Genomic DNA, 72,089 nt, shown 5'->3' with positions numbered 1-72,089 from the left:
TGGTGTAGATATTTCCATGTTTATACAGATACCGGTGTGGATATTTCCATGTTTATACAGACCTCAGTGTAGATAATTCCATGTTTATAGAGATAGCAGTGTAGATATTTTCATGTTTGTACAGATGGCGGTGTTGATGTTTCCATCTATACACAGATTGCCGTGAAGGTATTTCCATGTGTATACAGATGGCATTGTAGATATTTCCATGTTTATATAGATGGTGGTGTAGATATTTCCATGTTTACACAGATGACTGTATAGGTATTTCCATGTTTATACAGATGGCAGTGTAGATATTTCCATGTTTATAGAGATAGCGGTGTAGACATTTCCTTATTTATACAGATAACGGTGTAGAAATTTCCATGTTTATACAGATCTCGGTGTAGATATTTCCATGTTTATAGAGATAGCAGTGTAGATATTTCCATGTTTATACAGATATCGGTGTAGATATTTCCATGTTTACACAGATTGCGGTGTAGGTATTTCCATCTTTCTACAGATGGCATTGTAGATATCTCCATGTTTATACAGATGGCGGTGTAGATATTTCCATGTTTATATAGATGGTGGTGTAGATATTACCATGTTTATACAAATAGCGGTGTAGATATTTCCATGTTTATACAGATCGTGGTGAAGATGTTTCCATGTTTATACAGATCGCGGTGTAGATATTTCCATGATTATACACATCGCGGTGTAGATATTGCCATGTTTATACAGATGATAGCGGTGTAGATATTTCCATGTTTATACAGATAGCGGTGAAGATATTTCCATGTTTATAGAGATAGTGGTGTAGGTATTTCCATGTTTATAGACATAGCGTTGCAGGTATTTCCATGTTTATATAGATGGCGTTGTATATATTTCCATGTTTATACCGATAGCGGTGTTGGTATTTCCACGTTTATACAGATAGCGATGTAGATATTTCCATGTTTATACAGCTCGCGGTGCAGATATTTATATCTTTATACAGATGGCATTGTAGATATTTCCATGTTATACAGATGACTGTATAGGTATTTCCATGTTTTTACAGATGGCAGTGCAGATATTTCTATTTTTATAGAGATAGCGATGTAGATATTTCCATGTTTGTACAGATGGCGTTGTTGATATTTCCATCTATACACAGATGGCCGTGTAGTTATTTCCATGTTTATACAGATGGCGGCATAGATATTTCCATGGACATGCAGATGAAGGTGTAGATATTTCCATGTTTATACAGATGGCGGTGTAGATAATTCCATGTTTATACAGATGGCCGTGTAGATATTTCCATGTTTATACAGATGGCCGTGTAGATATTTCCATATTTATACAGATGTCTGTGTAGATATTTCCATGTGTATACAGATGGTATTGTAGGTATTTCCATGTATATACAGATGGTGGTGTAGATATTTCCATGTTTATTCAGATGACTGTGTAGATATTTCCATGTTTTTACAGATGGCAGTGTAGATATTTCAATGTTTATAGAGATGGCGCTGTAGATATTTCCATCTTTAAACAGATAACGGTGGAGTTATGTCCATGTTTACACAGACAGCAGTGGAGATATTTCCATGATTATACACATAGCGGTGTACATATTTCCATGTTTATAGAGACAGCGGTGTAGGTATTTCCATGTTTATACAGATAGCGGTGCAGATATTTCCATGTTTACACAGATGCCTCTGCAGATATTTCCATATTTATACAGAGGGCTGTGTAGATATTTTTATGTTTATACATATGGCAGTGTAGATATTTCCATGTTCCTACACATGACTGTGTAGGTATTTCCATCTTTATACAGATGGCTTTGTAGATATTTCCATGTTTATAGAGATAGCGGTGCAGATATTTCCATGTTTATACAGATAGCGCTGTATATATTTCAATGTTTATACAGATCGTGGTGTAGATATTTCGATGTTTATACAGATACCGGTGTGGATATTTCCATGTTTATACAGACCGCAGTGTAGATAATTCCATGTTTATAGAGATAGCAGTGCAGATATTTTCATGTTTGTACAGATGGCGGTGTTGATGTTTCCATCTATACACAGATTACCGTGTAGGTATTTCCATGTGTATACAGATGGCATTGTAGATATTTCCATGTTTATATAGATGGTGGTGTAGATATTTCCATGTTTACACAGATGACTGTATAGGTATTTCCATGTTTATACAGATGGCAGTGCAGATATTTCCATGTTTATTGAGATAGCGGTGTAGACATTTCCATATTTATACAGATAACGGTGTAGAAATTTCCATGTTTATACAGATTGCGGTTTAAATATTTCCATGTTTATACAGATCACGGTGTAGATATTTCCATGTTTTTACAGATATCGGTGTAGATATTTCCATGTTTACACAGATTGCGGTGTAGGTATTTCCATCTTTCTACAGATGGCATTGTAGATATCTCCATGTTTATACAGAAGGCGGTGTAGATATTTCCATGTTTATATAGATGGTGGTGTAGATATTACCATGTTTATACAGATAGCGGTGTAGATATGTCCATGTTTATACAGATCGTGGTGAAGATGTTTCCATGTTTATACAGATCGCGGTGTAGATATTTCCATGATTATACACATCGCGGTGTAGATATTGCCATGTTTATACAGATGATAGCGGTGTAGATATTTCCATGTTTATACAGATAGCGGTGTAGATATTTCCATGTTTATAGAGATAGTGGTGTAGGTATTTCCATGTTTATAGACATAGCGTTGCAGATATTTCCATGTTTATATAGATGGCGTTGTAGATATTTCCATGTTTATACCGATAGCGGTGTTGGTATTTCCACGTTTATACAGATAGCGATGTAGATATTTCCATGTTTATACAGCTCGCGGTGCAGATATTTATATCTTTATACAGATGGCATTGTAGATATTTCCTTATTCACACAGATGGCGGTGTAGATGTTTCCATGTTTATACAGATGGCGAAGTAGTTAGTTCCATGTTTATGGAGATGGCAGTGTAGATATTTTCATGTTTATAGAGATGGCGGTGTAGATATTTCCATGTTTATAGAGATAGCAGTGTAGATATTGACATGTTTATACAGATGGCTGTGTAGATATTTCCATGTGTATACAGATGGCATTGTAGATATTTCCATGTTTATACAGATGACTGTATAGGTATTTCCATGTTTTTACAGATTGCAGTGCAGATATTTCCATTTTTATAGAGATAGCGATGTAGATATTTCCATGTTTGTACAGATGGCGGTGTTGATATTTCCATCTATACACAGATGGCCGTGTAGATATTTCCATGTTTATACAGATGGCGGCATAGATATTTCCATGGACATGCAGATGACGGTGTAGATATTTCCATGTTTATACAGATGGCGGTGTAGATAATTCCATGTTTATACAGATGGCCGTGTAGATATTTCCATGTTTATACAGATGGCCGTGTAGATATTTCCATATTTATACAGATGTCTGTGTAGATATTTACATGTGTATACAGATGGTATTGTAGGTATTTCCATGTATATACAGATGGTGGTGTAGATATTTCCATGTTTATTCAGATGACTGTGTAGATATTTCCATGTTTTTACAGATGGCAGTGTAGATATTTCAATGTTTATAGAGATGGCGCTGTAGATATTTCCATGTTTAAACAGATAACGGTGGAGTTATGTCCATGTTTACACAGACAGCAGTGGAGATACTTCCATGATTATAGACATAGCGGTGTACATATTTCCATGTTTATAGAGACAGCGGTGTAGGTATTTCCATGTTTATACAGATAGCGGTGCAGATATTTCCATGTTTACACAGATGCCTATGCAGATATTTCCATATTTATACAGAGGGCTGTGTAGATATTTTTATGTTTATACAGATGGCAGTGTAGATATATCCATGTTCCTACACATGACTGTGTAGGTATTTCCATATTTATACAGATGGCTTTGTAGATATTTCCATGTTTATAGAGATAGCGGTGCAGATATTTCCATGTTTATACAGATAGCGCTGTATATATTTCAATGTTTATACAGATCGTGGTGTAGATATTTCCATGGTTATACAGATACCGGTGTGGATATTTCCATGTTTATACAGACAGCAGTGTAGATAATTCCATGTTTATAGAGATAGCCGTGCAGATATTTTCATGTTTGTACAGATGGCGGTGTTGATGTTTCCATCTATACACAGATTGCCGTGTAGGTATTTCCATGTGTATACAGATGGCATTGTAGATATTTCCATGTTTATACAGATGACTGTATAGGTATTTCCATGTTTTTACAGATGGCAGTGCAGATATTTCCATTTTTATAGAGATAGCGATGTAGATATTTCCATGTTTGTACAGATGGCCGTGTAGATATTTCCATGTTTATACAGATGGCGGCATAGATATTTCCATGGACATGCAGATGACGGTGTAGGTATTTCCATGTTTATACAGATGGCGGTGTAGATAATTCCATGTTTATGCAGGTGGCCGTGTAGATATTTCCATGTTTATACAGATGGCAGTGTAGATATTTCCATATTTATACAGATGTCTGTGTAGATATTTCCATGTGTATACAGATGGTATTGTAGGTATTTCCATGTATATACAGATGGTGGTGTAGATATTTCCATGTTTATTCAGATGACTGTGTAGATATTTCCATGTTTTTACAGATGGCAGTGTAGATATTTCAATGTTTATAGAGATGGCGCTCTAGATATTTCCATCTTTAAACAGATAACGGTGGAGTTATGTCCATGTTTACACAGACAGCAGTGGAGATATTTCCATGATTATACACATAGCAGTGTACATATTTATATGATTATAGAGACAGCAGCTTAGGTATTTCCATATTTATACAGATAGCGGTGCAGATATTTCCATGTTTACACAGATGCCTATGCAGATATTTCCATATTTATACAGAGGGCTGTGTAGATATTTTCATGTTTATACAGATGGCAGTGTAGATATTTCCATGTTCCTACACATGACTGTGTAGGTATTTCCATCTTTATACAGATGGCTTTGTAGATATTTCCATGTTTATAGAGATAGCGGTGCAGATATTTCCATGTTTATACAGATAGCGCTGTATATATTTCAATGTTTATACAGATCGTGGTGTAGATATTTCCATGTATATACAGATATCGGTGTGGATATTTCCATGTTTATACAGACCGCAGTGTAGATAATTCCATGTTTATAGAGATAGCAGTGCAGATATTTTCATGTTTATACAGATGGCGGTGGTGATGTTTCCATCTATACACAGATTGCCGTGTAGGTATTTCCATGTGTATACAGATGGCATTGTAGATATTTCCATGTTTATATAGATGGTGGTGTAGATATTTCCATGTTTACACAGATGACTGTATAGGTATTTCCATGTTTATACAGATGGCAGTGTAGATATTTCCATGTTTATAGAGATAGCGGTGTAGACATTTCCATATTTATACAGATAACGGTGTAGAAATTTCCATGTTTATACAGATTGCGGTTTAAATATTTCCATGTTTATACAGATCATGGTGTAGATATTTCCATGTTTTTACAGATATCGGTGTAGATATTTCCATGTTTACACAGATTGCGGTGTAGGTATTTCCATCTTTCTACAGATGGCATTGTAGATATCTCCATGTTTATACAGATGGCGGTGTAGATATTTCCATGTTTATATAGATGGTGGTGTAGATATTACCATGTTTATACAGATAGCGGTGTAGATATTTCCATGTTTATACAGATCGTGGTGAAGATGTTTCCATGTTTATACAGATCGCGGTGTTGATATTTCCATGATTATACACATCGCGGTGTAGATATTGCCATGTTTATACAGATGATAGCGGTGTAGATATTTCCATGTTTATACAGATAGCGGTGTAGATATTTCCATGTTTATAGAGATAGTGGTGTAGGTATTTCCATGTTTATAGACATAGCGTTGCAGATATTTCCATGTTTATATAGATGGCGTTGTAGATATTTCCATGTTTATACCGATAGCGGTGTTGGTATTTCCACGTTTATACAGATAGCGATGTAGATATTTCCATGTTTATACAGCTCGCGGTGCAGATATTTATATCTTTATACAGATGGCATTGTAGATATTTCCTTATTCACACAGGTGGCGATATAGATGTTTCCATGTTTATACAGATGGCGAAGAAGTTAGTTCCATGTTTATGGAGATGGCAGTGTAGATATTTTCATGTTTATAGAGATGGCGGTGTAGATATTTCCATGTTTATACAGATAGCAGTGTAGATATTGACATGTTTATACAGATGGCTGTGTAGATATTTCCATGTGTATACAGATGGCATTGTAGATATTTCCATGTTTATACAGATGACTGTATAGGTATTTCCATGTTTTTACAGATGGCAGTGCAGATATTTCCATTTTTATAGAGATAGCGATGTAGATATTTCCATGTTTGTACAGATGGCGGTCTTGATATTTCCATCTATACACAGATGGCCGTGTAGATATTTCCATGTTTATACAGATGGCGGCACAGATATTTCCATGGACATGCAGATGACGGTGTAGATATTTCCATGTTTATACAGATGGCGGTGTAGATAATTCCATGTTTATACAGATGGCCGTGTAGATATTTCCATGTTTATACAGATGGCCGTGTAGATATTTCCATATTTATACAGATGTCTGTGTAGATATTTCCATGTGTATACAGATGGTATTGTAGGTATTTCCATGTATATACAGATGGTGGTGTAGATATTTCCATGTTTATTCAGATGACTGTGTAGATATTTCCATGTTTTTACAGATGGCAGTGTAGATATTTCAATGTTTATAGAGATGGCGGTGTAGATATTTCCATGTTTAAACAGATAACGGTGGAGTTAGGTCCATGTTTACACGGACAGCAGTGGAGATATTTCCATGATTATACACGTAGCAGTGTACATATTTATATGTTTATAGAGACAGCGGTGTAGGTATTTCCATGTTTATACAGATAGCGGTGCAGATATTTCCATGTTTGCACAGATGCCTATGCAGATATTTCCATATTTATACAGAGGGCTGTGTAGATATTTTTATGTTTATACAGATGGCAGTGTAGATATTTCCATGTTCCTACACATGACTGTGTAGGTATTTCCATCTTTATACAGATGGCTTTGTAGATATTTCCATGTTTATAGAGATAGCGGTGCAGATATTTCCATGTTTATACAGATAGCGCTGTATGTATTTCAATGTTTATACAGATCGTGGTGTAGATATTTCCATGTTTATACAGATACCGGTGTGGATATTTCCATGTTTATACAGACCGCAGTGTAGATAATTCCATGTTTATAGAGATAGCAGTGCAGATATTTTCATGTTTGTACAGATGGCGGTGTTGATGTTTCCATCTATACACAGATTGCCATGTAGGTATTTCCATGTGTATACAGATGGCATTGTAGATATTTCCATGTTTATATAGATGGTGGTGTAGATATTTCCATGTTTACACAGATGACGGTATAGGTATTTCCATGTTTATACAGATGGCAGTGTAGATATTTCCATGTTTATAGAGATAGCGGTGTAGACATTTCCATATTTATACAGATAACGGTGTAGAAATTTCCAAGTTTATACAGATTGCGGTTTAAATATTTCCATGTTTATACAGATCACGGTGTAGATATTTCCATGTTTTTACAGATATCGGTGTAGATATTTCCATGTTTACACAGATTGCGGTGTAGGTATTTCCATCTTTCTACAGATGGCATTGTAGATATCTCCATGTTTATACAGATGGCGGTGTAGATATTTCCATGTTTATATAGATGGTGGTGTAGATATTACCATGTTTATACAGATAGCGGTGTAGATATTTCCATGTTTATACAGCTCGTGGTGAAGGTGCTTCCACGTTTATACAGATCGCGGTGTAGATATTTCCATGATTATACACATCGCGGTGTAGATATTGCCATGTTTATACAGATGATAGCGGTGTAGATATTTCCATGTTTATACAGATAGCGGTGTAGATATTTCCATGTTTATAGAGATAGTGGTGTAGGTATTTCCATGTTTATAGACATAGCGTTGCAGATATTTCCATGTTTATATAGATGGCGTTGTAGATATTTCCATGTTTATACCGATAGCGGTGTTGGTATTTCCACGTTTATACAGATAGCGATGTAGATATTTCCATGTTTATACAGCTCGCGGTGCAGATATTTATATCTTTATACAGATGGCATTGTAGATATTTCCTTATTCACACAGATGGCGGTGTAGATGTTTCCATGTTTATACAGATGGCGGAGTAGTTAGTTCCATGTTTATGGAGATGGCAGTGTAGATATTTTGATGTTTATAGAGATGGCGGTGTAGATATTTCCATGTTTATAGAGATAGCAGTGTAGATATTGACATGTTTATACAGATGGCTGTGTAGATATTTCCATGTGTATACAGATGGCATTGTAGATATTTCCATGTTTATACAGATGACTGTATAGGTATTTCCATGTTTTTACAGATGGCAGTGCAGATATTTCCATTTTTATAGAGATAGCGATGTAGATATTTCCATGTTTGTACAGATGGCGGTGTTGATATTTCCATCTATACACAGATGGCCGTGTAGATATTTCCATGTTTATACAGATGGCGGCATAGATATTTCCATGGACATGCAGATGACGGTGTAGATATTTCCATGTTTATACAGATGGCGGTGTAGATAATTCCATGTTTATACAGATGGCCGTGTAGATATTTCCATGTTTATACAGATGGCCGTGTAGATATTTCCATATTTATACAGATGTCTGTGTAGATATTTCCATGTGTATACAGATGGTATTGTAGGTATTTCCATGTATATACAGATGGTGGTGTAGATATTTCCATGTTTATTCAGATGACTGTGTAGATATTTCCATGTTTTTACAGATGGCAGTGTAGATATTTCAATGTTTATAGAGATGGCGCTCTAGATATTTCCATGTTTAAACAGATAACGGTGGAGTTATGTCCATGTTTACACAGACAGCAGTGGAGATATTTCCATGATTATAGACATAGCGGTGTACATATTTCCATGTTTATAGAGACAGCGGTGTAGGTATTTCCATGTTTATACAGATAGCGGTGCAGATATTTCCATGTTTACACAGATGCCTATGCAGATATTTCCATATTTATACAGAGGGCTGTGTAGATATTTTTATGTTTATACAGATGGCAGTGTAGATATTTCCATGTTCCTACACATAACTGTGTAGGTATTTCCATCTTTATACAGATGGCTTTGTAGGTATTTCCATGTTTATAGAGATAGCGGTGCAGATATTTCCATGTTTATACAGATAGCGCTGTATATATTTCAATGTTTATACAGATCGTGGTGTAGATATTTCCATGTTTATACAGATACCGGTGTGGATATTTCCATGTTTATACAGACCGCAGTGTAGATAATTCCATGTTTATAGAGATAGCAGTGCAGATATTTTCATGTTTGTACAGATGGCGGTGTTGATGTTTCCATCTATACACAGATTGCCGTGTAGGTATTTCCATGTGTATACAGATGGCATTGTAGATATTTCCATGTTTATATAGATGGTGGTGTAGATATTTCCATGTTTACACAGATGACTGTATAGGTATTTCCATGTTTATACAGATGGCAGTGTAGATATTTCCATGTTTATAGAGATAGCGGTGTAGACATTTCCATATTTATACAGATAACGGTGTAGAAATTTCCAAGTTTATACAGATTGCGGTTTAAATATTTCCATGTTTATACAGATCACGGTGTAGATATTTCCATGTTTTTACAGATATCGGTGTAGATATTTCCATGTTTACACAGATTGCGGTGTAGGTATTTCCATCTTTCTACAGATGGCATTGTAGATATCTCCATGTTTATACAGATGGCGGTGTAGATATTTCCATGTTTATATAGATGGTGGTGTAGATATTACCATGTTTATACAGATAGCGGTGTAGATATTTCCATGTTTATACAGCTCGTGGTGAAGGTGCTTCCACGTTTATACAGATGGCGGTGTAGATATTTCCATGATTATACACATCGCGGTGTAGATATTGCCATGTTTATACAGATGATAGCGGTGTAGATATTTCCATGTTTATACAGATAGCGGTGTAGATATTTCCATGTTTATAGAGATAGTGGTGTAGGTATTTCCATGTTTATAGACATAGCGTTGCAGATATTTCCATGGTTATATAGATGGCGTTGTAGATATTTCCATGTTTATACCGATAGCGGTGTTGGTATTTCCACGTTTATACAGATAGCGATGTAGATATTTCCATGTTTATACAGCTCGCGGTGCAGATATTTATATCTTTATACAGATGGCATTGTAGATATTTCCTTATTCACACAGATGGCGGTGTAGATGTTTCCATGTTTATACAGATGGCGGAGTAGTTAGTTCCATGTTTATGGAGATGGCAGTGTAGATATTTTCATGTTTATAGAGATGGCGGTGTAGATATTTCCATGTTTATAGAGATAGCAGTGTAGATATTGACATGTTTATACAGATGGCTGTGTAGATATTTCCATGTGTATACAGATGGCATTGTAGATATTTCCATGTTTATACAGATGACTGTATAGGTATTTCCATGTTTTTACAGATGGCAGTGCAGATATTTCCATTTTTATAGAGATAGCGATGTAGATATTTCCATGTTTGTACAGATGGCGGTGTTGATATTTCCATCTATACACAGATGGCCGTGTAGATATTTCCATGTTTATACAGATGGCGGCATAGATATTTCCATGGACATGCAGATGACGGTGTAGATATTTCCATGTTTATACAGATGGCGGTGTAGATAATTCCATGTTTATACAGATGGCCGTGTAGATATTTCCATGTTTATACAGATGGCCGTGTAGATATTTCCATATTTATACAGATGTCTGTGTAGATATTTCCATGTGTATACAGATGGTATTGTAGGTATTTCCATGTATATACAGATGGTGGTGTAGATATTTCCATGTTTATTCAGATGACTGTGTAGATATTTCCATGTTTTTACAGATGGCAGTGTAGATATTTCAATGTTTATAGAGATGGCGCTCTAGATATTTCCATGTTTAAACAGATAACGGTGGAGTTATGTCCATGTTTACACAGACAGCAGTGGAGATATTTTCATGATTATAGACATAGCGGTGTACATATTTCCATGTTTATAGAGACAGCGGTGTAGGTATTTCCATGTTTATACAGATAGCGGTGCAGATATTTCCATGTTTACACAGATGCCTATGCAGATATTTCCATATTTATACAGAGGGCTGTGAAGATATTTTTATGTTTATACAGATGGCAGTGTAGATATTTCCATGTTCCTACACATAACTGTGTAGGTATTTCCATCTTTATACAGATGGCTTTGTAGATATTTCCATGTTTATAGAGATAGCGGTGCAGATATTTCCATGTTTATACAGATAGCGCTGTATATATTTCAATGTTTATACAGATCGTGGTGTAGATATTTCCATGTTTATACAGATACCGGTGTGGATATTTCCATGTTTATACAGACCGCAGTGTAGATAATTCCATGTTTATAGAGATAGCCGTGCAGATATTTTCACGTTTGTACAGATGGCGGTGTTGATGTTTCCATCTATACACAGATTGCCGTGTAGGTATTTCCATGTGTATACAGATGGCATTGTAGATATTTCCATGTTTATATAGATGGTGGTGTAGATATTTCCATGTTTACACAGAAGACTGTATAGGTATTTCCATGTTTATACAGATGGCAGTGTAGATATTTCCATGTTTATAGAGATAGCGGTGTAGACATTTCCATATTTATACAGATAACGGTGTAGAAATTTCCATGTTTATACAGATTGCGGTTTAAATATTTCCATGTTTATACAGATCATGGTGTAGATATTTCCATGTTTTTACAGATATCGGTGTAGATATTTCCATGTTTACACAGATTGCGGTGTAGGTATTTCCATCTTTCTACAGATGGCATTGTAGATATCTCCATGTTTATACAGATGGCGGTGTAGATATTTCCATGTTTATATAGATGGTGGTGTAGATATTACCATGTTTATACAGATAGCGGTGTAGATATTTCCATGTTTATACAGATCGTGGTGAAGATGTTTCCATGTTTATACAGATCGCGGTGTAGATATTTCCATGATTATACACATTGCGGTGTAGATATTGCCATGTTTATACAGATGATAGCGGTGTAGATATTTCCATGTTTATACAGATAGCGGTGTAGATATTTCCATGTTTATAGAGATAGTGGTGTAGGTATTTCCATGTTTATAGACATAGCGTTGCAGATATTTCCATGTTTATATAGATGGCGTTGTAGATATTTCCATGTTTATACCGATAGCGGTGTTGGTATTTCCACGTTTATACAGATAGCGATGTAGATATTTCCATGTTTATACAGCTCGCGGTGCAGATATTTATATCTTTATACAGATGGCATTGTAGATATTTCGTTATTCACACAGATGGCGGTGTAGATGTTTCCATGTTTATACAGATGGCGAAGTAGTTAGTTCCATGTTTATGGAGATGGCAGTGTAGATATTTTCATGTTTATAGAGATGGCGGTGTAGATATTTCCATGTTTATAGAGATAGCAGTGTAGATATTGACATGTTTATACAGATGGCTGTGTAGATATTTCCATGTGTATACGGATGGCATTGTAGATATTTCCATGTTTATACAGATGACTGTATAGGTATTTCCATGTTTTTACAGATGGCAGTGCAGATATTTCCATTTTTATAGAGATAGCGATGTAGATATTTCCATGTTGGTACAGATGGCGGTGTTGATATTTCCATCTATACACAGATGGCCGTGTAGTTATTTCCATGTTTATACAGATGGCGGCATAGATATTTCCATGGACATGCAGATGACGGTGCAGATATTTCCATGTTTATACAGATGGCGGTGTAGATAATTCCATGTTTATACAGATGGCCGTGTAGATATTTCCATGTTTATACAGATGGCCGTGTAGATATTTCCATATTTATACAGATGTCTGTGTAGATATTTCCATGTGTATACAGATGGTATTGTAGGTATTTCCATGTATATACAGATGGTGGTGTAGATATTTCCATGTTTATTCAGATGACTGTGTAGATATTTCCATGTTTTTACAGATGGCAGTGTAGATATTTCAATGTTTATAGAGATGGCGCTCTAGATATTTCCATGTTTAAACAGATAACGGTGGAGTTATGTCCATGTTTACACAGACAGCAGTGGAGATATTTCCATGATTATAGACATAGCGGTGTACATATTTCCATGTTTATAGAGACAGCGGTGTAGGTATTTCCATGTTTATACAGATAGCGGTGCAGATATTTCCATGTTTACACAGATGCCTATGCAGATATTTCCATATTTATACAGAGGGCTGTGTAGATATTTTTATGTTTATACAGATGGCAGTGTAGATATTTCCATGTTCCTACACATAACTGTGTAGGTATTTCCATCTTTATACAGATGGCTTTGTAGGTATTTCCATGTTTATAGAGATAGCGGTGCAGATATTTCCATGTTTATACAGATAGCGCTGTATATATTTCAATGTTTATACAGATCGTGGTGTAGATATTTCCATGTTTATACAGATACCGGTGTGGATATTTCCATGTTTATACAGACCGCAGTGTAGATAATTCCATGTTTATAGAGATAGCAGTGCAGATATTTTCATGTTTGTACAGATGGCGGTGTTGATGTTTCCATCTATACACAGATTGCCGTGTAGGTATTTCCATGTGTATACAGATGGCATTGTAGATATTTCCATGTTTATATAGATGGCGTTGTAGATATTTCCATGTTTATACCGATAGCGGTGTTGGTATTTCCACGTTTATACAGATAGCGATGTAGATATTTCCATGTTTATACAGCTCGCGGTGCAGATATTTATATCTTTATACAGATGGCATTGTAGATATTTCCTTATTCACACAGATGGCGGTGTAGATGTTTCCATGTTTATACAGATGGCGAAGTAGCTGGTTCCATGTTTATGGAGATGGCAGTGTAGATATTTTGATGTTTATAGAGATGGCGGTGTAGATATTTCCATGTTTATAGAGATAGCAGTGTAGATATTGACATGTTTATACAGATGGCTGTGTAGATATTTCCATGTGTATACAGATGGCATTGTAGATATTTCCATGTTATACAGATGACTGTATAAGTATTTCCATGTTTTTACAGATGGCAGTGCAGATATTTCCATTTTTATAGAGATAGCGATGTAGATATTTCCATGTTTGTACAGATGGCGGTGTTGATATTTCCATCTATACACAGATGGCCGTGTAGATATTTCCATGTTTATACAGATGGCGGCATAGATATTTCCATGGACATGCAGATGACGGTGTAGATATTTCCATGTTTATACAGATGGCGGTGTAGATAATTCCATGTTTATACAGATGGCCGTGTAGATATTTCCATGTTTATACAGATGGCCGTGTAGATATTTCCATATTTATACAGATGTCTGTGTAGATATTTCCATGTGTATACAGATGGTATTGTAGGTATTTCCATGTATATACAGATGGTGGTGTAGATATTTCCATGTTTATTCAGATGACTGTGTAGATATTTCCATGTTTTTACAGATGGCAGTGTAGATATTTCAATGTTTATAGAGATGGCGCTCTAGATATTTCCATGTTTAAACAGATAACGGTGGAGTTATGTCCATGGTTACACAGACAGCAGTGGAGATATTTCCATGATTATAGACATAGCGGTGTACATATTTCCATGTTTATAGAGACAGCGGTGTAGGTATTTCCATGTTTATACAGATAGCGGTGCAGATATTTCCATGTTTACACAGATGCCTATGCAGATATTTCCATATTTATACAGAGGGCTGTGTAGATATTTTTATGTTTATACAGATGGCAGTGTAGATATTTCCATGTTCCTACACATAACTGTGTAGGTATTTCCATCTTTATACAGATGGCTTTGTAGATATTTCCATGTTTATAGAGATAGCGGTGCAGATATTTCCATGTTTATACAGATAGCGCTGTATATATTTCAATGTTTATACAGATCGTGGTGTAGATATTTCCATGTTTATACAGATACCGGTGTGGATATTTCCATGTTTATACAGACCGCAGTGTAGATAATTCCATGTTTATAGAGATAGCAGTGCAGATATTTTCATGTTTGTACAGATGGCGGTGTTGATGTTTCCATCTATACACAGATTGCCGTGTAGGTATTTCCATGTGTATACAGATGGCATTGTAGATATTTCCATGTTTATATAGATGGTGGTGTAGATATTTCCATGTTTACACAGAAGGCTGTATAGGTATTTCCATGTTTATACAGATGGCAGTGTAGATATTTCCATGTTTATAGAGATAGCGGTGTAGACATTTCCATATTTATACAGATAACGGTGTAGAAATTTCCATGTTTATACAGATTGCGGTTTAAATATTTCCATGTTTACACAGATCACGGTGTAGATATTTCCATGTTTTTACAGATATCGGTGTAGATATTTCCATGTTTACACAGATTGCGGTGTAGGTATTTCCATCTTTCTACAGATGGCATTGTAGATATCTCCATGTTTATACAGATGGCGGTGTAGATATTTCCATGTTTATATAGATGGTGGTGTAGATATTACCATGTTTATACAGATAGCGGTGTAGATATTTCCATGTTTATACAGATCGTGGTGAAGATGTTTCCATGTTTATACAGATCGCGGTGTAGGTATTTCCATGATTATACACATTGCGGTGTAGATATTGCCATGTTTATACAGATGATAGCGGTGTAGATATTTCCATGTTTATACAGATAGCGGTGTAGATATTTCCATGTTTATAGAGATAGTGGTGTAGGTATTTCCATGTTTATAGACATAGCGTTGCAGATATTTCCATGTTTATATAGATGGCGTTGTAGATATTTCCATGTTTATACCGATATCGGTGTTGGTATTTCCACGTTTATACAGATAGCGATGTAGATATTTCCATGTTTATACAGCTCGCGGTGCAGATATTTATATCTTTATACAGATGGCATTGTAGATATTTCCTTATTCACACAGATGGCGGTGTAGATGTTTCCATGTTTATACAGATGGCGAAGTAGTTAGTTCCATGTTTATGGAGATGGCAGTGTAGATATTTTGATGTTTATAGAGATGGCGGTGTAGATATTTCCATGTTTATAGAGATAGCAGTGTAGATATTGACATGTTTATACAGATGGCTGTGTAGATATTTCCATGTGTATACGGATGGCATTGTAGATATTTCCATGTTTATACAGATGACTGTATAGGTATTTCCATGTTTTTACAGATGGCAGTGCAGATATTTCCATTTTTATAGAGATAGCGATGTAGATATTTCCATGTTGGTACAGATGGCGGTGTTGATATTTCCATCTATACACAGATGGCCGTGTAGTTATTTCCATGTTTATACAGATGGCGGCATAGATATTTCCATGGACATGCAGATGACGGTGTAGATATTTCCATGTTTATACAGATGGCGGTGTAGATAATTCCATGTTTATACAGATGGCCGTGTAGATATTTCCATGTTTATACAGATGGCCGTGTAGATATTTCCATATTTATACAGATGTCTGTGTAGATATTTCCATGTGTATACAGATGGTATTGTAGGTATTTCCATGTATATACAGATGGTGGTGTAGATATTTCCATGTTTATTCAGATGACTGTGTAGATATTTCCATGTTTTTACAGATGGCAGTGTAGATATTTCAATGTTTATAGAGATGGCGCTCTAGATATTTCCATGTTTAAACAGATAACGGTGGAGTTATGTCCATGTTTACACAGACAGCAGTGGAGATATTTCCATGATTATAGACATAGCGGTGTACATATTTCCATGTTTATAGAGACAGCGGTGTAGGTATTTCCATGTTTATACAGATAGCGGTGCAGATATTTCCATGTTTACACAGATGCCTATGCAGATATTTCCATATTTATACAGAGGGCTGTGTAGATATTTTTATGTTTATACAGATGGCAGTGTAGATATTTCCATGTTCCTACACATAACTGTGTAGGTATTTCCATCTTTATACAGATGGCTTTGTAGATATTTCCATGTTTATAGAGATAGCGGTGCAGATATTTCCATGTTTATACAGATAGCGCTGTATATATTTCAATGTTTATACAGATCGTGGTGTAGATATTTCCATGTTTATACAGATACCGGTGTGGATATTTCCATGTTTATACAGACCGCAGTGTAGATAATTCCATGTTTATAGAGATAGCAGTGCAGATATTTTCATGTTTGTACAGATTGCGGTGTTGATGTTTCCATCTATACACAGATTGCCGTGTAGGTATTTCCATGTGTATACAGATGGCATTGTAGATATTTCCATGTTTATATAGATGGTGGTGTAGATATTTCCATGTTTACACAGATGACTGTATAGGTATTTCCATGTTTATACAGATGGCAGTGTAGATATTTCCATGTTTATAGAGATAGCGGTGTAGACATTTCCATATTTATACAGATAACGGTGTAGAAATTTCCAAGTTTATACAGATTGCGGTTTAAATATTTCCATGTTTATACAGATCACGGTGTAGATATTTCCATGTTTTTACAGATATCGGTGTAGATATTTCCATGTTTACACAGATTGCGGTGTAGGTATTTCCATCTTTCTACAGATGGCATTGTAGATATCTCCATGTTTATACAGATGGCGGTGTAGATATTTCCATGTTTATATAGATGGTGGTGTAGATATTACCATGTTTATACAGATAGCGGTGTAGATATTTCCATGTTTATACAGCTCGTGGTGAAGGTGCTTCCACGTTTATACAGATCGCGGTGTAGATATTTCCATGATTATACACATCGCGGTGTAGATATTGCCATGTTTATACAGATGATAGCGGTGTGGATATTTCCATGTTTATACAGATAGCGGTGTAGATATTTCCATGATTATAGAGATAGTGGTGTAGGTATTTCCATGTTTATAGACATAGCGTTGCAGATATTTCCATGTTTATATAGATGGCGTTGTAGATATTTCCATGTTTATACCGATAGCGGTGTTGGTATTTCCACGTTTATACAGATAGCGATGTAGATATTTCCATGTTTATACAGCTCGCGGTGCAGATATTTATATCTTTATACAGATGGCATTGTAGATATTTCCTTATTCACACAGATGGCGGTGTAGATGTTTCCATGTTTATACAGATGGCGAAGTAGCTGGTTCCATGTTTATGGAGATGGCAGTGTAGATATTTTGATGTTTATAGAGATGGCGGTGTAGATATTTCCATGTTTATAGAGATAGCAGTGTAGATATTGACATGTTTATACAGATGGCTGTGTAGATATTTCCATGTGTATACAGATGGCATTGTAGATATTTCCATGTTATACAGATGACTGTATAGGTATTTCCATGTTTTTACAGATGGCAGTGCAGATATTTCTATTTTTATAGAGATGGCGATGTAGATATTTCCATGTTTGTACAGATGGCGGTGTTGATATTTCCATCTATACACAGATGGCCGTGTAGTTATTTCCATGTTTATACAGATGGCGGCATAGATATTTCCATGGACATGCAGATGAAGGTGTAGATATTTCCATGTTTATACAGATGGCGGTGTAGATAATTCCATGTTTATACAGATGGCCGTGTAGATATTTCCATGTTTATACAGATGGCCGTGTAGATATTTCCATATTTATACAGATGTCTGTGTAGATATTTCCATGTGTATACAGATGGTATTGTAGGTATTTCCATGTATATACAGATGGTGGTGTAGATATTTCCATGTTTATTCAGATGACTGTGTAGATATTTCCATGTTTTTACAGATGGCAGTGTAGATATTTCAATGTTTATAGAGATGGCACTGTAGATATTTCCATGTTTAAACAGATAACGGTGGAGTTATGTCCATGTTTACACAGACAGCAGTGGAGATATTTCCATGATTATAGACATAGCGGTGTACATATTTCCATGTTTATAGAGACAGCGGTGTAGGTATTTCCATGTTTATACAGATAGCGGTGCAGATATTTCCATGTTTACACAGATGCCTCTGCAGATATTTCCATATTTATACAGAGGGCTGTGTAGATATTTTTATGTTTATACAGATGGCAGTGTAGATATTTCCATGTTCCTACACATGACTGTGTAGGTATTTCCATCTTTATACAGATGGCTTTGTAGATATTTCCATGTTTATAGAGATAGCGGTGCAGATATTTCCATGTTTATACAGATAGCGCTGTATATATTTCAATGTTTATACAGATCGTGGTGTAGATTTTTCCATGTTTATACAGATACCGGTGTGGATATTTCCATGTTTATACAGACCGCAGTGTAGATAATTCCATGTTTATTGAGATAGCACTGCAGATATTTTCATGTTTGCACAGATGGCGGTGTTGATGTTTCCATCTATACACAGATTGCCGTGTAGGTATTTCCATGTGTATACAGATGGCATTGTAGATATTTCCATGTTTATACAGATGGTGGTGTAGATATTTCCATGTTTACACAGATGACTGTATAGGTATTTCCATGTTTATACATATGGCAGTGTAGATATTTCCATGTTTATAGAGATAGCGGTGTAGACATTTCCATATTTATACAGATAACGGTGTAGAAATTTCCATGTTTATACAGATTGCGGTTTAAATATTTCCATGTTTATACAGATCACGGTGTAGATATTTCCATGTTTTTACAGATATCGGTGTAGATATTTCCATGTTTACACAGATTGCGGTGTAGGTATTTCCATCTTTCTACAGATGGCATTGTAGATATCTCCATGTTTATACAGATGGCGGTGTAGATATTTCCATGTTTATATAGATGGTGGTGTAGATATTACCATGTTTATACAGATAGCGGTGTAGATATTTCCATGTTTATACAGATCGTGGTGAAGATGTTTCCATGTTTATACAGATCGCGGTGTAGATATTTCCATGATTATACACATTGCGGTGTAGATATTGCCATGTTTATACAGATGATAGCGGTGTAGATATTTCCATGTTTATACAGATAGCGGTGTAGATATTTCCATGTTTATAGAAATAGTGGAGTAGGTATTTCCATGTTTATAGACATAGCGTTGCAGATATTTCCATGTTTATATAGATGGCGTTGTAGATATTTCCATGTTTATACCGATAGCGGTGTTGGTATGTCCACGTTTATACAGATAGCGATGTAGATATTTCCATGTTTATACAGCTCGCGGTGCAGATATTTATATCTTTATACAGATGGCATTGTAGATATTTCCTTATTCACACAGATGGCGGTGTTGATGTTTCCATGTTTATACAGATGGCGAAGTAGTTCCATGTTTTTGGAGATGGCAGTGTAGATATTTTCATGTTTATAGAGATGGCGGTGTAGATATTTCCATGTTTATAGAGATAGCAGTGTAGATATTGACATGTTTATACAGATGGCTGTGTAGATATTTCCATGTGTATACAGATGGCATTGTAGATATTTCCATGTTTATACAGATGACTGTATAGGTATTTCCATGTTTTTACAGATGGCAGTGCAGATATTTCCATTTTTATAGAGATAGCGATGTAGATATTTCCATGTTTGTACAGATGGCGGTGTTGATATTTCCATCTATACACAGATGGCCGTGTAGATATTTCCATGTTTATACAGATGGCGGCATAGATATTTCCATGGACATGCAGATGACGGTGTAGATAATTCCATGTTTATACAGATGGCCGTGTAGATATTTCCATGTTTATACAGATGGCCGTGTAGATATTTCCATATTTATACAGATGTCTGTGTAGATATTTCCATGTGTATACAGATGGTATTGTAGGTATTTCCATGTATATACAGATGGTGATTTAGATATTTCCATGTTTATTCAGATGACTGTGTAGATATTTCCATGTTTTTACAGATGGCAGTGTAGATATTTCAATGTTTATAGAGATGGCGCTGTAGATATTTCCATCTTTAAACTGATAACGGTGGAGTTATGTCCATGTTTACACAGACAGCAGTGGAGATATTTCCATGATTATACACATAGCGGTGTACATATTTACATGTTTATAGAGACAGCGGTGTAGGTATTTCCATGTTTATACAGATAGCGGTGCAGATATTTCCATGTTTACACAGATGCCTATGCAGAAATTTCCATATGTATACAGAGGGCTGTGTAGATATCTGTATGTTTATACAGGTGGCAGTGTAGATATTTCCATGTTCGTACACATGACTCTGTAGGTATTTCCATGTTTATAAAGATGGCTTTGTAGGTATTTCCATGTTTATAGAGATAGCGGTGCAGATATTTCCTTGTTTATACAGATAGCGGTGTAGAATTTTTCCATGTTTACACAGACCACAGTGTAGATAATTCCATGTTTATAGAGACAGCAGTGTAGATATTTCCATGTTTGTACAGATGGCAGTGTTGTTGTTTCCATCTATACACAGTTTTGCGTGTACATATTTCCAAATGTATACAGATGGCATTGTTGATATTTCCATGTTTATACAGATGGTGGTGTAGATATTTCCATGTTTACACAGATGACTGTATAGGTATTTCCATGTTTATACAGATGACGGTGTAGGTATTTCCAAGTTTACAGAGATAGCGGTGTATATATTTCCATATTTATGCAGATAACGGTTTAGAAGTTTCCATATTTATACAGATAGCGGTGTAAATATTTCCATGTTTATACAGATCACGGTGTAGATATTTCCATGTTTATAGAGATAGCGGTGTAGATATTTCCATGTTTATACAGATAGCGGTGTAGATATTTCCATGTTTATGCAGACCGTGGTGTAGATATTTCCATGTTTATAGAGATAGCGGTGCAGATATTTCCATGTTTATACAGATAGCGCTGTATATATTTCCATGTTTATACAGATCTTGGTGTAGATATTTCCATGTTTATACAGATACCGGTGTGGATATTTCCATGTTTATACAGACCTCAGTGTAGATAATTCCATGTTTATAGAGATAGCAGTGTAGATATTTTCATGTTTGTACAGATGGCGGTGTTGATGTTTCCATCTATACACAGATTGCCGTGAAGGTATTTCCATGTGTATACAGATGGCATTGTAGATATTTCCATGTTTATATAGATGGTGGTGTAGATATTTCCATGTTTACACAGATGACTGTATAGGTATTTCCATGTTTATACAGATGGCAGTGTAGATATTTCCATGTTTATAGAGATAGCGGTGTAGACATTTCCTTATTTATACAGATAACGGTGTAGAAATTTCCATGTTTATACAGATCACGGTGTAGATATTTCCATGTTTATAGAGATAGCAGTGTAGATATTTCCATGTTTATACAGATATCGGTGTAGATATTTCCATGTTTACACAGATTGCGGTGTAGGTATTTCCATCTTTCTACAGATGGCATTGTAGATATCTCCATGTTTATACAGATGGCGGTGTAGATATTTCCATGTTTATATAGATGGTGGTGTAGATATTACCATGTTTATACAAATAGCGGTGTAGATATTTCCATGTTTATACAGATCGTGGTGAAGATGTTTCCATGTGTATACAGATCGCGGTGTAGATATTTCCATGATTATACACATCGCGGTGTAGATATTGCCATGTTTATACAGATGATAGCGGTGTAGATATTTCCATGTTTATACAGATAGCGGTGAAGATATTTCCATGTTTATAGAGATAGTGGTGTAGGTATTTCCATGTTTATAGACATAGCGTTGCAGGTATTTCCATGTTTATATAGATGGCGTTGTATATATTTCCATGTTTATACCGATAGCGGTGTTGGTATTTCCACGTTTATACAGATAGCGATGTAGATATTTCCATGTTTATACAGCTCGCGGTGCAGATATTTATATCTTTATACAGATGGCATTGTAGATATTTCCATGTTATACAGATGACTGTATAGGTATTTCCATGTTTTTACAGATGGCAGTGCAGATATTTCTATTTTTATAGAGATAGCGATGTAGATATTTCCATGTTTGTACAGATGGCGTTGTTGATATTTCCATCTATACACAGATGGCCGTGTAGTTATTTCCATGTTTATACAGATGGCGGCATATATATTTCCATGGACATGCAGATGAAGGTGTAGATATTTCCATGTTTATACAGATGGCGGTGTAGATAATTCCATGTTTATACAGATGGCCGTGTAGATATTTCCATGTTTATACAGATGGCCGTGTAGATATTTCCATATTTATACAGATGTCTGTGTAGATATTTCCATGTGTATACAGATGGTATTGTAGGTATTTCCATGTATATACAGATGGTGGTGTAGATATTTCCATGTTTATTCAGATGACTGTGTAGATATTTCCATGTTTTTACAGATGGCAGTGTAGATATTTCAATGTTTATAGAGATGGCGCTGTAGATATTTCCATCTTTAAACAGATAACGGTGGAGTTATGTCCATGTTTACACAGACAGCAGTGGAGATATTTCCATGATTATACACATAGCGGTGTACATATTTCCATGTTTATAGAGACAGCGGTGTAGGTATTTCCATGTTTATACAGATAGCGGTGCAGATATTTCCATGTTTATACAGATGCCTCTGCAGATATTTCCATATTTATACAGAGGGCTGTGTAGATATTTTTATGTTTATACATATGGCAGTGTAGATATTTCCATGTTCCTACACATGACTGTGTAGGTATTTCCATCTTTATACAGATGGCTTTGTAGATATTTCCATGTTTATAGAGATAGCGGTGCAGATATTTCCATGTTTATACAGATAGCGCTGTATATATTTCAATGTTTATACAGATCGTGGTGTAGATATTTCCATGTTTATACAGATACCGGTGTGGATATTTCCATGTTTATACAGACCGCAGTGTAGATAATTCCATGTTTATAGAGATAGCAGTGCAGATATTTTCATGTTTGTACAGATGGCGGTGTTGATGTTTCCATCTATACACAGATTACCGTGTAGGTATTTCCATGTGTATACAGATGGCATTGTAGATATTTCCATGTTTATATAGATGGTGGTGTAGATATTTCCATGTTTACACAGATGACTGTATAGGTATTTCCATGTTTATACAGATGGCAGTGTAGATATTTCCATGTTTATTGAGATAGCGGTGTAGACATTTCCATATTTATACAGATAACGGTGTAGAAATTTCCATGTTTATACAGATTGCGGTTTAAATATTTCCATGTTTATACAGATCACGGTGTAGATATTTCCATGTTTTTACAGATATCGGTGTAGAAATTTCCATGTTTATACAGATTGCGGTTTAAATATTTCCATGTTTATACAGATCACGGTGTAGATATTTCCATGTTTTTACAGATATCGGTGTAGATATTTCCATGTTTACACAGATTGCGGTGTAGGTATTTCCATCTTTCTACAGATGGCATTGTAGATATTTCCATGTTTATACAGATAGCGGTGTAGATATTTCCATGTTTATATAAATGGTGGTGTAGATATTACCATGTTTATACAGATAGCGGTGTAGATATTTCCATGTTTATACAGATCGTGGTGAAGATGTTTCCATGTTTATACAGATCGCGGTGTAGATATTTCCATGATTATACACATCGCGGTGTAGATATTGCCATGTTTATACAGATGATAGCGGTGTAGATATTTCCATGTTTATACAGATAGCGGTGTAGATATTTCCATGTTTATAGAGATAGTGGTGTAGGTATTTCCATGTTTATAGACAGAGCGTTGCAGATATTTCCACGTTTATATAGATGGCGTTGTAGATATTTCCATGTTTATACCGATAGCGGTGTTGGTATGTCCACGTTTATACAGATAGCGATGTAGATATTTCCATGTTTATACAGCTCGCGGTGCAGATATTTATATCTTTATACAGATGGCATTGTAGATATTTCCTTATTCACACAGATGACGATGTAGATGTTTCCATGTTTATACAGATGGCGAAGTAGTTAGTTCCATGTTTTTGGAGATGGCAGTGTAGATATTTTCATGTTTATAGAGATGGCGGTGTAGATATTTCCATGTTTATAGAGAGAGCAGTGTAGATATTGACATGTTTATACAGATGGCTGTGTAGATATTTCCATGTGTATACAGATGGCATTGTAGATATTTCCATGTTTATACAGATGACTGTATAGGTATTTCCATGTTTTTACAGATGGCAGTGCAGATATTTCCATTTTTATAGAGATAGCGATGTAGATATTTCCATGTTTGTACAGATGGCGGTGTTGATATTTCCATCTATACACAGATGGCCGTGTAGATATTTCCATGTTTATACAGATGGCGGCATAGATATTTCCATGGACATGCAGATGACGGTGTAGATAATTCCATGTTTATACAGATGGCCGTGTAGATATTTCCATGTTTATACAGATGGCCGTGTAGATATTTCCATATTTATACAGATGGCCGTGTAGATATTTCCATATTTATACAGATGTCTGTGTAGATATTTCCATGTGTATACAGATGGTATTGTAGGTATTTCCATGTATATACAGATGGTGGTGTAGATATTTCCATGTTTATTCAGATGACTGTGTAGATATTTCCATGTTTTTACAGATGGCAGTGTAGATATTTCAATGTTTATAGAGATGGCACTGTAGATATTTCCATGTTTAAACAGATAACGGTGGAGTTATGTCCATGTTTACACAGACAGCAGTGGAGATATTTCCATGATTATAGACATAGCGGTGTACATATTTCCATGTTTATAGAGACAGCGGTGTAGGTATTTCCATGTTTATACAGATAGCGGTGCAGATATTTCCATGTTTACACAGATGCCTCTGCAGATATTTCCATATTTATACAGAGGGCTGTGTAGATATTTTTATGTTTATACATATGGCAGTGTAGATATTTCCATGTTCCTACACATGACTGTGTAGGTATTTCCATCTTTATACAGATGGCTTTGTAGATATTTCCATGTTTATAGAGATAGCGGTGCAGATATTTCCATGTTTATACAGATAGCGCTGTATATATTTCAATGTTTATACAGATCGTGGTGTAGATTTTTCCATGTTTATACAGATACCGGTGTGGATATTTCCATGTTTATACAGACCGCAGTGTAGATAATTCCATGTTTATAGAGATAGCACTGCAGATATTTTCATGTTTGCACAGATGGCGGTGTTGATGTTTCCATCTATACACAGATTGCCGTGTAGGTATTTCCATGTGTATACAGATGGCATTGTAGATATTTCCATGTTTATACAGATGGTGGTGTAGATATTTCCATGTTTACACAGATGACTGTGTAGGTATTTCCATGTTTATACATATGGCAGTGTAGATATTTCCATGTTTATAGAGATAGCGGTGTAGACATTTCCATATTTATACAGATAACGGTGTAGAAATTTCCATGTTTATACAGATTGCGGTTTAAATATTTCCATGTTTATACAGATCACGGTGTAGATATTTCCATGTTTTTACAGATATCGGTGTAGATATTTCCATGTTTACACAGATTGCGGTGTAGGTATTTCCATCTTTCTACAGATGGCATTGTAGATATCTCCATGTTTATACAGATGGCGGTGTAGATATTTCCATTTTTATATAGATGGTGGTGTAGATATTACCATGTTTATACAGATAGCGGTGTAGATATTTCCATGTTTATACAGATCGTGGTGAAGATGTTTCCATGTTTATACAGATCGCGGTGTAGATATTTCCATGATTATACACATTGCGGTGTAGATATTGCCATGTTTATACAGATGATAGCGGTGTAGATATTTCCATGTTTATACAGATAGCGGTGTAGATATTTCCATGTTTATAGAGATAGTGGAGTAGGTATTTCCATGTTTATAGACATAGCGTTGCAGATATTTCCATGTTTATATAGATGGCGTTGCAGATATTTCCATGTTTATACCGATAGCGGTGTTGGTATGTCCACGTTTATACAGATAGCGATGTAGATATTTCCATGTTTATACAGCTCGCGGTGCAGATATTTATATCTTTATACAGATGGCATTGTAGATATTTCCTTATTCACACAGATGGCGGTGTTGATGTTTCCATGTTTATACAGATGGCGAAGTAGTTCCATGTTTTTGGAGATGGCAGTGTAGATATTTTCATGTTTATAGAGATGGCGGTGTAGATATTTCCATGTTTATAGAGATAGCAGTGTAGATATTGACATGTTTATACAGATGGCTGTGTAGATATTTCCATGTGTATACAGATGGCATTGTAGATATTTCCATGTTTATACAGATGACTGTATAGGTATTTCCATGTTTTTACAGATGGCAGTGCAGATATTTCCATTTTTATAGAGATAGCGATGTAGATATTTCCATGTTTGTACAGATGGCGGTGTTGATATTTCCATCTATACACAGATGGCCGTGTAGATATTTCCATGTTTATACAGATGGCGGCATAGATATTTCCATGGACATGCAGATGACGGTGTAGATAATTCCATGTTTATACAGATGGCCGTGTAGATATTTCCATGTTTATACAGATGGCCGTGTAGATATTTCCATATTTATACAGATGTCTGTGTAGATATTTCCATGTGTATACAGATGGTATTGTAGGTATTTCCATGTATATACAGATGGTGATTTAGATATTTCCATGTTTATTCAGATGACTGTGTAGATATTTCCATGTTTTTACCGATGGCAGTGTAGATATTTCAATGTTTATAGAGATGGCGCTGTAGATATTTCCATCTTTAAACTGATAACGGTGGAGTTATGTCCATGTTTACACAGACAGCAGTGGAGATATTTCCATGATTATACACATAGCGGTGTACATATTTACATGTTTATAGAGACAGCGGTGTAGGTATTTCCATGTTTATACAGATAGCGGTGCAGATATTTCCATGTTTACACAGATGCCTATGCAGAAATTTCCATATGTATACAGAGGGCTGTGTAGATATCTGTATGTTTATACAGGTGGCAGTGTAGATATTTCCATGTTCGTACACATGACTCTGTAGGTATTTCCATGTTTATAAAGATGGCTTTGTAGGTATTTCCATGTTTATAGAGATAGCGGTGCAGATATTTCCTTGTTTATACAGATAGCGGTGTAGAATTTTTCCATGTTTACACAGACCACAGTGTAGATAATTCCATGTTTATAGAGACAGCAGTGTAGATATTTCCATGTTTGTACAGATGGCAGTGTTGTTGTTTCCATCTATACACAGTTTTGCGTGTACATATTTCCAAATGTATACAGATGGCATTGTTGATATTTCCATGTTTATACAGATGGTGGTGTAGATATTTCCATGTTTACACAGATGACTGTATAGGTATTTCCATGTTTATACAGATGACGGTGTAGGTATTTCCAAGTTTACAGAGATAGCGGTGTATATATTTCCATATTTATGCAGATAACGGTGTAGAAGTTTCCATATTTATACAGATAGCGGTGTAAATATTTCCATGTTTATACAGATCACGGTGTAGATATTTCCATGTTTATAGAGATAGCGGTGTAGATATTTCCATGTTTATACAGATAGCGGTGTAGATATTTCCATGTTTATGCAGACCGTGGTGTAGATATTTCCATGTTTATAGAGATAGCGGTGCAGATATTTCCATGTTTATACAGATAGCGCTGTATATATTTCCATGTTTATACAGATCTTGGTGTAGATATTTCCATGTTTATACAGATACCGGTGTGGATATTTCCATGTTTATACAGACCTCAGTGTAGATAATTCCATGTTTATAGAGATAGCAGTGTAGATATTTTCATGTTTGTACAGATGGCGGTGTTGATGTTTCCATCTATACACAGATTGCCGTGAAGGTATTTCCATGTGTATACAGATGGCATTGTAGATATTTCCATGTTTATATAGATGGTGGTGTAGATATTTCCATGTTTACACAGATGACTGTATAGGTATTTCCATGTTTATACAGATGGCAGTGTAGATATTTCCATGTTTATAGAGATAGCGGTGTAGACATTTCCTTATTTATACAGATAACGGTGTAGAAATTTCCATGTTTATACAGATCACGGTGTAGATATTTCCATGTTTATAGAGATAGCAGTGTAGATATTTCCATGTTTATACAGATATCGGTGTAGATATTTCCATGTTTACACAGATTGCGGTGTAGGTATTTCCATCTTTCTACAGATGGCATTGTAGATATCTCCATGTTTATACAGATGGCGGTGTAGATATTTCCATGTTTATATAGATGGTGGTGTAGATATTACCATGTTTATACAAATAGCGGTGTAGATATTTCCATGTTTATACAGATCGTGGTGAAGATGTTTCCATGTTTATACAGATCGCGGTGTAGATATTTCCATGATTATACACATCGCGGTGTAGATATTGCCATGTTTATACAGATGATAGCGGTGTAGATATTTCCATGTTTATACAGATAGCGGTGAAGATATTTCCATGTTTATAGAGATAGTGGTGTAGGTATTTCCATGTTTATAGACATAGCGTTGCAGGTATTTCCATGTTTATATAGATGGCGTTGTATATATTTCCATGTTTATACCGATAGCGGTGTTGGTATTTCCACGTTTATACAGATAGCGATGTAGATATTTCCATGTTTATACAGCTCGCGGTGCAGATATTTATATCTTTATACAGATGGCATTGTAGATATTTCCATGTTATACAGATGACTGTATAGGTATTTCCATGTTTTTACAGATGGCAGTGCAGATATTTCTATTTTTATAGAGATAGCGATGTAGATATTTCCATGTTTGTACAGATGGCGTTGTTGATATTTCCATCTATACACAGATGGCCGTGTAGTTATTTCCATGTTTACACAGATGGCGGCATAGATATTTCCATGGACATGCAGATGAAGGTGTAGATATTTCCATGTTTATACAGATGGCGGTGTAGATAATTCCATGTTTATACAGATGGCCGTGTAGATATTTCCATGTTTATACAGATGGCCGTGTAGATATTTCCATATTTATACAGATGTCTGTGTAGATATTTCCATGTGTATACAGATGGTATTGTAGGTATTTCCATGTATATACAGATGGTGGTGTAGATATTTCCATGTTTATTCAGATGACTGTGTAGATATTTCCATGTTTTTACAGATGGCAGTGTAGATATTTCAATGTTTATAGAGATGGCGCTGTAGATATTTCCATCTTTAAACAGATAACGGTGGAGTTATGTCCATGTTTACACAGACAGCAGTGGAGATATTTCCATGATTATACACATAGCGGTGTACATATTTCCATGTTTATAGAGACAGCGGTGTAGGTATTTCCATGTTTATACAGATAGCGGTGCAGATATTTCCATGTTTATACAGATGCCTCTGCAGATATTTCCATATTTATACAGAGGGCTGTGTAGATATTTTTATGTTTATACATATGGCAGTGTAGATATTTCCATGTTCCTACACATGACTGTGTAGGTATTTCCATCTTTATACAGATGGCTTTGTAGATATTTCCATGTTTATAGAGATAGCGGTGCAGATATTTCCATGTTTATACAGATAGCGCTGTATATATTTCAATGTTTATACAGATCGTGGTGTAGATATTTCCATGTTTATACAGATACCGGTGTGGATATTTCCATGTTTATACAGACCGCAGTGTAGATAATTCCATGTTTATAGAGATAGCAGTGCAGATATTTTCATGTTTGTACAGATGGCGGTGTTGATGTTTCCATCTATACACAGATTACCGTGTAGGTATTTCCATGTGTATACAGATGGCATTGTAGATATTTCCATGTTTATATAGATGGTGGTGTAGATATTTCCATGTTTACACAGATGACTGTATAGGTATTTCCATGTTTATACAGATGGCAGTGTAGATATTTCCATGTTTATTGAGATAGCGGTGTAGACATTTCCATATTTATACAGATAACGGTGTAGAAATTTCCATGTTTATACAGATTGCGGTTTAAATATTTCCATGTTTATACAGATCACGGTGTAGATATTTCCATGTTTTTACAGATATCGGTGTAGAAATTTCCATGTTTATACAGATTGCGGTTTAAATATTTCCATGTTTATACAGATCACGGTGTAGATATTTCCATGTTTTTACAGATATCGGTGTAGATATTTCCATGTTTACACAGATTGCGGTGTAGGTATTTCCATCTTTCTACAGATGGCATTGTAGATATTTCCATGTTTATACAGATAGCGGTGTAGATATTTCCATGTTTATATAAATGGTGGTGTAGATATTACCATGTTTATACAGATAGCGGTGTAGATATTTCCATGTTTATACAGATCGTGGTGAAGATGTTTCCATGTTTATACAGATCGCGGTGTAGATATTTCCATGATTATACACATCGCGGTGTAGATATTGCCATGTTTATACAGATGATAGCGGTGTAGATATTTCCATGTTTATACAGATAGCGGTGTAGATATTTCCATGTTTATAGAGATAGTGGTGTAGGTATTTCCATGTTTATAGACAGAGCGTTGCAGATATTTCCACGTTTATATAGATGGCGTTGTAGATATTTCCATGTTTATACCGATAGCGGTGTTGGTATGTCCACGTTTATACAGATAGCGATGTAGATATTTCCATGTTTATACAGCTCGCGGTGCAGATATTTATATCTTTATACAGATGGCATTGTAGATATTTCCTTATTCACACAGATGACGATGTAGATGTTTCCATGTTTATACAGATGGCGAAGTAGTTAGTTCCATGTTTTTGGAGATGGCAGTGTAGATATTTTCATGTTTATAGAGATGGCGTTGTAGATATTTCCATGTTTATAGAGATAGCAGTGTAGATATTGACATGTTTATACAGATGGCTGTGTAGATATTTCCATGTGTATACAGATGGCATTGTAGATATTTCCATGTTTATACAGATGACTGTATAGGTATTTCCATGTTTTTACAGATGGCAGTGCAGATATTTCCATTTTTATAGAGATAGCGATGTAGATATTTCCATGTTTGTACAGATGGCGGTGTTGATATTTCCATCTATACACAGATGGCCGTGTAGATATTTCCATGTTTATACAGATGGCGGCATAGATATTTCCATGGACATGCAGATGACGGTGTAGATAATTCCATGTTTATACAGATGGCCGTGTAGATATTTCCATGTTTATACAGATGGCCGTGTAGATATTTCCATATTTATACAGATGGCCGTGTAGATATTTCCATATTTATACAGATGTCTGTGTAGATATTTCCATGTGTATACAGATGGTATTGTAGGTATTTCCATGTATATACAGATGGTGGTGTAGATATTTCCATGTTTATTCAGATGACTGTGTAGATATTTCCATGTTTTTACCGATGGCAGTGTAGATATTTCAATGTTTATAGAGATGGCGCTGTAGATATTTCCATCTTTAAACAGATAACGGTGGAGTTATGTCCATGTTTACACAGACAGCAGTGGAGATATTTCCATGATTATACACATAGCGGTGTACATATTTCCATGTTTATAGAGACAGCGGTGTTGGTATTTCCATGTTTATACAGATAGCGGTGCAGATATTTCCATGTTTACACAGATGCCTATGCAGAAATTTCCATATTTATACAGAGGGCTGTGTAGATATCTGTATGTTTATACAGGTGGCAGTGTAGATATTTCCATGTTCGTACACATGACTCTGTAGGTATTTCCATGTTTATAAAGATGGCTTTGTAGATATTTCCATGTTTATAGAGATAGCGGTGCAGATATTTCCTTGTTTATACAGATAGCGGTGTAGAATTTTTCCATGTTTATACAGACCACAGTGTAGATAATTCCATGTTTATAGAGACAGCAGTGTAGATATTTCCATGTTTGTACAGATGGCAGTGTTGTTGTTTCCATCTATACACAGTTTTGCGTGTACATATTTCCAAATGTATACAGATGGCATTGTTGATATTTCCATGTTTATACAGATGGTGGTGTAGATATTTCCATGTTTACACAGATGACTGTATAGGTATTTCCATGTTTATACAGATGACGGTGTAGGTATTTCCAAGTTTACAGAGATAGCGGTGTATATATTTCCATATTTATGCAGATAACGGTGTAGAAGTTTCCATATTTATACAGATAGCAGTGTAAATATTAACATGTTTATACAGATCACGGTGTAGATATTTCCATGTTTATAGAGATAGCGGTGTAGATATTTCCATGTTTATACAGATAGCGGTGTAGATATTTCCATGTTTATGCAGACCGTGGTGTAGATATTTCCATGTTTATAGAGATACCGGTGCAGATATTTCCATGTTTATACAGATAGCGCTGTATATATTTCCATGTTTATACAGATCTTGGTGTAGATATTTCCATGTTTATACAGATACCGGTGTGGATATTTCCATGTTTATACAGACCTCAGTGTAGATAATTCCATGTTTATAGAGATAGCAGTGTAGATATTTTCATGTTTGTACAGATGGCGGTGTTGATGTTTCCAGCTATACACAGATTGCCGTGTAGGTATTTCCATGTGTATACAGATGGCATTGTAGATATTTCCATGTTTATATAGATGGTGGTGTAGATATTTCCATGTTTACACAGAAGACTGTATAGGTATTTCCATGTTTATACAGATGGCAGTGTATATATTTCCATGTTTATAGAGATAGCGGTGTAGACATTTCCATATTTATACAGATAACGGTGTAGAAATTTCCATGTTTATACAGATTGCGGTTTAAATATTTCCATGTTTATACAGATCACGGTGTAGATATTTCCATGTTTTTACAGATATCGGTGTAGATATTTCCATGTTTACACAGATTGCGGTGTAGGTATTTCCATCTTTCTACAGATGGCATTGTAGATATCTCCATGTTTATACAGATGGCGGTGTAGATATTTCCATGTTTATATAGATGGTGGTGTAGATATTACCATGTTTATACAGATAGCGGTGTAGATATTTCCATGTTTATACAGATCGTGGTGAAGTTGTTTCCATGTTTATACAGATCGCGGTGTAGATATTTCCATGATTATACACATCACGGTGTAGATATTGCCATGTTTATACAGATGATAGCGGTGTAGATATTTCCATGTTTATACAGATAGCGGTGAAGATATTTCCATGTTTATAGAGATAGTGGTGTAGGTATTTCCATGTTTATAGACATAGCGTTGCAGGTATTTCCATGTTTATATAGATGGCGTTGTATATATTTCCATGTTTATACCGATAGCGGTGTTGGTATTTCCACGTTTATACAGATAGCGATGTAGATATTTCCATGTTTATACAGCTCGCGGTGCAGATATTATATCTTTATACAGATGGCATTGTAGATATTTCCTTATTCACACAGGTGGCGGTGTAGATGTTTCCATGTTTATACAGATGGCGAAGTAGTTAGTTCCATGTTTATGGAGATGGCAGTGTAGATATTTTCATGTTTATAGAGATGGCGGTGTAGATATTTCCATGTTTATAGAGATAGCAGTGTAGATATTGACATGTTTATACAGATGGCTGTGTAGATATTTCCATGTGTATACAGATGGCATTGTAGATATTTCCATGTTTATACAGATGACTGTATAGGTATTTCCATGTTTTTACAGATGGCAGTGCAGATATTTCCATTTTTATAGAGATAGCGATGTAGATATTTCCATGTTTGTACAGATGGCGGTGTTGATATTTCCATCTATACACAGATGGCCGTGTAGATATTTCCATGTTTATACAGATGGGGGCATAGATATTTCCATGGACATGCAGATGACGGTGTAGATAATTCCATGTTTATACAGATGGCCGTGTAGATATTTCCATGTTTATACAGATGGCCGTGTAGATATTTCCATATTTATACAGATGTCTGTGTAGATATTTCCATGTGTATACAGATGGTATTGTAGGTATTTCCATGTATATACAGATGGTGGTGTAGATATTTCCATGTTTATTCAGATGACTGTGTAGATATTTCCATGTTTTTACCGATGGCAGTGTAGATATTTCAATGTTTATAGAGATGGCGCTGTAGATATTTCCATCTTTAAACAGATAACGGTGGAGTTATGTCCATGTTTACACAGACAGCAGTGGAGATATTTCCATGATTATACACATAGCGGTGTGCATATTTACATGTTTATAGAGACAGCGGTGTAGGTATTTCCATGTTTATACAGATAGCGGTGCAGATATTTCCATGTTTACACAGATGCCTATGCAGAAATTTCCATATTTATACAGAGGGCTGTGTAGATATCTGTATGTTTATACAGGTGGCAGTGTAGATATTTCCATGTTCGTACACATGACTCTGTAGGTATTTCCATGTTTATAAAGATGGCTTTGTAGGTATTTCCATGTTTATAGAGATAGCGGTGCAGATATTTCCTTGTTTATACAGATAGCGGTGTAGAATTTTTCCATGTTTATACAGACCACAGTGTAGATAATTCCATGTTTATAGAGACAGCAGTGTAGATATTTCCATGTTTGTACAGATGGCAGTGTTGTTGTTTCCATCTATACACAGTTTTGCGTGTACATATTTCCAAATGTATACAGATGGCATTGTTGATATTTCCATGTTTATACAGATGGTGGTGTAGATATTTCCATGTTTACACAGATGACTGTATAGGTATTTCCATGTTTATACAGATGACGGTGTAGGTATTTCCAAGTTTACAGAGATAGCGGTGTATATATTTCCATATTTATGCAGATAACGGTGTAGAAGTTTCCATATTTATACAGATAGCGGTGTAAATATTTCCATGTTTATACAGATCACGTTGTAGATATTTCCATGTTTATACAGATAGCGGTGTAGATATTTCCATGTTTATACAGATAGCGGTGTAGATATTTCCATGTTTATGCAGACCGTGGTGTAGATATTTCCATGTTTATAGAGATAGCGGTGCAGATATTTCCATGTTTATACAGATAGCGCTGTATATATTTCCATGTTTATACAGATCTTGGTGTAGATATTTCCATGTTTATACAGATACCGGTGTGGATATTTCCATGTTTATACAGACCTCAGTGTAGATAATTCCATGTTTATAGAGATAGCAGTGCAGATATTTTCATGTTTGTACAGATGGCGGTGTTGATGTTTCCATCTATACACAGATTGCCGTGTAGGTATTTCCATGTGTATACAGATGGCATTGTAGATATTTCCATGTTTATATAGATGGTGGTGTAGATATTTCCATGTTTACACAGATGACTGTATAGGTATTTCCATGTTTATACAGATGGCAGTGTAGATATTTCCATGTTTATAGAGATAGTGGTGTAGACATTTCCTTATTTATACAGATAACGGTGTAGAAATTTCCATGTTTATACAGATCACGGTGTAGATATTTCCATGTTTATAGAGATAGCAGTGTAGATATTTCCATGTTTTTACAGATATCGGTGTAGATATTTCCATGTTTACACAGATTGCGGTGTAGGTATTTCCATCTTTCTACAGATGGCATTGTAGATATCTCCATGTTTATACAGATGGCGGTGTAGATATTTCCATGTTTATATAGATGGTGGTGTAGATATTACCATGTTTATACAGATAGCGGTGTAGATATTTCCATGTTTATACAGATCGTGGTGAAGATGTTTCCATGTTTATACAGATCGCGGTGTAGATATTTCCATGATTATACACATCGCGGTGTAGATATTGCCATGTTTATACAGATGATAGCGGTGTAGATATTTCCATGTTTATACAGATAGCGGTGAAGATATTTCCATGTTTATAGAGATAGTGGTGTAGGTATTTCCATGTTTATAGACATAGCGTTGCAGGTATTTCCATGTTTATATAGATGGCGTTGTATATATTTCCATGTTTATACCGATAGCGGTGTTGGTATTTCCACGTTTATACACATAGCGATGTAGATATTTCCATGTTTATACCGATAGCGGTGCAGATATTTATATCTTTATACAGATGGCATTGTAGATATTTCCTTATTCACACAGGTGGCGGTGTAGATGTTTCCATGTTTATACAGATGGCGAAGTAGTTAGTTCCATGTTTATGGAGATGGCAGTGTAGATATTTTCATGTTTATAGAGATGGCGGTGTAGATATTTCCATGTTTATAGAGATAGCAGTGTAGATATTGACATGTTTATACAGATGGCTGTGTAGATATTTCCATGTGTATACAGATGGCATTGTAGATATTTCCATGTTTATACAGATGACTGTATAGGTATTTCCATGTTTTTACAGATGGCAGTGCAGATATTTCCATTTTTATAGAGATAGCGATGTAGATATTTCCATGTTTGTACAGATGGCGGTGTTGATATTTCCATCTATACACAGATGGCCGTGTAGATATTTCCATGTTTATACAGATGGGGGCATAGATATTTCCATGGACATGCAGATGACGGTGTAGATAATTCCATGTTTATACAGATGGCCGTGTAGATATTTCCATGTTTATACAGATGGCCGTGTAGATATTTCCATATTTATACAGATGTCTGTGTAGATATTTCCATGTGTATACAGATGGTATTGTAGGTATTTCCATGTATATACAGATGGTGGTGTAGATATTTCCATGTTTATTCAGATGACTGTGTAGATATTTCCATGTTTTTACCGATGGCAGTGTAGATATTTCAATGTTTATAGAGATGGCGCTGTAGATATTTCCATCTTTAAACAGATAACGGTGGAGTTATGTCCATGTTTACACAGACAGCAGTGGAGATATTTCCATGATTATACACATAGCGGTGTACATATTTACATGTTTATAGAGACAGCGGTGTAGGTATTTCCATGTTTATACAGATAGCGGTGCAGATATTTCCATGTTTACACAGATGACTATGCAGAAATTTCCATATTTATACAGAGGGCTGTGTAGATATCTGTATGTTTATACAGGTGGCAGTGTAGATATTTCCATGTTCGTACACATGACTCTGTAGGTATTTCCATGTTTATAAAGATGGCTTTGTAGGTATTTCCATGTTTATAGAGATAGCGGTGCAGATATTTCCTTGTTTATACAGATAGCGGTGTAGAATTTTTCCATGTTTATACAGACCACAGTGTAGATAATTCCATGTTTATAGAGACAGCAGTGTAGATATTTCCATGTTTGTACAGATGGCAGTGTTGTTGTTTCCATCTATACACAGTTTTGCGTGTACATATTTCCAAATGTATACAGATGGCATTGTTGATATTTCCATGTTTATACAGATGGTGGTGTAGATATTTCCATGTTTACACAGATGACTGTATAGGTATTTCCATGTTTATACAGATGACGGTGTAGGTATTTCCAAGTTTACAGAGATAGCGGTGTATATATTTCCATATTTATGCAGATAACGGTGTAGAAGTTTCCATATTTATACAGATAGCGGTGTAAATATTTCCATGTTTATACAGATCACGTTGTAGATATTTCCATGTTTATACAGATAGCGGTGTAGATATTTCCATGTTTATACAGATAGCGGTGTAGATATTTCCATGTTTATGCAGACCGTGGTGTAGATATTTCCATGTTTATAGAGATAGCGGTGCAGATATTTCCATGTTTATACAGATAGCGCTGTATATATTTCCATGTTTATACAGATCTTGGTGTAGATATTTCCATGTTTATACAGATACCGGTGTGGATATTTCCATGTTTATACAGACCTCAGTGTAGATAATTCCATGTATATAGAGATAGCAGTGCAGATATTTTCATGTTTGTACAGATGGCGGTGTTGATGTTTCCATCTATACACAGATTGCCGTGTAGGTATTTCCATGTGTATACAGATGGCATTGTAGATATTTCCATGTTTATATAGATGGTGGTGTAGATATTTCCATGTTTACACAGATGACTGTATAGGTATTTCCATGTTTATACAGATGGCAGTGTAGATATTTCCATGTTTATAGAGATAGTGGTGTAGACATTTCCTTATTTATACAGATAACGGTGTAGAAATTTCCATGTTTATACAGATCACGGTGTAGATATTTCCATGTTTATAGAGATAGCAGTGTAGATATTTCCATGTTTATACAGATATCGGTGTAGATATTTCCATGTTTACACAGATTGCGGTGTAGGTATTTCCATCTTTCTACAGATGGCATTGTAGATATCTCCATGTTTATACAGATGGCGGTGTAGATATTTCCATGTTTATATAGATGGTGGTGTAGATATTACCATGTTTATACAGATAGCGGTGTAGATATTTCCATGTTTATACAGATCGTGGTGAAGATGTTTCCATGTTTATACAGATCGCGGTGTAGATATTTCCATGATTATACACATCGCGGTGTAGATATTGCCATGTTTATACAGATGATAGCGGTGTAGATATTTCCATGTTTATACAGATAGCGGTGAAGATATTTCCATGTTTATAGAGATAGTGGTGTAGGTATTTCCATGTTTATAGACATAGCGTTGCAGGTATTTCCATGTTTATATAGATGGCGTTGTATATATTTCCATGTTTATACCGATAGCGGTGTTGGTATGTCCACGTTTATACAGATAGCGATGTAGATATTTCCATGTTTATACAGCTCGCGGTGCAGATATTTATATCTTTATACAGATGGCATTGTAGATATTTCCTTATTCACACAGGTGGCGGTGTAGATGTTTCCATGTTTATACAGATGGCGAAGTAGTTAGTTCCATGTTTATGGAGATGGCAGTGTAGATATTTTCATGTTTATAGAGATGGCGGTGTAGATATTTCCATGTTTATAGAGATAGCAGTGTAGATATTGACATGTTTATACAGATGGCTGTGTAGATATTTCCATGTGTATACAGATGGCATTGTAGATATTTCCATGTTTATACAGATGACTGTATAGGTATTTCCATGTTTTTACAGATGGCAGTGCAGATATTTCCATTTTTATAGAGATAGCGATGTAGATATTTCCATGTTTGTACAGATGGCGGTGTTGATATTTCCATCTATACACAGATGGCCGTGTAGATATTTCCATGTTTATACAGATGGCGGCATAGTTATTTCCATGGACATGCAGATGACGGTGTAGATATTTCCATGTTTATACAGATGGCTGTGTAGATAATTCCATGTTTATACAGATGGCCGTGTAGATATTTCCATGTTTATACAGATGGCCGTGTAGATATTTCCATATTTATACAGATGTCTGTGTAGATATTTCCATGTGTATACAGATGGTATTGTAGGTATTTCCATGTATATACAGATGGTGGTGTAGATATTTCCATGTTTATTCAGATGACTGTGTAGATATTTCCATGTTTTTACAGATGGCAGTGTAGATATTTCAATGTTTATAGAGATGGCGCTGTAGATATTTCCATGTTTAAACAGATAACGGTGGAGTTATGTCCATGTTTACACAGACAGCAGTGGAGATATTTCCATGATTATAGACATAGCGGTGTACATATTTCCATGTTTATAGAGACAGCGGTGTAGGTATTTCCATGTTTATACAGATAGCGGTGCAGATATTTCCATGTTTACACAGATGCCTCTGCAGATATTTCCATATTTATACAGAGGGCTGTGTAGATATTTTTATGTTTATACAGATGGCAGTGTAGATATTTCCATGTTCCTACACATGACTGTGTAGGTATTTCCATCTTTATACAGATGGCTTTGTAGATATTTCCATGTTTATAGAGATAGCGGTGCAGATATTTCCATGTTTATACAGATAGCGCTGTATATATTTCAATGTTTATACAGATCGTGGTGTAGATATTTCCATGTTTATACAGATACCGGTGTGGATATTTCCATGTTTATACAGACCGCAGTGTAGATAATTCCATGTTTATAGAGATAGCAGTGCAGATATTTTCATGTTTGTACAGATGGCGGTGTTGATGTTTCCATCTATACACAGATTGCCGTGTAGGTATTTCCATGTGTATACAGATGGCATTGTAGATATTTCCATGTTTATATAGATGGTGGTGTAGATATTTCCATGTTTACACAGAAGACTGTATAGGTATTTCCATGTTTATACAGATGGCAGTGTATATATTTCCATGTTTATAGAGATAGCGGTGTAGACATTTCCATATTTATACAGATAACGGTGTAGAAATTTCCATGTTTATACAGATTGCGGTTTAAATATTTCCATGTTTATACAGATCACGGTGTAGATATTTCCATGTTTTTACAGATATCGGTGTAGATATTTCCATGTTTACACAGATTGCGGTGTAGGTATTTCCATCTTTCTACAGATGGCATTGTAGATATCTCCATGTTTATACAGATGGCGGTGTAGATATTTCCATGTTTATATAAATGGTGGTGTAGATATTACCATGTTTATACAGATAGCGGTGTAGATATTTCCATGTTTATACAGATCGTGGTGAAGATGTTTCCATGTTTATACAGATCGCGGTGTAGATATTTCCATGATTATACACATCGCGGTGTAGATATTGCCATGTTTATACAGATGATAGCGGTGTAGATATTTCCATGTTTATACAGATAGCGGTGTAGATATTTCCATGTTTATAGAGATAGTGGTGTAGGTATTTCCATGTTTATAGACAGAGCGTTGCAGATATTTCCACGTTTATATAGATGGCGTTGTAGATATTTCCATGTTTATACCGATAGCGGTGTTGGTATGTCCACGTTTATACAGATAGCGATGTAGATATTTCCATGTTTATACAGCTCGCGGTGCAGATATTTATATCTTTATACAGATGGCATTGTAGATATTTCCTTATTCACACAGATGACGGTGTAGATGTTTCCATGTTTATACAGATGGCGAAGTAGTTAGTTCCATGTTTTTGGAGATGGCAGTGTAGATATTTTCATGTTTATAGAGATGGCGGTGTAGATATTTCCATGTTTATAGAGATAGCAGTGTAGATATTGACATGTTTATACAGATGGCTGTGTAGATATTTCCATGTGTATACAGATGGCATTGTAGATATTTCCATGTTTATACAGATGACTGTATAGGTATTTCCATGTTTTTACAGATGGCAGTGCAGATATTTCCATTTTTATAGAGATAGCGATGTAGATATTTCCATGTTTGTACAGATGGCGGTGTTGATATTTCCATCTATACACAGATGGCCGTGCAGATATTTCCATGTTTATACAGATGGCGGCATAGATATTTCCATGGACATGCAGATGACGGTGTAGATAATTCCATGTTTATACAGATGGCCGTGTAGATATTTCCATGTTTATACAGATGGCCGTGTAGATATTTCCATATTTATACAGATGTCTGTGTAGATATTTCCATGTGTATACAGATGGTATTGTAGGTATTTCCATGTATATACAGATGGTGGTGTAGATATTTCCATGTTTATTCAGATGATTGTGTAGATATTTCCATGTTTTTACCGATGGCAGTGTAGATATTTCAATGTTTATAGAGATGGCGCTGTAGATATTTCCATCTTTAAACAGATAACGGTGGAGTTATGTCCATGTTTACACAGACAGCAGTGGAGATATTTCCATGATTATACACATAGCGGTGTACATATTTACATGTTTATAGAGACAGCGGTGTAGGTATTTCCATGTTTATACAGATAGCGGTGCAGCTATTTCCATGTTTACACAGATGCCTATGCAGAAATTTCCATATTTATACAGAGGGCTGTGTAGATATCTGTATGTTTATACAGGTGGCAGTGTAGATATTTCCATGTTCGTACACATGACTCTGTAGGTATTTCCATGTTTATAAAGATGGCTTTGTAGGTATTTCCATGTTTATAGAGATAGCGGTGCAGATATTTCCTTGTTTATACAGATAGCGGTGTAGAATTTTTCCATGTTTATACAGACCACAGTGTAGATAATTCCATGTTGATAGAGACAGCAGTGTAGATATTTCCATGTTTGTACAGATGGCAGTGTTGTTGTTTCCATCTATACACAGTTTTGCGTGTACATATTTCCAAATGTATACAGATGGCATTGTTGATATTTCCATGTTTATACAGATGGTGGTGTAGATATTTCCATGTTTACACAGATGACTGTATAGGTATTTCCATGTTTATACAGATGACGGTGTAGGTATTTCCAAGTTTACAGAGATAGCGGTGTATATATTTCCATATTTATGCAGATAACGGTGTAGAAGTTTCCATATTTATACAGATAGCGGTGTAAATATTTCCATGTTTATACAGATCACGGTGTAGATATTTCCATGTTTATAGAGATAGCGGTGTAGATATTTCCATGTTTATACAGATAGCGGTGTAGATATTTCCATGTTTAGGCAGACCGTGGTGTAGATATTTCCATGTTTATAGAGATAGTGGTGCAGATATTTCCATGTTTATACAGATAGCGCTGTATATATTTCCATGTTTATACAGATCTTGGTGTAGATATTTCCATGTTTATACAGATACCGGTGTGGATATTTCCATGTTTATACAGACCTCAGTGTAGATAATTCCATGTTTATAGAGATAGCAGTGTAGATATTTTCATGTTTGTACAGATGGCGGTGTTGATGTTTCCAGCTATACACAGATTGCCGTGTAGGTATTTCCATGTGTATACAGATGGCATTGTAGATATTTCCATGTTTATATAGATGGTGGTGTAGATATTTCCATGTTTACACAGATGACTGTATAGGTATTTCCATGTTTATACAGATGGCAGTGTAGATATTTCCATGTTTATAGAGATAGCGGTGTAGACATTTCCTTATTTATACAGATAACGGTGTAGAAATTTCCATGTTTATACAGATTGCGGTTTAAATATTTCCATGTTTATATAGATCTCGGTGTAGGTATTTCCATGTTTTTACAGATATCGGTGTAGATATTTCCATGTTTACACAGATTGCGGTGTAGGTATTTCCATCTTTCTACAGATGGCATTGTAGATATCTCCATGTTTATACAGATGGCGGTGTAGATATTTCCATGTTTATATAGATGGTGGTGTAGATATTACCATGTTTATACAGATAGCGGTGTAGATATTTCCATGTTTATACAGATCGTGGTGAAGATGTTTCCATGTTTATACAGATCGCGGTGTAGATATTTCCATGATTATACACATCGCGGTGTAGATATTGCCATGTTTATACAGATGATAGCGGTGTAGATATTTCCATGTTTATACAGATAGCGGTGTAGATATTTCCATGTTTATAGAGATAGTGGTGTAGGTATTTCCATGTTTATAGACATAGCGTTGCAGATATTTCCATGTTTATATAGATGGCGTTGTAGATATTTCCATGTTTATACCAATATCGGTGTTGGTATTTCCACGTTTATACAGATAGCGATGTAGATATTTCCATGTTTATACAGCTCGCGGTGCAGATATTTATATCTTTATACAGATGGCATTGTAGATATTTCCTTATTCACACAGATGGCGGTGTAGATGTTTCCATGTTTATACAGATGGCGAAGTAGTTAGTTCCATGTTTATGGAGATGGCAGTGTACATATTTACATGTTTATAGAGATGGCGGTGTAGGTATTTCCATGTTTATACAGATAGCGGTGCAGATATTTCCATGTTTACACAGATGCCTATGCAGAAATTTCCATATTTATACAGAGGGCTGTGTAGATATTTGTATGTTTATACAGGTGGCAGTGTAGATATTTCCATGTTCGTACACATGACTCTGTAGGTAATTCCATGTTTATAAAGATGGCTTTGTAAGTATTTCCATGTTTATAGAGATAGCGGTGCAGATATTTCCTTGTTTATACAGATAGCGGTGGAGAATTTTTCCATGTTTATACAGACCACAGTGTAGATAATTCCATATTTATAGAGACAGCAGTGTAGATATTTCCATGTTTGTACAGATGGCAGTGTTGTTGTTTCCATCTATACACAGTTTTGCATGTACATATTTCCAAATGTATACAGATGGCATTGTTGATATTTCCATGTTTATACAGATGGTGGTGTAGATATTTCCATGTTTACACAGATGACTGTATAGGTATTTCCATGTTTATACAGATGACGGTGTAGGTATTTCCAAGTTTACAGAGATAGCGGTGTATATATTTCCATATTTATGCAGATAACGGTGTAGAAGTTTCCATATTTATACAGATAGCGGTGTAAATATTTCCATGTTTATACAGATCACGGTGTAGATATTTCCATGTTTATAGAGATAGCGGTGTAGATATTTCCATGTTTATACAGATAGCGGTGTAGATATTTCCATGTTTATGCAGACCGTGGTGTAGATATTTCCATGTTTATAGAGATAGCGGTGCAGATATTTCCATGTTTATACAGATAGCGCTGTATATATTTCCATGTTTATACAGATCTTGGTGTAGATATTTCCATGTTTATACAGATACCGGTGTGGATATTTCCATGTTTATACAGACCTCAGTGTAGATAATTCCATGTTTATAGAGATAGCAGTGTAGATATTTTCATGTTTGTACAGATGGCTGTGTTGATGTTTCCAGCTATACACAGATTGCCGTGTAGGTATTTCCATGTGTATACAGATGGCATTGTAGATATTTCCATGTTTATATAGATGGTGGTTTAGATATTTCCATGTTTACACAGATGACTGTATAGGTATTTCCGTGTTTATACAGATGGCAGTGTAGATATTTCCATGTTTATAGAGATAGCGGTGTAGACATTTCCTTATTTATACAGATAACGGTGTAGAAATTTCCATGTTTATACAGATTGCGGTTTAAATATTTCCATGTTTATATAGATCTCGGTGTAGGTATTTCCATGTTTATAAAGATAGTGGTGTAGGTATTTCCATGTTTATAGACATAGCGTTGCAGATATTTCCATGTTTATATAGATGGCGTTGTAGATATTTCCATGTTTATACCGATAGCGGTGTTGGTATTTCCACGTTCATACAGATAGCGATGTAGATATTTCCATGTTTATACAGCTAGCGGTGCAGATATTTATATCTTTATACAGATGGCATTGTAGATATTTCCTTATTCACACAGGTGGCGGTGTAGATGTTTCCATGTTTTTACAGATGGCGAAGTAGTTAGTTCCATGTTTATGGAGATGGCAGTGTAGATATTTTCATGTTTATAGAGATGGCGGTGTAGATATTTCCATGTTTATAGAGATAGCAGTGTAGATATTGACATGTTTACACAGATGGCTGTGTAGATATTTCCATGTGTATACAGATGGCATTGTAGATATTTCCATGTTTATACAGATGACTGTATAGGTATTTCCATGTTTTTACAGATGGCAGTGCAGATATTTCCATTTTTATAGAGATAGCGATGTAGATATTTCCATGTTTGTACAGATGGCGGTGTTGATATTTCCATCTATACACAGATGGCCGTGTAGATATTTCCATGTTTATAAAGATGGCGGCATAGATACTTCCATGGACATGCAGATGACGGTGTAGATAATTCCATGTTTATACAGATGGCGGTGTAGATAATTCCATGTTTATACAGATGGCCGTGTAGATATTTCCATGTTTATACAGATGGCCGTGTAGATATTTCCATATTTATACAGATGTCTGTGTAGATATTTCCATGTGTATACAGATGGTATTGTAGGTATTTCCATGTATATAGAGATGGTGGTGTAGATATTTCCATGTTTATTCAGATGACTGTCCAGATATTTCCATGTTTTTACAGATGGCAGTGTAGATATTTCAATGTTTATAGAGATGGCGCTGTAGATATTTCCATCTTTAAACAGATAACGGTGGAGTTATGTCCATGTATACACAGACAGCAGTGGAGATATTTCCATGATTATACACATAGCAGTGTACATATTTCCATGTTTATAGAGACAGCGGTGTAGGTATTTCCATGTTTATACAGATAGCGGTGCAGATATTTCCATGTTTACACAGATGCCTATGCAGATATTTCCATATTTATACAGAGGGCTGTGTAGATATTTTTATGTTTATACAGATGGCAGTGTAGATATTTCCATGTTCCTACACATGACTGTGTAGGTATTTCCATCTTTATACAGATGGCTTTGTAGATATTTCCATGTTTATAGAGATAGCGGTGCAGATATTTCCATGTTTATACAGATAGCGCTGTATATATTTCAATGTTTGTACAGATCGTGGTGTAGATATTTCCATGTTTATACAGATACCGGTGTGGATATTTCCATGTTTATACAGACCGCAGTGTAGATAATTCCATGTTTATAGAGATAGCAGTGCAGATATTTTCATGTTTGTACAGATGGCGGTGTTGATGTTTCCATCTATACACAGATTGCCATGTAGGTATTTCCATGTGTATACAGATGGCATTGTAGATATTTCCATGTTTATATAGATGGTGGTGTAGATATTTCCATGTTTACACAGATGACTGTATAGGTATTTCCATGTTTATACAGATGGCAGTGTAGATATTTCCATGTTTATAGAGATAGCGGTGTAGACATTTCCATATTTATACAGATAACGGTGTAGAAATTTCCATGTTTATACAGACTGCGGTTTAAATATTTCCATGTTTATACAGATCACGGTGTAGATATTTCCATGTTTTTACAGATATCGGTGTAGATATTTCCATGTTTACACAGATTGCGGTGTAGGTATTTCCATCTTTCTACAGATGGCATTGTAGATATCTCCACGTTTATACAGATGGCGGTGTAGATATTTCCATGTTTATATAAATGGTGGTGTAGATATTACCATGTTTATACAGATAGCGGTGTAGATATTTCCATGTTTATACAGATCGTGGTGAAGATGTTTCCATGTTTATACAGATCGCGGTGTAGATATTTCCATGATTATACACATCGCGGTGTAGATATTGCCATGTTTATACAGATGATAGCGGTGTAGATATTTCCATGTTTATACAGATAGCGGTGTAGATATTTCCATGTTTATAGAGATAGTGGTGTAGGTATTTCCATGTTTATAGACAGAGCGTTGCAGATATTTCCACGTTTATATAGATGGCGTTGTAGATATTTCCATGTTTATACCGATAGCGGTGTTGGTATGTCCACGTTTATACAGATAGCGATGTAGATATTTCCATGTTTATACAGCTCGCGGTGCAGATATTTATATCTTTATACAGATGGCATTGTAGATATTTCCTTATTCACACAGATGACGGTGTAGATGTTTCCATGTTTATACAGATGGCGAAGTAGTTAGTTCCATGTTTTTGGAGATGGCAGTGTAGATATTTTCATGTTTATAGAGATGGCGGTGTAGATATTTCCATGTTTATAGAGATAGCAGTGTAGATATTGACATGTTTATACAGATGGCTGTGTAGATATCTCCATGTGTATACAGATGGCATTGTAGATATTTCCATGTTTATACAGATGACTGTATAGGTATTTCCATGTTTTTACAGATGGCAGTGCAGATATTTCCATTTTTAAAGAGATAGCGATGTAGATATTTCCATGTTTGTACAGATGGCGGTGTTGATATTTCCATCTATACACAGATGGCCGTGTAGATATTTCCATGTTTATACAGATGGGGGCATAGATATTTCCATGGACATGCAGATGACGGTGTAGATAATTCCATGTTTATACAGATGGCCGTGTAGATATTTCCATGTTTATACAGATGGCCGTGTAGATATTTCCATATTTATACAGATGTCTGTGTAGATATTTCCATGTGTATACAGATAGTATTGTAGGTATTTCCATGTATATACAGATGGTGGTGTAGATATTTCCATGTTTATTCAGATGACTGTCCAGATATTTCCATGTTTTTACAGATGGCAGTGTAGATATTTCAATGTTTATAGAGATGGCGCTGTAGATATTTCCATCTTTAAACAGATAACGGTGGAGTTATGTCCATGTATACACAGACAGCAGTGGAGATATTTCCATGATTATACACATAGCAGTGTACATATTTCCATGTTTATAGAGACAGCGGTGTAGGTATTTCCATGTTTATACAGATAGCGGTGCAGATATTTCCATGTTTACACAGATGCCTATGCAGATATTTCCATATTTATACAGAGGGCTGTGTAGATATTTTTATGTTTATACAGATGGCAGTGTAGATATTTCCATGTTCCTACACATGACTGTGTAGGTATTTCCATCTTTATACAGATGGCTTTGTAGATATTTCCATGTTTATAGAGATAGCGGTGCAGATATTTCCATGTTTATACAGATAGCGCTGTATATATTTCAATGTTTGTACAGATCGTGGTGTAGATATTTCCATGTTTATACAGATACCGGTGTGGATATTTCCATGTTTATACAGACCGCAGTGTAGATAATTCCATGTTTATAGAGATAGCAGTGCAGATATTTTCATGTTTGTACAGATGGCGGTGTTGATGTTTCCATCTATACACAGATTGCCGTGTAGGTATTTCCATGTGTATACAGATGGCATTGTAGATATTTCCATGTTTATATAGATGGTGGTGTAGATATTTCCATGTTTACACAGATGACTGTATAGGTATTTCCATGTTTATACAGATGGCAGTGTAGATATTTCCATGTTTATAGAGATAGCGGTGTAGACATTTCCATATTTATACAGATAACGGTGTAGAAATTTCCATGTTTATATAGACTGCGGTTTAAATATTTCCATGTTTATACAGATCACGGTGTAGATATTTCCATGTTTTTACAGATATCGGTGTAGATATTTCCATGTTTACACAGATTGCGGTGTAGGTATTTCCATCTTTCTACAGATGGCATTGTAGATATCTCCATGTTTATACAGATGGCGGTGTAGATATTTCCATGTTTATATAAATGGTGGTGTAGATATTACCATGTTTATACAGATAGCGGTGTAGATATTTCCATGTTTATACAGATCGTGGTGAAGATGTTTCCATGTTTATACAGATCGCGGTGTAGATATTTCCATGATTATACACATCGCGGTGTAGATATTGCCATGTTTATACAGATGATAGCGGTGTAGATATTTCCATGTTTATACAGATAGCGGTGTAGATATTTCCATGTTTATAGAGATGGTGGTGTAGGTATTTCCATGTTTATAGACAGAGCGTTGCAGATATTTCCACGTTTATATAGATGGCGTTGTAGATATTTCCATGTTTATACCGATAGCGGTGTTGGTATGTCCACGTTTATACAGATAGCGATGTAGATATTTCCATGTTTATACAGCTCGCGGTGCAGATATTTATATCTTTATACAGATGGCATTGTAGATATTTCCTTATTCACACAGATGACGGTGTAGATGTTTCCATGTTTATACAGATGGCGAAGTAGTTAGTTCCATGTTTTTGGAGATGGCAGTGTAGATATTTTCATGTTTATAGAGATGGCGGTGTAGATATTTCCATGTTTATAGAGATAGCAGTGTAGATATTGACATGTTTATACAGATGGCTGTGTAGATATTTCCATGTGTATACAGATGGCATTGTAGATATTTCCATGTTTATACAGATGACTGTATAGGTATTTCCATGTTTTTACAGATGGCAGTGCAGATATTTCCATTTTTATAGAGATAGCGATGTAGATATTTCCATGTTTGTACAGATGGCGGTGTTGATAATTCCATCTATACACAGATGGCCGTGTAGATATTTCCATGTTTATACAGATGGGGGCATAGATATTTCCATGGACATGCAGATGACGGTGTAGATAATTCCATGTTTATACAGATGGCCGTGTAGATATTTCCATGTTTATACAGATGGCCGTGTAGATATTTCCATATTTATACAGATGTCTGTGTAGATATTTCCATGTGTATACAGATGGTATTGAAGGTATTTCCATGTATATACAGATGGTGGTGTAGATATTTCCATGTTTATTCAGATGACTGTGTAGATATTTCCATGTTTTTACAGATGGCAGTGTAGATATTTCAATGTTTATAGAGATGGCGCTGTAGATATTTCCATCTTTAAACAGGTAACGGTGGAGTTATGTCCATGTTTACACAGACAGCAGTGGAGATATTTCCATGATTATACACATAGCGGTGTACATATTTACATGTTTATAGAGACAGCGGTGTAGGTATTTCCATGTTTATACAGATAGCGGTGCAGATATTTCCATGTTTACACAGATGCCTATGCAGATATTTCCATATTTATACAGAGGGCTGTGTAGATATTTGTATGTTTATACAGGTGGCAGTGTAGATATTTCCATGTTCGTACACATGACTCTGTAGGTATTTCCATGTTTATAAAGATGGCTTTGTAGGTATTTCCATGTTTATAGAGATAGCGGTGCAGATATTTCCTTGTTTATACAGATAGCGGTGTAGAATTTTTCCATGTTTATACAGACCACAGTGTAGATAATTCCATGTTTATAGAGACAGCAGTGTAGATATTTCCATGTTTGTACAGATGGCAGTGTTGTTGTTTCCATCTATACACAGTTTTGCGTGTACATATTTCCAAATGTATACAGATGGCATTGTTGATATTTCCATGTTTATACAGATGGTGGTGTAGATATTTCCATGTTTACACAGATGACTGTATAGGTATTTCCATGTTTATACAGATGACGGTGTAGGTATTTCCAAGTTTACAGAGATAGCGGTGTATATATTTCCATATTTATGCAGATAACGGTGTAGAAGTTTCCATATTTATACAGATAGCGGTGTAAATATTTCCATGTTTATACAGATCACGGTGTAGATATTTCCATGTTTATAGAGATAGCGGTGTAGATTTTTCCATGTTTATACAGATAGCGGTGTAGATATTTCCATGTTTATGCAGACCGTGGTGTAGATATTTCCATCTTTATAGAGATAGTGGTGCAGATATTTCCATGTTAATACAGATAGCGCTGTATATATTTCCATGTTTATACAGATCTTGGTGTAGATATTTCCACGTTTATACAGATACCGGTGTGGATATTTCCATGTTTATACAGACCTCAGTGTAGATAATTCCATGTTTATAGAGATAGCAGTGTAGATATTTTCATGTTTGTACAGATGGCGGTGTTGATGTTTCCATCTATACACAGATTGCCGTGTAGGTATTTCCATGTGTATACAGATGGCATTGTAGATATTTCCATGTTTATATAGATGGTGGTGTAGATATTTCCATGTTTACACAGATGACTGTATAGGTATTTCCATGTTTATACAGATGGCAGTGTAGATATTTCCATGTTTATAGAGATAGCGCTGTAGACATTTCCTTATTTATACAGATAACGGTGTAGAAATTTCCATGTTTATACAGATCACGGTGTAGATATTTCCATGTTTATAGAGATAGCAGTGTAGATATTTCCATGTTTATTCAGATATCGGTGTAGATATTTCCATGTTTACACAGTTTGCGGTGTAGGTATTTCCATCTTTCTACAGATGGCATTGTAGATATCTCCATGTTTATACAGATGGCGGTGTAGATATTTCCATGTTTATATAGATGGTGTTGTAGATATTACCATGTTTATACAGATAGCGGTGTAGATATTTCCATGTTTATACAGATCGTGGTGAAGATGTTTCCATGTTTATACAGATCGCGGTGTAGATATTTCCATGATTATACACATCGCGGTGTAGATATTGCCATGTTTATACAGATGATAGCGGTGTAGATATTTCCATGTTTATACAGATAGCGGTGAAGATATTTCCATGTTTATAGAGATAGTGGTGTAGGTATTTCCATGTTTATAGACATAGCGTTGCAGGTATTTCCATGTTTATATAGATGGTGTTGTATATATTTCCATGTTTATACCAATAGCGGTGTTGGTATTTCCACGTTTATACAGATAGCGATGTAGATATTTCCATGTTTATACAGCTCGCGGTGCAGATATTTATATCTTTATACAGATGGCATTGTAGATATTTCCTTATTCACACAGGTGGCGGTGTAGATGTTTCCATGTTTATACAGATGGCGAAGTAGTTATTTCCATGTTTATGGAGATGGCAGTGTAGATATTTTCATGTTTATAGAGATGGCGGTGTAGATATTTCCATGTTTATAGAGATAGCAGTGTAGATATTGACATGTTTATACAGATGGCTGTGTAGATATTTCCATGTGTATACAGATGGCATTGTAGATATTTCCATGTTTATACAGATGACTGTATAGGTATTTCCATGTTTTTACAGATGGCAGTGCAGATATTTCCATTTTTATAGAGATAGCGATGTAGATATTTCCATGTTTGTACAGATGGCGGTGTTGATATTTCCATCTATACACAGATGGCCGTGTAGATATTTCCATGTTTATACAGATGGCGGCATAGTTATTTCCATGGACATGCAGATGACGGTGTAGATATTTCCATGTTTATACAAATGGCGGTGTAGATAATGCCATGTTTATACAGATGGCCGTGTAGATATTTCCATGTTTATACAGATGGCCATGCAGATATTTCCATATTTATACAGATGTCTGTGTAGATATTTCCATGTGTATACAGATGGTATTGTAGGTATTTCCATGTATATACAGATGGTGGTGTAGATATTTCCATGTTTATTCAGATGACTGTGTAGATATTTCCATGTTTTTACAGATGGCAGTGTAGATATTTCAATGTTTATAGAGATGGCGCTGTAGATATTTCCATGTTTAAACAGATAACGGTGGAGTTATGTCCATGTTTACACAGACAGCAGTGGAGATATTTCCATGATTATACACATAGCGGTGTACATATTTCCATGTTTATAGAGACAGCGGTGTAGGTATTTCCATGTTTATACAGATAGCGGTGCAGCTATTTCCATGTTTACACAGATGCCTATGCAGATATTTCCATATTTATACAGAGGGCTGTGTAGATAATTTTATGTTTATACAGATGGCAGTGTAGATATTTCCATGTTCCTACACATGACTGTGTAGGTATTTCCATCTTTATACAGATGGCTTTGTAGATATTTCCATGTTTATAGAGATAGCGGTGCAGATATTTCCATGTTTATAGAGATAGCGCTGTATATATTTCAATGTTTATACAGATCGTGGTGTAGATATTTCCATGTTTATACAGATACCGGTGTGGATATTTCCATGTTTATAGAGACCGCAGTGTAGATAATTCCATGTTTATAGAGATAGCAGTGCAGATATTTTCATGTTTGTACAGATGGCGGTGGTGATGTTTCCATCTATACACAGATTGCCGTGTAGGTATTTCCATGTGTATTCAGGTGGCATTGTAGATATTTCCATGTTTATATAGATGGTGGTGTAGATATTTCCATGTTTACACAGATGACTTTATAGGTATTTCCATGTTTATACAGATGGCAGTGTAGATATTTCCATGTTTATAGAGATAGCGGTGTAGACATTTCCATATTTATACAGATAACGGTGTAGAAATTTCCATGTTTATACAGATTGCGGTTTAAATATTTCCATGTTTATACAGATCACGGTGTAGATATTTCCATGTTTTTACAGATATCGGTGTAGATATTTCCATGTTTACGCAGATTGCGGTGTAGGTATTTCCATCTTTCTACAGATGGCATTGTAGATATCTCCATGTTTATACAGATGGCGGTGTAGATATTTCCATGTTTATATAGATGGTGGTGTAGATATTACCATGTTTATACAGATAGCGGTGTAGATATTTCCATGTTTATACAGATCGTGGTGAAGATGTTTCCATGTTTATACAGATCGCGGTGTAGATATTTCCATGATTATACACATCGCGGTGTAGATATTGCCATGTTTATACAGATGATAGCGGTGTAGATATTTCCATGTTTATACAGATAGCGGTGTAGATATTTCCATGTTTATAGAGATAGTGGTGTAGGTATTTCCATGTTTATAGACAGAACGTTGCAGATATATCCATGTTTATATAGATGGCGTTGTAGATATTTCCATGTTTATACCGATAGCGGTGTTGGTATTCCCACGTTTATACAGATAGCGATGTAGATATTTCCATGTTTATACAGCTCGCGGTGCAGATATTTATATCTTCATACAGATGGCATTGTAGATATTTCCTTATTCACACATATGGCGGTGTAGATGTTTCCATGTTTATACAGATGGCGAAGTAGTTAGTTCCATGTTTATGGAGATGGCAGTGTAGATATTTTCATGTGTATAGAGATGGCGTTGTAGATATTTCCATGTTTATAGAGATAGCAGTGTAGATATTGACATGTTTATACAGATGGCTGTGTAGATATTTCCATGTGTATACAGATGGCATTGTAGATATTTCCATGTTTATACAGATGACTGTATAGGTATTTCCATGTTTTTACAGATGGCAGTGCAGATATTTCCATTTTTATAGAGATAGCGATGTAGATATTTCCATGTTTGTACAAATCGCGGTGTTGATATTTCCATCTATACACAGATGGCCGTGTAGTTATTTCCATGTTTATACAGATGGCGGCATAGATATTTCCATGGACATGCAGATGACGGTGTAGATATTTCCATGTTTATACAGATGGCGGTGTAGGTAATTCCACGTTTATACAGATGGCCGTGTAGATATTTCCATGTTTATACAGATGGCCGTGTAGATATTTCCATATTTATACAGATGTCTGTGTAGATATTTCCATGTGTATACAGATGGTATTGTAGGTATTTCCATGTATATACAGATGGTGGTGTAGATATTTCCATGTTTATTCAGATGACTGTGTAGATATTTCCATGTTTTTACAGATGGCAGTGTAGATATTTCAATGTTTATAGAGATGGCGCTGTAGATATTTCCATGTTTAAACAGATAACGGTGGAGTTATGTCCAGGTTTACACAGACAGCAGTGGAGATATTTCCATGATTATACACATAGCGGTGTACATATTTCCATGTTTATAGAGACAGCGGTGTAGGTATTTCCATGTTTATACAGATAGCGGTGCAGATATTTCCATGTTTACACAGATGCCTATGCAGATATTTCCATATTTATACAGAGGGCTGCGTAGATATTTTTATGTTTATAGAGATTGCAGTGTAGATATTTCCATGTTCCTACACATGACTGTGTAGGTATTTCCATCTTTATACAGATGGCTTTGTAGATATTTCCATGTTTATAGAGATAGCGGTGCAGATATTTCCATGTTTATACAGATAGCGCTGTATATATTTCAATGTTTATACAGATCGTGGTGTAGATATTTCCATGTTTATACAGATACCGGTGTGGATATTTCCATGTTTATACAGACCGCAGTGCAGATAATTCCATGTTTATAGAGATAGCAGTGCAGATATTTTCATGTTTGTACAGATGGCGGTGGTGATGTTTCCATCTATACACAGATTGCCGTGTAGGTATTTCCATGTGTATTCAGATGGCATTGTAGATATTTCCATGTTTATATAGATGGTGGTGTAGATATTTCCATGTTTACACAGATGACTGTATAGTTATTTCCATGTTTATACAGATGGCAGTGTAGATATTTCCATGTTTATAGAGATAGCGGTGTAGACATTTCCATATTTATACAGATAACGGTGTAGAAATTTCCATGTTTATAGAGATTGCGGTTTAAATATTTCCATGTTTATACAGATCACGGTGTAGATATTTCCATGTTTTTACAGATATCGGTGTAGATATTTCCATGTTTACACAGATTGCGGTGTAGGTATTTCGATCTTTCTACAGATGGCATTGTAGATATCTCCATGTTTATACAGATGGCGGTGTAGATATTTCCATGTTTATATAGATGGTGGTGTAGATATTACCATGTTTATACAGATAGCGGTGTAGATATTTCCATGTTTATACAGATCGTGGTGAAGATGTTTCCATGTTTATACAGATCGCGGTGTAGATATTTCCATGATTATACACATCGTGGTGTAGATATTGCCATGTTTATACAGATGATAGCGGTGTAGATATTTCCATGTTTATATCAATAGCGGTGAAGATATTTCCATGTTTATAGAGATAGTGGTGTAGGTAGTTCCATGTTTATAGACATAGCGTTGCAGATATTTCCATGTTTATATAGATGGCGTTGTAGATATTTCCATGTTTATACCGATAGCGGTGTTGGTATTTCCACGTTTATACAGATAGCGATGTAGATATTTCCATGTTTATACAGCTCGCGGTGCAGATATTTATATTTTTATACAGATGGCATTGTAGATATTTCCTTATTCACACAGATGGCGGTGTAGATGTTTCCATGTTTATACAGATGGCGAAGTAGTTAGTTCCATGTTTATGGAGATGGCAGTGTAGATATTTTCATGTTTATAGAGATGGCGGTGTAGATATTTCCATGTTTATAGAGATAGCAGTGTAGATATTGACATGTTTATACAGATGGCTGTGTAGATATTTCCATGTGTATACAGATGGCATTGTAGATATTTCCATGTTTATACAGATGACTGTATAGGTATTTCCATGTTTTTACAGATGGCAGTGCAGATATTTCCATTTTTATAGAGATAGCGATGAAGATATTTCCATGTTTGTACAGATGGCGGTGTTGATATTTCCATCTATACACAGATGGCCGTGTAGTTATTTCCATGTTTATACAGATGGCGGCATAGATATTTCCATGGACATGCAGATGACGGTGTAGATATTTCCATGTTTATACAGATGGCGGTGTAGGTAATTCCATGTTTATACAGATGGCCGTGTAGATATTTCCATGTTTATACAGATGGCCGTGTAGATATTTCCATATTTATACAGATGTCTGTGTAGATATTTCCATGTGTATACAGATGTTATTGTAGGTATTTCCATGTATATACAGATGGTGGTGTAGATATTTCCATGTTTATTCAGATGACTGTGTAGATATTTCCATGTTTTTACAGATGGCAGTGTAGATATTTCAATGTTTATAGAGATGGCGCTGTAGATATTTCCATGTTTAAACAGATAACGGTGGAGTTATGTCCAGGTTTACACAGACAGCAGTGGAGATATTTCCATGATTATACACATAGCGGTGTACATATTTCCATGTTTATAGAGACAGCGGTGTAGGTATTTCCATGTTTATACAGATAGCGGTGCAGATATTTCCATGTTTACACAGATGCCTATGCAGATATTTCCATATTTATACAGAGGGCTGCGTAGATATTTTTATGTTTATAGAGATGGCAGTGTAGATATTTCCATGTTCCTACACATGACTGTGTAGGTATTTCCATCTTTATACAGATGGCTTTGTAGTTATTTCCATGTTTATAGAGATAGCGGTGCAGATATTTCCATGTTTATACAGATAGCGCTGTATATATTTCAATGTTTATACAGATCGTGGTGTAGATATTTCCATGTTTCTACAGATACCGGTGTGGATATTTCCATGTTTATACAGACCGCAGTGTAGATAATTCCATGTTTATAGAGATAGCAGTGCAGATATTTTCATGTTTGTACAGATGGCGGTGTTGATGTTTCCATCTATACACAGATTGCCGTGTAGGTATTTCCATGTGTATACAGATGGCATTGTAGATATTTCCATGTTTATATAGATGGTGGTGTAGATATTTCCATGTTTACACAGATGACTGTATAGGTATTTCCATGTTTATACAGATGGCAGTGTAGATATTTCCATGTTTATAGAGATAGCGGTGTAGACATTTCCATATTTATACAGATAACGGTGTAGAAATTTCCATGTTTATACAGATTGCGGTTTAAATATTTCCATGTTTATACAGATCACGGTGTAGATATTTGCATGTTTTTACAGATATCGGTGTACATACTTCCATGTTTACACAGATTGCGCTGTAGGTATTTCCATCTTTCTACAGATGGCATTGTAGATATCTCCATGTTTATACAGATGGCGGTGAAGATATTTCCATGTTTATATAGATGGTGGTGTAGATATTACCATGTTTATACAGATAGCGGTGTAGATATTTCCATGTTTATACAGATCGTGGTGAAGATGTTTCCATGTTTATACAGATCGCGCTGTAGATATTTCCATGATTATACACATCGCGGTGTAGATATTGCCATGTTTATACAGATGATAGCGGTGTAGATATTTCCATGTTTATACAGATAGCGGTGTAGGTATTTCCATGTTTATAGAGATATTGGTGTAGGTATTTCCATGTTTATAGACATAGCGTTGCAGATATTTCCATGTTTATATAGATGGCGTTGTAGATATTTCCATGTTTATACCGATAGCGGTGTTGGTATTCCCACGTTTATACAGATAGCGATGTAGATATTTCCATGTTTATACAGCTCGCGGTGCAGATATTTATATCTTTATACAGATGGCATTGTAGATATTTCCTTATTCACACAGATGGCGGCTTAGATGTTTCCATGTTTATACAGATGGCGAAGTAGTTAGTTCCATGTTTATGGAGATGGCAGTGTAGATATTTCCATGTTTATAGAGGTAGCAGTGTAGATATTGACATGTTTATACAGATGGCTGTGTAGATATTTCCATGTGTATACAGATGGCATTGTAGATATTTCCATGTTTATACAGATGACTGTATAGGTATTTCCATGTTTTTACAGATGGCAGTGCAGATATTTCCATTTTTATAGAGATAGCGATGTAGATATTTCCATGTTTGTACAGATGGCGGTGTTGATATTTCCATCTATACACAGATGGCCGTGTAGTTATTTCCATGTTTATACAGATGGCGGCGTAGATATTTCCATGGACATGCAGATGACGGTGTAGATATTTCCATGTTTATACAGATGGCGGTGTAGATAATTCCATGTTTATACAGATGGCCGTGTAGATATTTCCATGTTTATACAGATGGCCGTGTAGATATTTCCATATTTATACAGATGTCTGTGTAGATATTTCCATGTGTATACAGATGGTATTGTAGGTATTTCCATGTATATACAGATGGTGGTGTAGATATTTCCATGTTTATTCAGATGACTGTGTAGATATTTCCATGTTTTTATAGATGGCAGTGTAGATATTTCAATGTTTATAGAGATGGCGCTGTAGATATTTCCATGTTTAAACAGATAGCGGTGGAGTTATGTCCATGTTTACACAGACAGCAGTGGAGATATTTCCATGATTATACACATAGCGGTGTACATATTTCCATGTTTATAGAGACAGCGGTGTAGGTATTTCCATGTTTATACAGATAGCGGTGCAGATATTTCCATGTTTACACAGATGCCTATGCAGATATTTCCATATTTATACAGAGGGCTGTGTAGATATTTTTATGTTTATACAGATGGCAGTGTAGATATTTCCATGTTCCTACACATGACTGTGTAGGTATTTCCATCTTTATACAGATGGCTTTGTAGATATTTCCATGTTTATAGAGATAGCGGTGCAGATATTTCCATGTTTATACAGATAGCGCTGTATATATTTCAATGTTTATACAGATCGTGGTGTAGATATTTCCATGTTTATACAGATACCGGTGTGGATATTTCCATGTTTATACAGACCGCAGTGTAGATAATTCCATGTTAATAGAGATAGCAGTGCAGATATTTTCATGTTTGTACAGACGGCGGTGGTGATGTTTCCATCTATACACAGATTGCCGTGTAGGTATTTCCATGTGTATACAGATGGCATTGTAGATATTTCCATGTTTATATAGATGGTGGTGTAGATATTTCCATGTTTACACAGATGACTGTATAGGTATTTCCATGTTTATACAGATGGCAGTGTAGATATTTCCATGTTTATAGAGATAGCGGTGTAGACATTTCCATATTTATACAGATAACGGTGTAGAAATTTCCATGTTTATACAGATTGCGGTTTAAATATTTCCATGTTTATACAGATCACGGTGTAGATATTTCCATGTTTTTACAGATATCGGTGTAGATATTTCCATGTTTACACAGATTGCGGTGTAGGTATTTCCATCTTTCTACAGATGGCATTGTAGATATCTCCATGTTTATACAGATGGCGGTGTAGATATTTCCATGTTTATATAGATGGTGGTGTAGATATTACCATGTTTATACAGATAGCGGTGTAGATATTTCCATGATTATACAGATCGTGGTGAAGATGTTTCCATGTTTATACAGATCGCGGTGTAGATATTTCCATGATTATACACATCGCGGTGTAGATATTGCCATGTTTATACAGATGATAGCGGTGTAGATATTTCCATGTTTATAGAGATAGTGGTGTAGGTATTTCCATGTTTATAGACATAGCGTTGCAGATATTTCCATGTTTATATAGATGGCGTTGTAGATATTTCCATGTTTATACCGATAGCGGTGTTGGTATTTCCACGTTTATACAGATAGCGATGTAGATATTTCCATGTTTCTACAGCTCGCGGTGCAGATATTTATATCTTTATACAGATGGCATTGTAGATATTTCCTTATTCACACAGATGGCGGTGTAGATGTTTCCATGTTTATACAGATGGCGAAGTAGTTAGTTCCATGTTTATGGAGATGGCAGTGTAGATATTTTCATGTTTATAGAGATGGCGGTGTAGATATTTCCATGTTTATAGAGATAGCAGTGTAGATATTGACATGTTTATACAGATGGCTGTGTAGATATTTCCATGTGTATACAGATGGCATTGTAGATATTTCCATGTTTATACAGATGACTGTATAGGTATTTCCATGTTTTTACAGATGGCAGTGCAGATATTTCCATTTTTATAGAGATAGCGATGAAGATATTTCCATGTTTGTACAGATGGCGGTGTTGATATTTCCATCTATACACAGATGGCCGTGTAGTTATTTCCATGTTTATACAGATGGCGGCATAGATATTTCCATGGACATGCAGATGACGGTGTAGATATTTCCATGTTTATACAGATGGCGGTGTAGGTAATTCCATGTTTATACAGATGGCCGTGTAGATATTTCCATGTTTATACAGATGGCCGTGTAGATATTTCCATATTTATACAGATGTCTGTGTAGATATTTCCATGTGTATACAGATGTTATTGTAGGTATTTCCATGTATATACAGATGGTGGTGTAGATATTTCCATGTTTATTCAGATGACTGTGTAGATATTTCCATGTTTTTACAGATGGCAGTGTAGATATTTCAATGTTTATAGAGATGGCGCTGTAGATATTTCCATGTTTAAACAGATAACGGTGGAGTTATGTCCAGGTTTACACAGACAGCAGTGGAGATATTTCCATGATTATACACATAGCGGTGTACATATTTCCATGTTTATAGAGACAGCGGTGTAGGTATTTCCATGTTTATACAGATAGCGGTGCAGATATTTCCATGTTTACACAGATGCCTCTGCAGATATTTCCATATTTATACAGAGGGCTGCGTAGATATTTTTATGTTTATAGAGATGGCAGTGTAGATATTTCCATGTTCCTACACATGACTGTGTAGGTATTTCCATCTTTATACAGATGGCTTTGTAGTTATTTCCATGTTTATAGAGATAGCGGTGCAGATATTTCCATGTTTATACAGATAGCGCTGTATATATTTCAATGTTTATACAGATCGTGGTGTAGATATTTCCATGTTTCTACAGATACCGGTGTGGATATTTCCATGTTTATACAGACCGCAGTGTAGATAATTCCATGTTTATAGAGATAGCAGTGCAGATATTTTCATGTTTGTACAGATGGCGGTGTTGATGTTTCCATCTATACACAGATTGCCGTGTAGGTATTTCCATGTGTATACAGATGGCATTGTAGATATTTCCATGTTTATATAGATGGTGGTGTAGATATTTCCATGTTTACACAGATGACTGTATAGGTATTTCCATGTTTATACAGATGGCAGTGTAGATATTTCCATGTTTATAGAGATAGCGGTGTAGACATTTCCATATTTATACAGATAACGGTGTAGAAATTTCCATGTTTATACAGATTGCGGTTTAAATATTTCCATGTTTATACAGATCACGGTGTAGATATTTGCATGTTTTTACAGATATCGGTGTACATACTTCCATGTTTACACAGATTGCGCTGTAGGTATTTCCATCTTTCTACAGATGGCATTGTAGATATCTCCATGTTTATACAGATGGCGGTGAAGATATTTCCATGTTTATATAGATGGTGGTGCAGATATTACCATGTTTATACAGATAGCGGTGTAGATATTTCCATGTTTATACAGATCGTGGTGAAGATGTTTCCATGTTTATACAGATCGCGCTGTAGATATTTCCATGATTATACACATCGCGGTGTAGATATTGCCATGTTTATACAGATGATAGCGGTGTAGATATTTCCATGTTTATACAGATAGCGGTGTAGATATTTCCATGTTTATAGAGATAGTGGTGTAGGTATTTCCATGTTTATAGACATAGCGTTGCAGATATTTCCATGTTTATATAGATGGCGTTGTAGATATTTCCATGTTTATACCGATAGCGGTGTTGGTATTTCCACGTTTATACAGATAGCGATGTAGATATTTCCATGTTTATACAGCTCGCGGTGCAGATATTTATATCTTTATACAGATGGCATTGTAGATATTTCCTTATTCACACAGATGGCGGTGTAGATGTTTCCATGTTTATACAGATGGCGAAGTAGTTAGTTCCATGTTTATGGAGATGGCAGTGTAGATATTTTCATGTTTATAGAGATGGCGGTGTAGATATTTCCATGTTTATAGAGATAGCAGTGTAGATATTGACATGTTTATACAGATGGCTGTGTAGATATTTCCATGTGTATACACATGGCATTGTAGATATTTCCATGTTTATACAGATGACTGTATAGGTATTTCCATGTTTTTACAGATGGCAGTGCAGATATTTCCATTTTTATAGAGATAGCGATGAAGATATTTCCATGTTTGTACAGATGGTGGTGTTGATATTTCCATCTATACACAGATGGCCGTGTAGTTATTTCCATGTTTATACAGATGGCGGCATAGATATTTCCATGGACATGCAGATGACGGTGTAGATATTTCCATGTTTATACAGATGGCGGTGTAGGTAATTCCATGTTTATACAGATGGCCGTGTAGATATTTCCATGTTTATACAGATGGCCGTGTAGATATTTCCATATTTATACAGATGTCTGTGTAGATATTTCCATGTGTATACAGATGTTATTGTAGGTATTTCCATGTATATACAGATGGTGGTGTAGATATTTCCATGTTTATTCAGATGACTGTGTAGATATTTCCATGTTTTTACAGATGGCAGTGTAGATATTTCAATGTTTATAGAGATGGCGCTGTAGATATTTCCATGTTTAAACAGATAACGGTGGAGTTATGTCCAGGTTAACACAGACAGCAGTGGAGATATTTCCATGATTATACACATGGCGGTGTACATATTTCCATGTTTATAGAGACAGCGGTGTAGGTATTTCCATGTTTATACAGATAGCGGTGCAGATATTTCCATGTTTACACAGATGCCTATGCAGATATTTCCATATTTATACAGAGGGCTGCGTAGATATTTTTATGTTTATAGAGATGGCAGTGTAGATATTTCCATGTTCCTACACATGACTGTGTAGGTATTTCCATCTTTATACAGATGGCTTTGTAGTTATTTCCATGTTTATAGAGATAGCGGTGCAGATATTTCCATGTTTATACAGATAGCGCTGTATATATTTCAATGTTTATACAGATCGTGGTGTAGATATTTCCATGTTTCTACAGATACCGGTGTGGATATTTCCATGTTTATACAGACCGCAGTGTAGATAATTCCATGTTTATAGAGATAGCAGTGCAGATATTTTCATGTTTGTACAGATGGCGGTGTTGATGTTTCCATCTATACACAGATTGCCGTGTAGGTATTTCCATGTGTATACAGATGGCATTGTAGATATTTCCATGTTTATATAGATGGTGGTGTAGATATTTCCATGTTTACACAGATGACTGTATAGGTATTTCCATGTTTATACAGATGGCAGTGTAGATATTTCCATGTTTATAGAGATAGCGGTGTAGACATTTCCATATTTATACAGATAACGGTGTAGAAATTTCCATGTTTATACAGATTGCGGTTTAAATATTTCCATGTTTATACAGATCACGGTGTAGATATTTGCATGTTTTTACAGATATCGGTGTACATACTTCCATGTTTACACAGATTGCGCTGTAGGTATTTCCATCTTTCTACAGATGGCATTGTAGATATCTCCATGTTTATACAGATGGCGGTGAAGATATTTCCATGTTTATATAGATGGTGGTGTAGATATTACCATGTTTATACAGATAGCGGTGTAGATATTTCCATGTTTATACAGATCGTGGTGAAGATGTTTCCATGTTTATACAGATCGCGCTGTAGATATTTCCATGATTATACACATCGCGGTGTAGATATTGCCATGTTTATACAGATGATAGCGGTGTAGATATTTCCATGTTTATACAGATAGCGGTGTAGGTATTTCCATGTTTATAGAGATATTGGTGTAGGTATTTCCATGTTTATAGACATAGCGTTGCAGATATTTCCATGTTTATATAGATGGCGTTGTAGATATTTCCATGTTTATACCGATAGCGGTGTTGGTATTCCCACGTTTATACAGATAGCGATGTAGATATTTCCATGTTTATACAGCTCGCGGTGCAGATATTTATATCTTTATACAGATGGCATTGTAGATATTTCCTTATTCACACAGATGGCGGCTTAGATGTTTCCATGTTTATACAGATGGCGAAGTAGTTAGTTCCATGTTTATGGAGATGGCAGTGTAGATATTTCCATGTTTATAGAGGTAGCAGTGTAGATATTGACATGTTTATACAGATGGCTGTGTAGATATTTCCATGTGTATACAGATGGCATTGTAGATATTTCCATGTTTATACAGATGACTGTATAGGTATTTCCATGTTTTTACAGATGGCAGTGCAGATATTTCCATTTTTATAGAGATAGCGATGTAGATATTTCCATGTTTGTACAGATGGCGGTGTTGATATTTCCATCTATACACAGATGGCCGTGTAGTTATTTCCATGTTTATACAGATGGCGGCGTAGATATTTCCATGGACATGCAGATGACGGTGTAGATATTTCCATGTTTATACAGATGGCGGTGTAGATAATTCCATGTTTATACAGATGGCCGTGTAGATATTTCCATGTTTATACAGATGGCCGTGTAGATATTTCCATATTTATACAGATGTCTGTGTAGATATTTCCATGTGTATACAGATGGTATTGTAGGTATTTCCATGTATATACAGATGGTGGTGTAGATATTTCCATGTTTATTCAGATGACTGTGTAGATATTTCCATGTTTTTATAGATGGCAGTGTAGATATTTCAATGTTTATAGAGATGGCGCTGTAGATATTTCCATGTTTAAACAGATAGCGGTGGAGTTATGTCCATGTTTACACAGACAGCAGTGGAGATATTTCCATGATTATACACATAGCGGTGTACATATTTCCATGTTTATAGAGACAGCGGTGTAGGTATTTCCATGTTTATACAGATAGCGGTGCAGATATTTCCATGTTTACACAGATGCCTATGCAGATATTTCCATATTTATACAGAGGGCTGTGTAGATATTTTTATGTTTATACAGATGGCAGTGTAGATATTTCCATGTTCCTACACATGACTGTGTAGGTATTTCCATCTTTATACAGATGGCTTTGTAGATATTTCCATGTTTATAGAGATAGCGGTGCAGATATTTCCATGTTTATACAGATAGCGCTGTATATATTTCAATGTTTATACAGATCGTGGTGTAGATATTTCCATGTTTATACAGATACCGGTGTGGATATTTCCATGTTTATACAGACCGCAGTGTAGATAATTCCATGTTAATAGAGATAGCAGTGCAGATATTTTCATGTTTGTACAGACGGCGGTGGTGATGTTTCCATCTATACACAGATTGCCGTGTAGGTATTTCCATGTGTATACAGATGGCATTGTAGATATTTCCATGTTTATATAGATGGTGGTGTAGATATTTCCATGTTTACACAGATGACTGTATAGGTATTTCCATGTTTATACAGATGGCAGTGTAGATATTTCCATGTTTATAGAGATAGCGGTGTAGACATTTCCATATTTATACAGATAACGGTGTAGAAATTTCCATGTTTATACAGATTGCGGTTTAAATATTTCCATGTTTATACAGATCACGGTGTAGATATTTCCATGTTTTTACAGATATCGGTGTAGATATTTCCATGTTTACACAGATTGCGGTGTAGGTATTTCCATCTTTCTACAGATGGCATTGTAGATATCTCCATGTTTATTCAGATGGCGGTGTAGATATTTCCATGTTTATATAGATGGTGGTGTAGATATTACCATGTTTATACAGATAGCGGTGTAGATATTTCCATGATTATACAGATCGTGGTGAAGATGTTTCCATGTTTATACAGATCGCGGTGTAGATATTTCCATGATTATACACATCGCGGTGTAGATATTGCCATGTTTATACAGATGATAGCGGTGTAGATATTTCCATGTTTATACAGATAGCGGTGTAGATATTTCCATGTTTATAGAGATAGTGGTGTAGGTATTTCCATGTTTATAGACATAGCGTTGCAGATATTTCCATGTTTATATAGATGGCGTTGTAGATATTTCCATGTTTATACCGATAGCGGTGTTGGTATTTCCACGTTTATACAGATAGCGATGTAGATATTTCCATGTTTATACAGCTCGCGGTGCAGATATTTATATCTTTATACAGATGGCATTGTAGATATTTCCTTATTCACACATATGGCGGTGTAGATGTTTCCATGTTTATACAGATGGCGAAGTAGTTAGTTCCATGTTTATGGAGATGGCAGTGTAGATATTTTCATGTTTATAGAGATGGCGGTGTAGATATTTCCATGTTTATAGAGATAGCAGTGTAGATATTGACATGTTTATACAGATGGCTGTGTAGATATTTCCATGTGTATACAGATGGCATTGTAGATATTTCCATGTTTATACAGATGACGGTATAGGTATTTCCATGTTTTTACAGATGGCAGTGCAGATATTTCCATTTTTATAGAGATAGCGATGAAGATATTTCCATGTTTGTACAGATGGCGGTGTTGATATTTCCATCTATACACAGATGGCCGTGTAGATATTTCCATGTTTATACAGATGGCGGCATAGATATTTCCATGGACATGCAGATGACGGTGTAGATATTTCCATGTTTATACAGATGGCGGTGTAGACAATTCCATGTTTATATAGATGGCCGTGTAGATATTTCCATGTTTATACAGATGGCCGTGTAGATATTTCCATATTTATACAGATGTCTGTGTAGATATTTCCATGTGTATACAGATGGTATTGTAGGTATTTCCATGTATATACAGATGGTGGTGTAGATATTTCCATGTTTATTCAGATGACTGTGTAGATATTTCCATGTTTTTACAGATGGCAGTGTAGATATTTCAATGTTTATAGAGATGGCGCTGTAGATATTTCCATGTTTAAACAGATAACGGTGGAGTTATGTCCATGTTTACACAGACAGCAGTGGAGATATTTCCATGATTATAGACATAGCGGTGTACATATTTCCATGTTTATAGAGACAGCGGTGTAGGTATTTCCATGTTTATACAGATAGCGGTGCAGATATTTCCATGTTTACACAGATGCCTATGCAGATATTTCCATATTTATACAGAGGGCTGTGTAGATATTTTTGTTTATACAGATGGCAGTGTAGATATTTCCATGTTCCTACACATGACTGTGTAGGTATTTCCATCTTTATACAGATGGCTTTGTAGATATTTCCATGTTTATAGAGATAGCGGTGCAGATATTTCCATATTTTACAGATAGCGCTGTATATATTTCAATGTTTATACAGATCGTGGTGTAGATATTTCCATGTTTATACAGATACCGGTGTGGATATTTCCATGTTTATACAGACCGCAGTGTAGATAATTCCATGTTTATAGAGATAGCAGTGCAGATATTTTCATGTTTGTACAGATGGCGGTGTTGATGTTTCCATCTATACACAGATTGCCCTGTAGGTATTTCCATGTGTATACAGATGGCATTGTAGATATTTCCATGTTTATATAGATGGTGGTGTAGATATTTCCATGTTTACACAGATGACTGTATAGGTATTTCCATGTTTATACAGATGGCAGTGTAGATATTTCCATGTTTATAGAGATAGCGGTGTAGACATTTCCATATTTATACAGATAACGGTGTAGAAATTTCCATGTTTATACAGATTGCGGTTTAAATATTTCCATGTTTATACAGATCACGGTGTAGATATTTCCATGTTTTTACAGATATCGGTGTAGATATTTCCATGTTTACACAGACTGCGGTGTAGGTATTTCCATCTTTCCACAGATGGCATTGTAGATATCTCCATGTTTATACAGATGGCGGTGTAGATATTTCCATGTTTATATAGATGGTGGTGTAGATATTACCATGTTTATACAGATAGCGGTGTAGATATTTCCATGTTTATACAGATCGTGGTGAAGATGTTTCCATGTTTATACAGATCGCGGTGTAGATATTTCCATGATTATACACATCGCGGTGTAGATATTGCCATGTTTATACAGATGATAGCGGTGTAGATATTTCCATGTTTATACAGATAGCGGTGTAGGTATTTCCATGTTTATAGAGATAGTGGTGTAGGTATTTCCATGTTTATAGACATAGCGTTGCAGATATTTCCATGTTTATATAGATGGCGTTGTAGATATTTCCATGTTTATACCGATAGCGGTGTTGGTATTTCCACGTTTATACAGATAGCGATGTAGATATTTCCATGTTTATACAGCTCGCGGTGCAGATATTTATATCTTTATACAGATGGCATTGTAGATATTTCCTTATTCACACAGATGGCGGTGTAGATGTTTCCATGTTTATATAGATGGCGAAGTAGTTAGTTCCATGTTTATGGAGATGGCAGTGTAGATATTTTCATGTTTATAGAGATGGCGTTGTAGATATTTCCATGTTTATAGAGATAGCAGTGTAGATATTGACATGTTTATACAGATGGCTGTGTAGATATTTCCATCTGTATACAGATGGCATTGTAGATATTTCCATGTTTATACAGATGACTGTATAGGTATTTCCATGTTTTTACAGATGGCAGTGCAGATATTTCCATTTTTATAGAGATAGCGATGTAGATATTTCCATGTTTGTACAGATCGCGGTGTTGATATTTCCATCTATACACAGATGGCCGTGTAGTTATTTCCATGTTTATACAGATGGCGGCATAGATATTTCCATGGACATGCAGATGACGGTGTAGATATTTCCATGTTTATCCAGATGGCGGTGTAGGTAATTCCATGTTTATACAGATGGCCGTGTAGATATTTCCATGTTTATACAGATGGCCGTGTAGATATTTCCATATTTATACAGATGTCTGTGTAGATATTTCCATGTGTATACAGATGGTATTGTAGGTATTTACATGTATATACAGATGGTGGTGTAGATATTTCCATGTTTATTCAGATGACTGTGTAGATATTTTCATGTTTTTACAGATGGCAGTGTAGATATTTCAATGTTTATAGAGATGGCGCTGTAGATATTTCCATGTTTAAACAGATAACGGTGGAGTTATGTCCAGGTTTACACAGACAGCAGTGGAGATATTTCCATGATTATACACATAGCGGTGTACATATTTCCATGTTTATAGAGACAGCGGTGTAGGTATTTCCATGTTTATACAGATAGCGGTGCAGATATTTCCATGTTTACACAGATGCCTATGCAGATATTTCCATATTTATACAGAGGGCTGCGTAGATATTTTTATGTTTATACAGATGGCAGTGTAGATATTTCCATGTTCCTACACATGACTGTGTAGGTATTTCCATCTTTATACAGATGGCTTTGTAGATATTTCCATGTTTATAGAGATAGCGGTGCAGATATTTCCATGTTTATACAGATAGCGCTGTATATATTTCAATGTTTATACAGATCGTGGTGTAGATATTTCCATGTTTATACAGATACCGGTGTGGATATTTCCATGTTTATACAGACCGCAGTGTAGATAATTCCATGTTTATAGAGATAGCAGTGCAGATATTTTCATGTTTGTACAGATGGCGGTGTTGATGTTTCCATCTATACACAGATTGCCGTGTAGGTATTTCCATGTGTATACAGATGGCATTGTAGATATTTCCATGTTTATATAGATGGTGGTGTAGATATTTCCATGTTTACACAGATGACTGTATAGGTATTTCCATGTTTATACAGATGGCAGTGTAGATATTTCCATGTTTATAGAGATAGCGGTGTAGACATTTCCATATTTATACAGATAACGGTGTAGAAATTTCCATGTTTATACAGACTGCGGTTTAAATATTTCCATGTTTATACAGATCACGGTGTAGATATTTCCATGTTTTTACAGATCACGGTGTAGATATTTCCATGTTTTTACAGATATCGGTGTAG

The sequence above is a fragment of the Pan troglodytes genome, chromosome 9 (genome assembly GCF_028858775.2).
Source record: "Pan troglodytes isolate AG18354 chromosome 9, NHGRI_mPanTro3-v2.0_pri, whole genome shotgun sequence".
Lineage (NCBI taxonomy): Eukaryota > Metazoa > Chordata > Mammalia > Primates > Hominidae > Pan > Pan troglodytes.
Note: the sequence above shows the minus strand (reverse complement) of the source record.